Source organism: Alosa sapidissima, chromosome 2, assembly GCF_018492685.1.
Source record: "Alosa sapidissima isolate fAloSap1 chromosome 2, fAloSap1.pri, whole genome shotgun sequence".
NCBI classification, from domain to species: domain Eukaryota; kingdom Metazoa; phylum Chordata; class Actinopteri; order Clupeiformes; family Clupeidae; genus Alosa; species Alosa sapidissima.
In genome coordinates, this window is record NC_055958.1 from 4,987,862 (window position 1) to 5,059,950 (window position 72,089).

Genomic DNA, 72,089 nt, shown 5'->3' on the forward strand with positions numbered 1-72,089 from the left:
TTAATTATCACATAACGATTTTGGCATGCCAGCATTTTTTTTTTGCATCTTACACATGCAAGTAGCATGTCAACACTACAGCAAACATTAGAAGATTGTGCTGACAATTAAATATTTGTCCAATTCACAATGACACCCAATGGAACACAGGGAAGGATACACACATAGGTCTTCATAATGATACTGCCATTGGAAAAGTTTCCTTTGTTATTGTTAGGATGTTTTTTTAACATTGCAGTAGCCTTCAGTAACCTACATCTGACACTTATCCTTCCTCAATGACATGAACCCTTCAGTGCAGGTACAGCACACACACACACACACAGGCACAGAGAGAGAGTGAGAGAGAGAAAGAGATTATGAATAATCTAAGAGAATCATTATGAATAATTTCGAATTACCATATATTTTTGGAGGATTTTTTTTTTTGCTTACTGGCTGGATGAGGGACTGCATTCCCTTAGTTGATAGGCTAGGCCGGATTTTCACACGCTGAAACGTAAACAATAGCACCATGATGCTAAAGCTTCTATAAAATAATTGTTCAAATGTGAGAAATGCAGTAGCCTAGTAGATCTGTAGAGAAAGAGGTCGAATATGTAATTGACAATCAATATCATCATCACAATGACAGCAATGTCAATAACATCAAAATCATTTAGTGCCTACGTTTGGTTTAGTTATGCTATTTGCTCATTCACGATAGGCCATAGCCTACACCGTGAACTCCACTGACTGGTAAAAGGCTGTTCCGCTAAACCCTATAATAATAGAGCATCTCGGAGTAGACAGACCGACCAACACGACAGGAGAAATACATGGAGAAATACATGGCAAAACTCGCAACCGAATCTTCCATTTTACTTTCATTAGTGATGTCAGTGTCGAGACTGAACGAACCGAAGCCAAGGAAGATGCTGAGGGTGTAGGCTATACCCTATGTTTATTGCGATGACCAAAGGCGTTTCTAAAACAGTCGAATCCACCCATTTCTGTGACAGCCTGTATATACCCTAATTCCTTCCTGTATAAACATTCATGACTAATAACTTTACCGTTATCCACTTACCACAGTTTCTCCATGCCAGCCGCGTGCATCGCAATTGTAGAAACGTTTAATGTAGCCTATGTATTGTGGGTGCGCTCAATCTTGCGGATGTGTATCCACACTCGCCCTACCACTCAGTGACATATTTTGACGTAAGACTTCTGCCGTAAGAACCGCCCCTTTGTTTCGGCACGTTTCGGCACACTAATCAGAGTCAAAACATCAAATGATAAATTGTGGCGCTGTTTGTTGAGATGCGCTGATGTGATTAACATTTTAGGGTAACTGACAGTATAACCTAATGAAAACAAATGCCTCAATTCATTTATTAATGTATTGAATAGGTCAAATACAAAACAGCCATTAGTTAGGCTACTACAGTAGGCCTATTGGGATTGTTTGCATGTTCAGCATATAGTCTCAATATTGCTGAATGTTATTTCCCCATGTCACTGTCACTATATACATTATTCAACTATTATCCTTCAATTATTCTTAATCTTTTCATATCCTGCAATTGAGTTTACAGTTCTGGGTCATTTGGCTGTACGTCTTCGACGTGAAATTGTGGGCCATATTCTGCCGTGAGGCAGGCATGAATGGCAGGTAGTTTTTGTCTCTGCAAAATTAGCTGTTTTTAGTGTTTAGCGATGCTAGACATCAGTTATGGACCTGTATAATTAGTTATCAGATAGCCTAAAGTAGGTCTTGATGGCCAGTTGAACGCCTAATACCCTGTTGGTGCAGTGTATACAACAAAGAAGTAGGCCCTATGTAAACTGAATATTAGAACATCACTGCTACATTACATTTGCTGCTCTTATTTCTTCATTGTATGTGCCTTCTTATTTTTACTTTTTATATTGTTTACTTGAATGTTATGTTTGTCTGTGGACCTAATTGGTAAAATATGTCTTGTCTCCACCGTGGGATAGTGGGAAACGTAATTTCGATCTCTTTGTATGTCTTGATATGTGAAGAAATTGACAATAAAGCAGACTTTGACTTTGACTTTGATTACAATAACAGAGCAATTCTATAATGTAGCAGGAGACTGGTGTAGGAGAACATGTTTGATAGTGAAGTGTATGATGCTTCTGGCATTATTTTCGTGAATTCAGATAGCGCTATGCCGCCATCTCGTGGCTTGACCTACAATCAACCAAAGATCCATGGGCAGTGTTCAGTGCTTTAAGAAACATTTGCCAATATTTTCTTCACATTTTCTCATCTGTGACAGTTTTGTAAAACAATTTTACTCTTTTTACTTAGCCTATATACTCAAAAATCAGATCATGTGAAACCCCCCATCTCTTAACGCTACGAAACTTCAATGGAACAGTTGGCACCTTTTGCTCCAATCAGCACAGGCATCCATCCAAAACGAGCCTCCATCAAAACGGGCGTGCACCTGGCGGGAGGGATTCAGGTAGGCGAAACAGGTAGCATCAAAAGTTTGCATACAGCAGAGCCGAGGACTGTATTGCAATTCTGGTTGTTTTTGGAAGCTACACTACAGTTGATGTCTAATTTTCTCGTCACACGGAACGCTGGGGAAATACATTTAAGAACATTAAGAACTTTATTTTTTTGACAACGGACGCTGGATATTTCCATATTAGAACATTCACTGTAATAGGAAAGGAATGACGAAGAACATTCTCTCCACAGGTGCCATATAAAACCTGACCTTGCTGCGTTCAGCATGGGAGGCCTTTGGATTTCTCTGCACATTTTAACTTTCGTAACAGTTACCTCACTGTTGGGTTTTGGGACTAAGGGGGAGATACCACCGAGACCCAGCACTGCTGCTTCTGTTCCCCCCGTCATTCCCAACAATGAAGCCCCCCAAGCTTTCCCTGATGAGAAATCTTATTTACCTGTGTTCTCTATGGATTATCCTCGCATACAGATTCCCTTCGAAATTACTTTGTGGGTGCTGCTGGCGTCTTTTGCCAAAATAGGTAAGCAAACATACAATATCTATCAAGTTAAGTTATTATTTATCTATTAAGTCACCTATGTGTGTGTATTTTGTCTGTGGCGAGGGCTAGATTTTTTTTGGACAGAAAATTTACTGTTTTATGAAGCTTGGTCGTCCTGGTCAGTGAACATTGATGGTGCTATGTCCTTGACAATATTGTTCTGTGCAGGTGTGTCACAAAGACAAAGGTAGGCTACATGACGTGCGGGAAGTTCATTATCATGAATTGTTTACATAACTGGACAACATATTTTGTTGTATTATACAATATTTTTTTATTATTTTTATAAGTGGAAACTTAAGACCTTCATGTTAAGTGAACTTGACTTGACTTGCCCAAACTGTTTTCAGTGTCGTCCACAAAATCACAAGGTACAATTGTTCTGTATTCTCAAGGTTTCCACGTTTATCACAAAATCACCATCTGGGTGCCAGAGTCCTGCCTGCTCATCGCGGTGGGCCTCATTGTGGGGGCCATCATGCACTCTGTGCACGAGGAGCCGCCGGCCGTGCTCACCAGCAACGTCTTCTTCCTCTACATGTTGCCCCCCATTGTGCTGGACTCGGGCTACTTCATGCCAACGCGGCCCTTCTTCGAGAACGTGGGCACGGTGCTGTGGTTCGCCGTCGTGGGCACCCTGTGGAACTCCATTGGCATTGGCATCTCGCTCTTCTCCATCTGCCAGATCCAGGCCTTCGGCGTGCAGGACATCAACCTGCAGGAGAACCTGCTCTTTGCCTCCATCATCTCGGCCGTGGACCCGGTGGCCGTGCTCACTGTGTTCGAGGACGTCAGCGTGAACGAGCAGCTCTACATTGTGGTGTTTGGAGAGTGTCTGTTCAATGACGCCGTCACTGTGGTGAGTAAGAGAACTCCAGACGAAACAAAAGGCAGCTTCATGTGTTGTGATTGCTGAGGTCTTCTTTGTGTGTGGTCATTTTTCATTGTCTTTATGAGTATTTGGTGAAACTTCAAGGAACTGATGTGGTGCCACGCTGAATCAGTAGATGACCCTGAGAGGAGTATAAGGCTGAAGAGATGTCAGGACTGAAGAAGTGTAAAGGGAAACGTTTAGTAGATAGTAGATAGGCTCTGACTATTCGAACATCAGAGGTTTCTCTGAATGGGAACTTCAAGGTTTTGGAAATTGTTGGTGAAGCAGGTTATGGAAAGCTGAAACTCATCCCTGAAGAAGACCTGACCACATACTGGCGGTCGCACTGCATGTGTGTGTTTGATATTTCCAAAGCACAGTGGCTCTCAAAGATGACTGCATGAGTCTGCTTTTTTTTTTTGTTGACTAGCCTGAAAGAACAAATCAGCCAGAGAGCAAATAACAAGTCCAAAAGTAGACAAACAGAGAGGTAAATGGGACAGAAAGGCAGAGGCTTGCGGCTACATGTTTTCAGGTCTGTTTGTCTTGTATGCCAAACACGGTTTGTTGTCTCAATATGACTGAGATACAGTGTAATGTCCATCAGTGTATTTGTCTACGACATTAGCGTGGCACCTGGGATTATTAACAGCAGTACCGCAATCTGTTCTCAATGGTAAAATTCCACTTAGGTGCCGGGCAAGAGTATGGTCTTGTATGAGAGATAGTCATATAATAGCAATCATGTCAAATCAATTTCACAGGCTTTCTCAGTATTTTCAAGGGCTATAATCAATCTTTGTCTACAGAAACATGATGGTTAAGATTGCAATCCATTTCTGTTGAATTGGCTTGCTCAAATTAAAGCAGTGGCCTCATTCTTTTTTTCCTGGTATGTATGTTTTCTCTGTTGGAGAAACTCCTCATATTGTTCTGTGTTGTTCACTTCACACTAACTCTGAAACTTGAGCTACAGTCATCACCGTGGAATGCCTCAATAGGTATACAAACATCCTGGGCTTTTAACCTTGAGAGACGTCTGCAGACCACTCCAGACTCCGCTGTGTCTGTGGTGGGTAGTGTGTGGGTAGGTCATGTGTGGGGCTTCTGTGGTGAAAAATAATGATGTTGGTCTGTGTACACGTTTAAATGCCCAGTATTTCAGTTCTGTTTCTGTACTACTGTAGTACTGTCTGTTTAATTTGCTTTTTTCAATTTCAGGGGTCTTCTTAAAGGAATAGGTGATGGCTAAAACCATTTGTGTCTTGACCATGAAACCACAGGCTTCTTTTCAGATGTTTGCAAGTGATCAATTAAAGTCTTTTCCCTTAAAATAACTCCCTAACACTCACAGAAATGTATTATCGGTAACCTCAGGAGATTAATCCCCCCCCAGATCCAATGAAAATATATTGAAGACTGATGCCATTAAAGGAAATGTTGTATCTTTGTGTCAATTCCAGTTGTCCAATATGGCTGGGTGATTGCTAGAGTGCAGCCTCAGCATTGTTAGGTTCTCTTTGCTTGACCAATGAATCAAGCTCAGATAGTGCCTAATCTGCAGCTCTACTTGGGTGAAACCCTTTTGTTTTGTACACAGTAGTTGAGAACAAGGGCAAACATCGGGCCGTGTACACCAGCAGGCGTGGCTGTCGCCGGGGAGCCAAGAGTTTCTGTGGGACAAAAGGGACAGAGGAGGACTAGAGTTGTGTTGGGGGAGAGTATCAACACTGCCACAGGGCACTAGAGTTGTGTTGGGGGAGAGTATCAACACTGCCACAGGGCACTAGAGTTGTGTTGGGGGAGAGTATCAACACTGCACAGGGGACTAGAGTTGTGTTGGGGGAGAGTATCAACACTGCACAGGGGACAAATAACAGCCACTGTCAAGTCCTAACTTGACATTATAACTGGATCAGTTAAACTTAATTCACTTTGATTAATTGAAATCAAGCAAAGAGTACAGAAGAACTGAAAATATGATCTACCCTGTAATTTAATGGTGTTTGTTAGTGCCATTTTCGATTTAGATTCAGATTAATATTATTTTGATTCATGTTTAGTGATGGTTTATTATATCATGATTATGATTACATAATTGTATTTATAGTTTGCATGTTAGTTTAATACATGTTTAGTGTACATGCATTGCTTGAGACATAGGAGCTACTTGAGAGAGCGCGCTGACCTATGACGTAGGGGAACTCGCGCATTGATGAAGTGTAAATACTGTGTGATATGTATCTTGTTTCAGTATTCAGTAAAGACGGAGCGAACACACTGCTTTCTACCGTTGTTCAACACACTAAACGCGCGTAGACTCGTTCTTTCCGTCTTAGAGTGGTTAAGTCAGTGTTTCTCAAACTTTTTTTCTGGGGACCCACTTTTTAAAAATGACTATCGCGACCCAACTCGTGACTGGTAGTTAACAAACTAGAGCAGTGGTTCTCAAACTTTTTCTTTCATTCCCCACTTTGATCAAGGGGGCATTCTCGAGCCCTGTCCCTCATCGCTCTAAGAAAGTGGTAGGTCAAGCTTAAAATTGTCACATTTATTGAAATAATGACAAGTTCTAAATATATCCTCTTCAACAGAGTTAAAATCAGCTGGTGTTGCAGATATAATAATAAATAAATACATAACACATATTTCTGTTTTCCAGCAAGATATTCGGAAGCATAGGCCATTTTACAGCATTGTACAATATATTCAATGAAAGATAAGATCATTGGAAACCGAGGGAAGATGCGCTGCGCTGGACACGACTTGATTGATGAAGCTAGCCAGCTGAATAAATAGCTAGCTGCAGTGACAACGCTGTGCACCCGACCGGATTTCCAGACGATGAGACAACGATGATGGATGAGTAAACAAAGAACAAAATTGAATCAATGGATAAGCTATAGCTGCAGACCTTGCTAGTTATGGCGAAATAAGGATAGTTTTGTCATTGTAATCAACGTAGTCAAATAACGTGGCCAAGTTAAAACACTAGACATTTCAAGATTTGCTACAAGCCAGTACCCATGTACAGGACATTTTGAGAAAAGTGCTATTGTTAGCCAGTCATATTAGCCCAGAAGAAGCTCTCGTTAAATTCTGGAAATAAAGACGGCTCTGAAATCTTATCTTTGGAAGGCATCTATGTGCTTTGAGGTTAAAGGACTGTTAATCTGGATTTCAGAAGTTTGCAAGAGCTTGCTATAATAAGAGACTAATTTAACATTAATAGCCAATCGAAATGTCTGAGGATGAAACCAAGATGGAGGGCAATGTCGAGCTAGACATAAAAAGAAGGATCAAGTTGACCACAAAGGCCCTAGAAGAGAAACTTGATAAACAGATGAATCTTAGGAAACGTGTGTTAGCACGCCTGGTCTCCAAAGCAGAGGAAATAGAAAACCTCATGAAAATTGATTCCAATGCACTTCTAGTGGAAAAGGATCATCTTAGTGATTACTCAAAATTCCTGAATGAGTTTACTGAAGTAAACAACAACTTAGTGAACTGTTATCAGATGATGAAAGGAAAGCTGACCAGCAGTATTGGAGTGAGCCAAACTTTACAAAGTATGAGAAATTTTTGATCAAATTGGAGCAGTGGATAATTAAAGCAAAACGGCACGCCAATGCCACTAATGAACAGGCTGCTACTGAAAATATGACTCCAAAGAATGCCGCGACGACACAGCAAGGTGAGTCTGCCGCCAAAGATGTGGATCCAGATGACAGTGCGTCTGTTGTACAAGAAAAGTATAAAATTCAGTCACAGCACGTAGTGCATGCAGTAGACACTCAAAGTTATCCAAAGTGTCCTCTCATGCTTCGTCTCTGCGTAGAAAAGAGGAAGCTAACCGTGCAGCCCTACTCGCACGCGCAGCCGCCCTTAAGAAGAGACAGGCACTGCAGTTGGAAGAGGCTCAACTGGAAGCACAGCTGAAAGCCAAGAAGATTCAGTTGAAGGTTCAAATGGAGGAGCTAGATGTCGAAACTGCTATCGCAGAGTCCACAGCAAAGCTACAAGTTCTGGAAGAATACGATAACAAAGAAAACATGGACGACGATGGTATGAATTCCTACCTTGACAAGAACATGCCCACAACAGCAACCATCAAACATCATGCTCCAGATGTCAGACCAAAATTGACCAGCAGTTTTCGAGTTATCAAAGACAACAGTGCTTCTTACAGTCCAACTAGACACACGTCTTATGTGCAAGTAAGTAACGAAAACAACAATAACACAAGTGCAAGTTCCAATGGAAGGTAAGTTGAACTGGGCGAAGTGATATTGAACCAGAAGGAAATCACAGAGATGTTAGTCACACAGCAGAGACTAGTATTACACCCCACCTTTACGTGGCCCTTTAGGGGTGAACAAAGACCCACCACTGACCCCAAATCCTACTAAATAACAGGAACACCTTTTAAAATGTACCCAACCAGTGGGATTTATTACATGAAAATAAACCATAACAAAACATTACATAGACATGACACAAAGTCCAAATCAAAAGACAAGACAAAATCCTAGGCTGAGAGGCAGCAAGACAGCCAGCAGTCCCCACACCAAAAGCCTCTCCTCAGGAACTGGATCTTGTAGCCTTTAACTCCTGATCAATCAGGGCCAGGTGCTCCCAATGAAGGCAATTATCTGCAGCACACCTGAGCAGAGGTAGAGAGGGGGAGAGAACTGGAACAAACAGCACTGGGAACACATGCAGCCGTAACACTAGCCAACCTACCTCAACGAGAAGTCCCTGTATTCAGTGGCGATCCTTTTGAGTTCCTGCCGTTCCTGAGGGCTTTTGAGCACATCATTCACAGTCGTACAGACAATGATGAAGACCGCTTATACTATCTAGAGCAATTCACCAGCAGTGAACCAAGAAAACTTGTGAGAAGTTGCCAACACATGAGCGCACAACGAGGCTACATTGAAGCAAGAAAGCTCTTGACCCATCACTATGGCAACGAGCAGAAAATAGCTGCGGCCTACGTGGACAAGGCTATCAAATGGCCTCAAATCAAAGCAGAAGATGCCAAGTCACTTCACAGCTTCTCCATCTTTCTCACCGGATGTAACAATGTCATGAAGGGCATGGAATACCTCGAGGAGATGAACAGCCCGAGCAACCTTCGGATCGTCGTCTCAAAATTGCCCTTCAGACTTTGTGAAAGATGGAGAGTCATAGCTTTTGACATACAAGAAAGGGAAGGAAGAAGGGCAAAGTTCTCCGATCTCGTGACATTCATCAACAGACAAGCAAAGATAGCTTCAGACCCACTGTTTGGTGATGTCAAAGAGTCCTTCGAAGTGAAAGAAAAGAACAAGTTAAGCACTAGGTCTGCCAAGGGAGGCGGACCGAAAAGAACCACTGGCTTTGCTACAAGTGTTAAGCCAGATGAATGAGATGCCAGAACCCAGAAAAAAGAAACAGACAAGCAATGCGTTTCAAGAGCCATGCCTGTACTGCAACAAAAGACACATCCTGAGCGCATGTAGCAAAATAAGAAGTCTGCCAAACAAAGAGAGAATCGAGTTCCTTAAAGGTAAAGGACTTTGTTTTGGGTGTCTGACCCAAGGGCACATGGAAAAAGACTGTAAAAGGAGAGCCACGTGTGAAATCTGCAGCAAGAAACACCCAAGCCTGCTTCACAGCAAAATGGACGAGAACACCGACCAAGAGAACACCAGGCCTGGGAAAGGTCAAAGCTCTACCAGCGGACACTCAACTCCACAAGAAGATGAGTCGGCCAAGAGTGAAGTCACGGCAGTCACCGGGGCCGGAGGCAACAACTGTATCCTGTCTATCGTACCTGTGCGCATCAAATCCAAGAGGAGCAACACGACAATAGACTCTAGACAACTAGACAATAGACTGTTCATGGACTCAGGAAGTTCTGCTACGTTTTGCTCCGAAAGGTTAATGAGACAGCTTGGCGTCCATGGTAAGAAGACTCAAGTGCTACTCCGTACTATGGGTCAGGAGAAGCCTGTGTCCTGATACGTGCTCTCAGATCTAGAAGTGTGTGGTCTGACAGAGAACAAGTACATAAGCCTGCCAGACGTCTACACCCACACAGACATACCTGTAACGAAGGACAATGTTCCTGTTGAAAAGGACTTGGAAAGATGGCCGTATCTGCGGAAAGAAGTACAGCTACCACAGATTGATGCAGATGTTGAGATACTAATCGGAATGAATGCTCACTCTGCGATGGAGCTGTGGAAGATAATCCACAGCAAAGATGACGGGCCTTACGTGGTAAAGACGACCCTCGGTTGGGTGGTTAATGGCCCTCTCAAGAAAAGTGACGATTATCACAAGTCAAGACAAGCCAAGTTAAGCCACTACAGTCAAAGGGCTTTAGTCAACAGAATCGTAGTCAGCGGTGTGGACAGCATGCTACTGCAGCAATACAATCACGACTTTCCGGAACAAGCCTGTGAAGAGAAGTCAGAAATGTCGCGAGAAGACGTTCAGTTCATGAAGTCTGTGACTGAGACACTCAAGAAAGTCAATGGGCACTACAGCATCAGGATGCCTCTCAGAAACAAAAATGTGGTGATGCCAAACAACAAATGTGTTGCTGAGCAACGAGCATCAAACCTGAAAAAGAAACTCGCCAAAAACTCCAGCTTCCATGACGACTACAAGACCTTCATGTCAGACCTGCTGAACAAAGGCTACACAGTGGAAGTTCCTGAAGACGAGCGCAACCGCAACGACGGCAGAGTATGGTACATTCCCCATCACGGCGTGACCCATCCACAAAAGGGAAAACTGCGGGTTGTTTTTGATTGTGCTGCTTCGTTTCAAGGGAAGTCACTGAACGAGGAATTGACATTGAAGCGATGTATGTAAGAGTCCCTGATGAGGACTCCGATCTTCTACGATTCCTCTGGTGGCCACAGGGGGATCTGAGCCAGCCTCTGCGTAAGTACAAGATGGTGGTCCACCTGTTCGGGGCCAAGTCAAGCCCAAGCTGTGCCAACTACGCATTAAGACAGACTGCAGAGGATGGGAAAGACAGCTCATCACCTGAAGCAGTAACTACAGTCCTAGAGCACTTCTATGTCGATGACTGCCTGGTCTCAGCGTCCGACGAAAAGAAGGCTACCACCTTGACCAAGGACCTCATTGGACTTTGTAAGAGTGGAGGATTCCGCTTGACTAAGTGGTCAAGCAACAGCCGCGAAGTGCATTCATCACTTCCCGAACAGGAGAGAGCAAAGGAGATCAAGAATCTAGACCTGGACAGGGATGAACTACCCATGGAAAGGGCCCTTGGAGTGGACTGGTGGATAGAATCAGACTCCTTCAAGTTCCGGATCCACGTGAAGAACATGCCCATCACAAGACGTGGGTATCCTCTCAGTCGTAAGCTCAATATACGACCCCCTTGGATTCCTGTCGCCGTTCATTCTTCTTGCGAAGACCATGGTCCAGAGTCTCTGTCAAATGAAACTTACCTGGGATGAAGAGATTCCAGAAGACGTGGCAAACCGATGGATCGCCTGATCTGAGCCAGTTCGCCAGCTTTTCTGTCAGGAGGTGCATCAAGCCTGAGGGATTCGGGCCAGTAACATCAGCACAACTGCACCATTTCTCCGATGCTAGCGAGAAGGGCTACGGCGTCATCACTTACCTCCGCATCCAGAACAGCCACGGTCGAGTCCATTGCTCATTTCTTCTCGGAAAATCCAGAGTGATGCCGCTTAAACCAGTTACAGTCCCACGCCTCGAGCTCACCGCAGCTACCATTGCAGTGAAAAAGGATAAGCTCATGAAGCGAGAGCTTCGGATGGACCACAAAGAGTCCGTGCTATGGACAGATAGCACCACCGTTCTCCGATATATCGACAATGACGGCGCTCGTTTTAAAACATTTATTGCGAACAGAGTGTCGATAATCAGAGGGAACACAAGGCCACCACAGTGGAAGTATGTCAACACGGCTTCTAACCCAGCTGACCACGCATCAAGAGGAATGAAGGCAGAGCACTTCATGAAGTGTCAGAGTTGGATTGAAGGTCCTGACTTCCTAACCAAGAGTGAGTCTCACTGGCCGGTCCTATCAGAGTTCTCAAGAGAAATAAGTGAAGACGATGCTGAGGTGAAGCGTACGACCAGTGTGAACATCATCAAGACCATCGACTCAAGCACAGACCCTCTCTACAAGCTGACTCATCACTACTCCGACTGGCACAGCCTGAAGAAGGCGGTCGCCTGGATGTTGAGGCTGAAGGAGCTGCTTCGAAGTCTGTGCAAAACAAGGAAGACATTTGAGTCTCAAGCCCAGTCTTCAGAAAGTCAAGATGTGAAAATCAAGACAGTTGAGAATCACATGCAGAAATGGAGATCTACCATGAAAGGAACCCATCTGACTGTCAAGGACGTCAGAGGAGCAGAAACTGCCATCATTCAGTTTAGCCATAACTTTCCATGAGGAGCTTTGCGCACTACTGAAAGGTGAAAAGATCAAGAGAAGCAGTTCTATTGTGAAGCTCGATCCTTTCCTTCAAGATGGGGTTCTTCGGGTTGGTGGAATGTTGCACCAAGCAGCCTTGCCAGAACACACAAAGCATCCAGCTATCCTGGCCAGGGATCACCACATCACACCCTGATCATCAGGAATGCTCATAAAGAAATTGGACATGGAGGGAGAAACCACACCCTTGCTCGGCTGAGACAAAGGGTCTGGATCTGCAAAGGAAACAGAGCCGTGAAAAGTGTGCTCTCAAAGTGTGTGAAATGTCGGAAGAGTCATGCTGCTGTGAGTGAGTAGAAGATGGCGAATCTACCACCGTTCACCAACGTCGGTGTAGACTATTTCGGCCCCTTTGAGGCAAAGCGTGGACGCGTGCAAGTCAAGCGTTATGGAGTCTTGTTCACTTGTCTTAGTCAGAGCAGTCCACTTAGAAATTGCACACTCTCGACACCGACTCGTGTATAAACGCAATGAGACGTTTTATAGCCAGAAGAGGGCAAGTGGAGGTTATGAGATCTGATAACGGAACAAACCTGGTAGCTACAGAACACGAGATCCGCCAGGCGATGAAAGAATGGAAGAAGTCCCAGATCTCAGAGGCTCTAGTGCAAAGAGGAGTCACTTGGATCTTCAACCCACCTGCCGGGTCGCACCACGGTGGTATCTGGGAGCGACAGATAAGAACAGTCCGGAAGATACTTACCAACCTTCTGAAGCTCCAGTCACTCGACGACGAATGTCTGCAAACCGTGATGTGTGAAGTAGAAGCAGTGATTAACAGCAGACCCCTTACCAAATCATCTGATGATGTGGACGACCTCGAGCCACTAACGCCGAATCACCTTCTCCTTCTCAAGGGAAAACCAGCACTCCCTCCAGGCATGTTTCAGAAGGAGGATCTATACTCCAAACGAAGATGGAGGCAAGTGCAGTATATCTGACATCTTCTGGAAGCATTGGTCCAGAGAATACTTGCCCCTCCTACAAGAAAGGCAGAAGTGGCTGGAGAAAAGGAGAAATGTAAAAGAGGGAGACGTCGTACTCATCGTAGGTGAGAGGGCTCCAAGAGGGTCCTGGTTAATGGGAAAAGTGGAGAAGACAATCCCCGACTCCTTAGGGTTTGTCCGTCGGGTCCTTGTTAAAATGAAGACCAACACCTTGGAGAGACCCATAGATAAGTTTTGTCTCCTGCTTGAGGTGGAAGAATCTCATGGACAATAAAGGACATTATTATTTAGGACTTTGTTATTTTCTATAGCTGCCTATCTTATAGGCCTCACCTAGATTGGTCTAGGCTGTTTATATTGGATTAGACCTAGTAAAAGAGTACAGAAGGGGATTTGAATATAGAAAATGTCTCTTTAGTTTAGTTAGTAATTGTCATCCCCATGATGAGCAATTAGGGGCTGAAAATGTTAGTGCCATTTTCCATATTATAATTTAGATTCAGATTTAGATTAATATTATTTTGATTCATGTTTAGTGATGGTTTATTATATCATGATTATGTTATGATTACATAATTGTATTTATAGTTTGCATGTTAGTTTAATACATGTTTAGTGTACATGCATTGCTTGAGACATAGGAGCTACTTGAGAGAGCGCGCTGACCTATGACGTAGGGCATAGGTTCTCAAAGTGCGGCCCACGATAACATCTGTAAAACTGTACAACTGTACTGTGTGCTTTGAAAAGAATGAATCTCCGTTTAGTAGTGTTTAGTAGCCGTCAGGTTTTCCTGTGGTGCTTTGGTAGCTGGAATTGGCCCTGAATAAGGCCTATGCTGATAAGAAGCAAGGTACACTGAGACTGTTTGTTCTAAATACTGGTAAGCTTGTACTTGAAATGGACTGCACACAGGACTGTTATATCCCACATTAGTCTGGATTGTGTGTGCATTGCAATTTTTCTTAAGATTTTCACAAGTTTTGCCAGGTTTAGGCTCAGTTATAAATTAAAATGTGTTTAATGCAATAAATGTAAACTGTAGAGATGCAACCTGGTCATTCAAATGATTACAAATGGGATTTATTTTCCAGGTTTTTTTTTTCCCCCGCCCCTTTGGCGGCCCTCAGTTCAATGTTGGGTTCCTGAATTGGCCCTCACCAATCAAAACTTTGAGAACCCCTGGCGTAGGGGAACTCGCGCATTGATGAAGTGTAAATACTGTGTGATTTGTATCTTGTTTCAGTATTGAGTAAAGACGGAGCGAACACACTGTTTTCTACTGTTGTTCATAACACCAAACGCGCGTAGACTCGTTCTTTCCGTCTTAGAGTGGTTAAGTGAATGAATATGTTGAGAAATACTTACTGATCATAAGAAGGGAACTTTAGCCACTACAGTGTTCCTGTGAAGTATTTCTCAATGGGACAATGTTAAATTAAACACATGCACTTTGACAAAGTACAATAAACAATTAACATTTAAATGACTTTATTTAGTAGTAAAACACATTTTGTTTTTAACAGGGAAGAAAAGATTAGGAAGTAAAACACATTTCCACTAATTCAGTATGATTGACAATAAACAGGGATATAAGGGATATAAAATAAATCTAAGTTATTATTGTCTGGTTACGTTGCTAATCGGATCATAAATGGCCACAGCAATTAAGATGAATGACCAAAGAATTTGTTGCTATTTGTTGGCATAGAACCAATCATGAGTGTGAAGTGGGGTGGGTATGGGATGCCAGATACCACTGTTGAGTGGTACAGTAGCCCTCTGGAGGCTAATTCAATAAAACACCCATGAAGGAAGGTGCCTGCTTGATGACCCCAGTGAATTGCTCTTGAAAGCTGTTATCCCCTACCTATAGCACTAGGAATTTAACTTCTCCGCAGTGTATATTTAAAAATAAAACTGCTGAACCATGTGTGTCTGTTTGCTGGTTTGTGTCAGGTGCTATATAACCTCTTCAACCATGTGGCTGAGTTGCCAGTGGTGGATGCCCCTGATGTGTTTCTTTGCCTGGCGCGGTTCTTTGTGGTGGGCCTGGGAGGAGTGCTGTTCGGTTTCCTGTTTGGCGTGGTGGCCGCCTTCACCACGCGTTTCACGGGGAGGGTGGGCGAGATCGAGCCCCTCTTCATCTTCATGTACAGCTACTTGGCCTACCTGGTGGCCGAGTTGTTCTCCATCTCCAGCATCATGGCGTGAGTCGTGGTCAAGTGATGTTTGGCAACAGACACAGACACAGACACAGACATAGACAAACTAGCCATGATGTTTCACTACCGGTTAAAAGTTTAGAAACACATTGGTTTATGTGATGCTTGGACTGTATGAATGAACTGTATTCTGTGTGTTTGAATTTCCTTTCCTCCATACACTCATTTACATACACCTTAAGACACATGCCTACACCTGCAAACAATGGTTGGCACACACTACCAAGCACAAATACTTCAAGGACCACAATGGAAATAAGCCTTGTGGCTTTATTGTGTTTATCCTTTTGACTGATAATGTACAAAGACATTTTTTACTGCAACCAAGGATACAAGATGACCTCAAGAAACAGAGACCTATGTGAAAAACTGCAGGAGTTTTTCCTTAAGGTGGTTGAGAGAATGCGGTCATCATAGCAAAAGTTGGCTGCTCTGAAAGCCTAAAATATAAAACATTTGGCTTGTTTACCACATAACCTCACATGTATTGATTCATACTTTTGACTTGATCTACAATGTAAAAATAGAAAACCCCTTAGAAGAGCAGATGTTTCCAAACTTCTGACCGGTATAGTGTACTGTCCTTGAAGTCCAAACGCTAGCCAGTAGGGTAAAAAAGTCCTAGCATTAACTGCCTGCCTCCTAAATGTAGCGTTGCAGCATTGCAGAGTTTTACATCATATCCCAAACCCTGTAACCCATTTTGATTCACAACCTGATACATGTCTTTTTGGTTCTTGTGGGTCCACAGTATAGTGACCTGTGCTCTGACAATGAAATACTACGTGGAGGAAAATGTGTCCCAGCGTTCCTGTACCACAATTCGCCATGTCATCAAGATGGTGGGCACTGTGTCGGAGACTTTGATTTTCTTTTTCTTGGGCGTTGTCACCATAACAACGGAGCATGAATGGAACTGGGGCTACATCTTATTCACCCTCCTCTTTGCTGTTGTCTGGCGAGGCCTAGGTAAGGTGTGTGTGTGGGTGTGTGTGTGTGTGGGTGTGTGTGTCTGTGTGTGTGTGTCTGTGTGTGTGGGTGTGTGTGTGTGTGTGTCTGTGTGTGTGTCTGTGGGTGTGTGTGTGTGTGTGTCTGTGTGTGTGTGTGTGTGTCTGTGGGTGTGTGTGTGTGTGTGTGTCTGTGGGTGTGGGTGTGCCTTTGAACTTGATATCACATTTTGTGTTGTTGGTTTTTCCCTCAGGCGTTTTGGTCTTGACTCAGATTATTAACCCTTTCCGCACCATCCCTTTCAACCTAAAAGACCAGTTTGGTCTGGCCTACGGTGGGCTGAGGGGAGCCATTTCCTTTGCCTTGGTCTTCACTCTTCCAGAAACCGTTGGCCGCAAGAAACTTTTCATCACAGCCACTATTACCATCATCATTTTCACAGTTTTCATCCAGGCATGTACACATATGTTCAAAGTGTCAAAGTAAAGTGTAAGATTTTCCCGTTTACCTTCAGAATGGATAGTTGTAAATACATTGTGATGTTTTAGAGCAGTGATAAGAATGTATTTGTAAAAACAGGACATGCAACACTCTCTCTGTACTGTAATACTATTTTGTGTGCTAAAAAAATCTCTGAAGAATGTTGACATAACATTTGTGAAAATCACTCATGTCAAGTGCCTTAATCTGCTGGGTCCAAACAGGGGATCAGTATACGACCTATCATTGAACTGATGAACGTGCGTAAAACCAACCGTAACCTGGACACCATTAATGTGGAAGTCCACACAAGGGTAAGTTCCCTCACACAAACATGTCATGTCAGACGTAGGTCTTACCATACTCTGTCATTTTGAAGTATCAGGTTCAGTGGGGATTCATGCATTTAATACCTCTTTGCTAAGTGCACTTTCAACAATGTGAGTGTAGGGCAGTTTCTGAATTTTGTTTCTTCTAGAGACTTGAGTCATTGATGCAAGACCTCTTTAAAGTTTAAACTATTTAGTAAACTATTTAGTTAAAAAGGACATTACAGATATTCTGTAGCAACTTAAAGATACAGAAATATAAAATTCTGTCTAGTCACAGTCAAAGACTCTAATTCTAATACATCACTGTCAGTTCTTACCGCTCTAAGTGACGTCAGGCAGCTGCCTGTAATAAGCAATAACAAATATGCAAATTTAAACATTGCAATTTTACAAACACACAACAATCATTATTTATATATAGACATTACAAACTAAATAATTTTACATTCATTTACATTGTGGCTCTAGCAATGAGAATTTTTACAATGTCAAATGAAATCTCCTGACCCCTAGTGTCTTTTGCTATCCTACGTCTCCTCAGCTTATGGAGCATACCATTGCTGGCATAGAGGACCTGTGTGGACAGTGGAGCCACCACTACTGGAAAGACAAGTAAGAGCAATGTCTCCACACAGCTTTCCTGACTCATTGTTTTGGAGAGCTCTGCAGAGGCCCTGTCTTCAGGTGTCAGTTTTCAGCGAGGTTTTGTTTGAGAGTGAGGTGAAAATGAGGTGGTGTGGGGGAATGTGGTGTCATATGTTTACTTTATTGAGTTCCTCTTTTTATGGCCTGCTTCTCCATGCCGCCTCTCCATCTCCCTCCCCACCGTTGGTGTGAGAACTGGCAGAACTGGTTAGGTTTGTCTGGACACTTCCCTGATTATGCTCCCCACCGTGCCGAGGGGCGTCTTCAACACCCTCCTCAGGGTTCTGTGCTAACATAAAGAGTACACATATGAAACAGAGATGCTCTGTTTGATGAGTGCTCACACACACTCATGCACACACGAACACACACACACACACACACGCACACGCGCACGCGTGTGCACTGAGTGCATTACAAGTGTGTGGTGGCTGCGTTACAGAAGGCCTATGTATAGTATTATCAGGAAACATACATGTATAAAGACCGGGCTTGCAGCAGCAGTGCTGCAGGAGAGATGTTCCTGGTGTGAACTCAAACACGCAACCATGATGCAGTAGTGACGGAGCAGAGACACAACACACATACTGTAATGGACCATGCAGTAGGCTATCTGTACTCGCAAGGTTTTGTCCATTTTAGAATTTCTTTTTCTGTCCCTTTCATTGTACTTAAACATTGACTCTACCCCTCTAGGTTCATTAAATTGAATAACCGCGTTATCCGAAAGATCCTGATCCGGGACAACCGAGCGGAGTCCAGTATTGTAGCACTGTATAAGAAGCTGGAGCTTCAGAATGCCATGGAAATCCTGGATTCAGTCAATCCCGATTTCAGCGATATACCATCAGATGCATTGCTACTGTATGTAGTCCCATTCCCACTTTCAAGTGTGCTGAAATCTTTAATTGGTGTGTCTTTCATGTACTTAAGGACATGGAAAATGTCTCTCCTGTGATGTTTGTTTTAAATATGTGTCTTCTGTTTCACCCAGTGACACAAAGCCTAGCAGCGACCCCAAGAAGAAGTTCCTGGCTTCCGATCTCCGAAACATGCATGACATTCTCTCCAAGAACATGTATAAGATCAGACAGAAGGTGAGGCAGCAATCCAGTGTGTTCCCTTTAGCCAAATATTGTAAACCATTTTAACTGTTAAATAGCCCTTCACCCAGATGACACATCTCAGTGTTTCATTGGTGTTCATATCAGCGAGTATCAGTATCAGCCATGCCCTGCTCTCTCTCTCTCTGGTTTCTCTGCCACTGTTTTGAGAAGCACAAAAGCAGGGCTCCTTGAGCGCACCCTGGCTCCAGTAGTTTTCCACTAAGGATCTAATCTACTGGAACGCGGTACCCAAGACCAGGCTTAAGCCTGTTCACCATCCACTCCTTAGCACATGACACTGCAGAACTCAGGCATGGGGGCAGGTGTAAGGTGTGTGTGTCTGGGCATGTGTGTGTGTGTATGTGTGGCTTTGCGTTATGACATTTGCAACAGAAGCCAGGTGAAAAATCCCCGTGACCTAGATCATGGTGCCATGCTCCACTTCCTGTAGCTGTCGGCTGATTGATGACCAGTGAGTTAGCTGGACTGGGTCTGTGAGCCGTAAGTCCTCCTAATAGACTCCCGTGTTTGTTCTCTTGGGAGTTTACGATGTGTGAAGAGCCTGGCAGGTTGTACGAGGCGAGACCTTAGACGCGGGAGAGAAACAGGAGAGGTGGCCCAGATAGCTGAACTGGGATTGTCTAATCTGTCATAACCACAGTTGGGCTTCTGTGGATGCCTGGACACATTTGAGTGGCTTGGAGAAATGTATTGGAGAAATTAGTGGTCAAATGAAATGGCCACGCCCTAGCAATGAGTGGTCATGAACAAGCCCATGTAAAACTGGAACACATTCTTAGTCCTGAAATGGAGAATGATAAGAGTAGAATATTCTCCAATAGAAATGGAGAATAGAGGTGCACATGCTTGCATGTGGTGTTTCAGGGTGTCTTGTAATATCTGTTCTGTATTTTTGGTGTTTTTTAGACTGTTGCATATACCAGCAAGTACTCCATGCCCAATGACTCGAAATCCAAGGAGATACTAATCAGACGGCATGCCAGCATCCGGCGAAGTCTTCGTCCTGGGAGCCTCCAAGGCCCGGTAAGCTTGGAGAATCTGGGAGCATTTCTGAGGGCTTTTTAAATGCAAAACAACTTGCACCAACTTGGTTTGCATAGGCAAAACAACAGTGCGTATTAGGGCCTGAGACTGATGGTAACACCAGAACACATTCATGTATTTAATGTAGTTAAGTATTGAAAAGAAAAGTAGCCATCAATCAGCTTGACCTCAGTCCTTTATGGTATGGATGGTAAGTTGAGGCAAAGAATTTGGTGTTCAAACTGTTTTGGTTTATCTACTGTATAGGAGGAAGTTTGCTCCTTTACTTTGGTTTACCATATCCCTCCATCTCTCATCATCTTTTCTCCTCTCATTCTTACTCCCCTTTTCTCAGGATGTAGCGAGATCACACAAGTATCTTTCCCTCCCAGCTGGGCAGAATCTGGATTCTAGATTCCCTCCAAAGAGAATGAGTCATGTTGGTAGGTGCTCTTTGTGTTGGATCAGTTTTCTATTGCCATCTAGTGGTCAACTTAGGTAACACTACAAAATTGGACAGCCTGAAACCCCATGGTATAAGTATAAGTATATACTCTTTTGATCCCGTGAGGGAAATTTGGTCTCTTGTGAACACACAGTGAGGTGAAGCACACACTAATCCCGGCACAGTGAGCTGCCTGCAACAACAGCGGCGCTCGGGGAGCAGTGAGGGGTTAGGTGCCTTGCTCAAGGGCACTTCAGCCCGGGTCGGGGTTCGAACCGGCAACCCTCCGGTTACAAGTCCTAAGCGCTAACCAGTAGGCCACGGCTGCCCCATGTGCCCTGGTGAGTGTGTGAGGGCGTGCGCATGTTAAGGGGAGCATATTTACCAGCGACCTCTTGCTTTCTCAGGTGATGGTGACACCATGTCAGAGATGGGCTACCCAGCAGTCAGGGCCCGGTTCGGCCGGCCACAGCGGTCCTCGTCCAGCGGCGGGATGCCCCTGCACAGGCTGGACACCCTGAAGGAGGCCCCCTCATCGGTCAGCGTGGTGGACGAGCAGCAACCGCTCAGGGACAGCCGCAGAGCTCCTGACCTGAGCCCCACGGCGCCAGGCCCTCATCTGCCTCTTCCCCACCGGCGGAACGGCTCTTCCGGCGCCGTCGAGGAGGAGGAGGAGCGGCAGCCACTGTCTTCCCCTCCAGCCTGGGCCCTTGAGGCCCAGGGGCAGGATGAAGAGCAGGAGCAGGAGCAGGAGCCTGGCAGGGGTCGGGCACCACAGCTCAGGCCTCAGTGGAAGCCACGACGGCAGCAGAGGCCCTGAGAGAAGCCCACAGGCTCTGGGACAAACAGCAGGACTGCACAAGGGGTCATGAGAGCGTCCACTATGTGAAATGGGCTGCTTGACCCAAAGGAACCTTCGCCAGATGTGTTTTTTATGTTTTCTCGCCAAATGGAGCACCCCTACATACCTTATGGCTGTTCCCGTTTTGTATCTCAGTACTTCCACATTTCTTCCAATTTTAGTAATTTTCTTCTTTTTAAGAAAAACGTTACTATTTTACTTTAATTGACTTTTTATGGTAGAATGTTCGCTTTGATTGAAGCTCTCTGCATAGACACTGTTGTAATATAGTAAATTGTCAAAGACGGATTTTTAAATGTATCTGTCTTTAATACAGGCAAACTTATGTTTGATCACCATGATAAGTCACACGAGTGAAATACATAAGTATTATAGATCCATTGTGGGGATGCACAACAGCAAGAATTTAGGCGCGCGTGTTGTATCTGTATTTATCATGTCACTATCAGACCACCATCTTGCCCATCGGGTCAATGACACTTTGCAGAGACTTGAGAGTTGTGTTTGAAACTTTTAATTTTTCCATCGTCAAACTGGAATAATTTATAACAGCGCACTAGGATTTTCAATTATTTCTATTTTTCATTAGGTTCTCATTACTTTACTCATATGCATAAACCAAACGTAATAAATAGACTTTGATACTGATAAATAACTATCAAGTCAATAGATAGTTGAGAGTTTCTATGTCTGAAATGATCCTTCCCCCAAATTATACAGAACTACAAGTAATGCAAACGTCCATTACAAAACCATCTTGCTTAAAATTGCTATAGATCAATCCCATAAAATTCCTGAAACTCAAGGATTTTTCTGGAATAATGTAGTGGATTTTAGAGAAAGGGCAACACAGGCTTTAATGTGGCCTGCAACCTGTAAACTTTCAAATAAAAAGTGGTCAAACTAAAACATGGAATGGAATTCATAAGAATGTGTTTCTGTTTTTTTCTTAATGCCGCCCCATTCGAGGGAGATGTCCTCTTCCTTAAACCTGCTTGTAAGACCATGTGCCGTGGCGTTCCGGCACAGAACCCAAGTCTCTAGTCTGGGTGGTTGATGTCTCCTGTTTGCTAGTGCTGCTGCAGGCTCTCGCTGCCCGTGGTAAAAAGAGGAGCAGGCAGCCATGACTTTTTTTTAGCACAATGATGTCATCACTCTGAGACAAAAAGCCATAGACAGGCAGCGCGAGCCCCTTGTCGAAGCTGACCCTCTTGTCCAACATTAACACTTAACACTTACAGTAAGTCCAACTCCTGACAGTGCTGCTGCTGCTGCCGCTGCTGACAGAATGGACTCTTCTCTCCGAGATGGACTTCGTATCCACGGCGTAACACCTTTAAGGCACACACACACACACACACACACACACACACACCCTGGCGCACCACTCGCGTCGGCTCAGTTCTTGTTCTTGGTCCTTTCCTTGTCGGCGGCCGAGTCCCACTTGGGGATGCGCGCCATCAGGAGGCCCACGGCGGCCATGGCCAGCACCACGCCCAGGCTGGGCGGCCCGCACGGGCTCAGCTCCTGCGCCAGGCCCGACAGCAGCGGCGCCAGCACGCGCCCCACCGCCGTCACCGACTGCCCGGCGCCGATGAGCGTCCCGCTGGCCCGGGGACCTCCCGCTCCGCGCCGCAGCTCCAGGTCGGTGATGCACGTGCGGCCGATGGTGGTGGAGATGGCGAAGAAGGTGGAGGTGAGCAGCACCTGCCAGACGCTGGGCGCCGTGGCGTACAGGAAGATGAGCGAGCCGGTCAGCACGGTGGAGTGCAGCAGCAGCGCCGACATGTCCTGGCCGTAGAGCTGCGTGACCGGCCCCACCAGGCAGCCGGCCAGCGCGCCCAGCATGCTGCTGTAGCTGATCAGGTAGCCCGTCACCTTGGGCTTCAGCTGGAAGCGCTCCTCCATGGCCAGCGAGAAGTTGCTGTAGTACAGCATGATGGCCACGGCCATCAGCAGACGCACCAGGAACACGTCCCACATGTCGGACGAGGCCACGTGGCGGATGCGCGCCACCATGGACGAGAGCTGCCGCCACGCCGGCTGCAGCAGGGACACCTCGTCCCAGCGCCACCTTCGGCCGTGGTGGGCCGCTGTGGAGGAGGAGGAGGCTGTAGAGGCAGGGTGGGAGTGGTGGTCGTGGTTGTTGTGGTGGTGGTGGGGGTGACAGAGGTGGTTGTTGCTGTCGGAACAGTTGTGCTGGCTGTGCTTCACGCCGTCGTAGGCCCGGCTGGAGCTGCTGGGGCTGCTGTTGGCGTTGGTGTCGGTGCGATGGCTTGGCGCCTCGCTCCACGGCAACATCCACACCAGGCCTAAGGAGAGGAAGAATTCATCATTGAGCAGACTCATCAATGTGTGCGCTTAAGTTTTGCTCCATGGTGTTAAATTAGCAAATTGATTTTGCTTATCCGTTCAATTAGCTGCAGTTACACTTAAAAGACTTTACACTTCACCCATCATTCAAATTAGGGCCTTTATGTTTGTGCTTGCCTTATAAACCTTTGACTGTGCATCACTTCCTGTTCCTTGGACCAATAGTGTTGCAGAACATAGATTTTTAAACTAGATTTGAAAACCTACAGCATAAAATGACTAACAGTCATCTATCCTATTCACCGCCTACTGCGTCGTGGCATGTTTGTCTCCCATGTCGAGGCGGACTCCATGCTCTCCCTTTCCCTGTAGCGCTCACCGGTGTTGAGGAGGAAGATGGCGGCGCAGACGAAGGAGGAGGTGTAGAAGCCGCCCTCATGCTCGGTGAGGTAGCCGCCCACCACCGGGCCCAGGATGAAGCCCACACTGGAGGCCGCGTTAAAGTGGCCCATGACCAGCGGCCGCTCCGTCTCGGACACCAGGTCAGACAGCAGCGCCCGGCAGATGGACAGTGAGTGTTTGAAGAGCCCTAGGAGACACACACACACACACACACCAAATAGCATCAGTAATAGCAACACATTTCTCGTTCAAATGTTCAAGAAATCAAGAAAATGCATATATTTAATCTAAAATAAGACATACTTAACTTGTACCAAACTATGTTTGCGATCATTAACTCATTTTCTATAATCATCCACTGGGTGACGAACACACATTGAAAGCACTCTTCATAAGAGGTGTTGTGGTGTTGACTGAGTGAGCAGTGAGTTTAGTCCAAATAAGGCAATGGCACTAATTCTGACCCAGAGACAGCCTGCTACCTGATGGCTGTACATGTAACCTACCCACGGGGATGCGGGCCAGCACAAACAGGAAGATGCTGCTGGACATGCCCAGCAGTGCGTAGCCCAGGGCGCTCAGCAGCAGGCAGGTAAGCAGAGAGTGCCGCCGGCCCACAACATCACTCCAGCTGCCCTACCGACCACAGCAACACAGCACGCCGTTAAACAGGAGAGAGACTACAACACGTATAGCTAATACACACGCATAGTGTATATTAGCTATAAGATACAATAGTGTATACTAGCTGTAAGAAACTATACATGTATAGTATAAGAGACTATTCATGTATAGTTTATACTGTCTGTAAGATTATAGTGTCTAACTGCAAGAGGCCATACATGTATACTGTGTATACCATCTATAAGAGACTATACATGTAAAGTTTATACTAGCTGTAAGAGACTAATAATAATAATAATAATAATAATAATAATAATAATAATAAGCTTTATTTGTATAGCACCTTTCATACACAGAATACAGCTCAAAGTGCTATACATTTGGAGCATTTAGCACAATAATAGAGAGAAAAGAAACAAACAAAGCAGTAAATAAAACATCAGAGATTTAGAATTAAATAAAAATGAGATTGAATGAGAACCTCTCATATACAGGTATGTTTTCAGATCATTTTTAAAAATGTTTACAGAATTGGCCTGTTTGATGTACAGAGGCAGGGTTTTCCATAGCTTTGGGGGCATAATGGATAAAAACAGCTTCTCCACTTTGCTTGTGGAGCACTTTGGGGACAATTAAAAGATTAGCATTGGAAGATCTAAGGTTCCTTTGTGGTTGAGAAGATATTAAAAGATCAGAGATATATGAAGGTGCTATGCCATTTAGAGCTTTGTAAGTCAATAACAGAACCTTGACTACATGCATAGTGTATACTAGATTATACATGTATAGTGTACATACATGAACCCTATTATATGACTAAGTTTTGACTTTCTTGGGAATGTGCACTTAATGTACCTACTTATGCACTTAAATTGGATCTATATCATTATAAAATTCTACCTCAGTACAGGTCAGATGACCTGTAATGCAGTTTAATGAAGCAGCATAAGTCTTTTTGACAAAATTAGTCTCAGCTTCTTTAGTTGCAATTAAAGGGAATGTCCCATTATAAACAAACACATGATGTGAGAATGTATCCTCATTGCCATGGCGGAGAGAGAATGCATGGTTAATTTGGGGAAGCAAACCAGACACAGAACCGAGAGCATAATTGTTTAACAACTGCTAATTTAGAGGTATTTAGAAGATGATCAATACAAATAGAGTGTGTTGTTGAGGTCTGACCTGGACTTGCCACCTTCCCTAATGGGACAGTGCTGCCAAAGTTGACTGAGTGGATTATCACTGAGGGTCTCAAGCTAGAGCTGGCCTTCAACCTGCCTCAGGCGCCTGCATCTAGTGCCTTTAGTTAAAAGGCGGATTATTAATCCAGCATATTATCAGGCATGAAATGAGGAATTCCGCAGTTTTGTCTTGGCAAAAGGCGTCTGTGCTTCGCCTCTCATTATGTGGAGGTATGAATGGCACACACTCACACACACAAAATATTCAAACACACTCCCTCTATCCCTTTTCCTCTCTTTATCACCCACGTACACACACACACACACACATACACACGCGACATTATGGCATAATGAAATCAGGACCAATTGAATTTGCAATGTTCTCCCTACAGCCCGCGGGGAAATCATAGAGACCTGGCTGTTCTGTCTCCGTGCTAGGCAACAGCGGAGGACAAACGAGTCATTCTCCTTTTAATTTGCCTTGTGACCCCGACGATCTAAACCAATTTTGGGGTGGGGGGGCTGGTGGAGGGGGGTGGGCAGGATAGAAGCTCTCTCCACCCTGTGAGCCACTCCTCTTAGAGGAAGCTAGGCCAAAAACGTACAGTAAAGCTGCTCTTTCTTTGTGGAGAAATGTAATCTGCAGTACGCAGCCTGTCCTCAGAAATTGATTGAGGTATACACGATCAGAGCCATACTTGTTTACATCACCGTCAAGACTTTGGAGCCAGCGACAAAACATAGTGGCCCGAGAGCCCTTATGATCGGACTGGATGTCTACATGTTTGTTTGTGCACGGGTGTGTGACTTGACTGTAAGAGTAGAGGATTCCAAACCAACCCAGGTTTCCAGATAAACTACACCTGGCCTACATTCCCAGCTCAATAGCCTCTATGGTAATGTGATCCTAACATTATCTATACAGGCATGCCCATTGCAATTATGCAGTGAGAAACACTTACCACTACTGTGCTGGAGAATAGCTGCAATACTCCATACGTGGACCCTGTGGTGGGGGATGAAGAGAGAGGTGGGTAATGTGGTTATATAAGCAACTGTACACACCACGCAGACGTCATTCCAAATATTAAATATGATTAGCCGCACACGATATGCACCCCGGCAGACTTCACTGGAAACCTTGTGATGACAGTGAGCAAGGGAAGCTTAACTAAATCAAAAGATGTTTTCTGGACAGAGAGTGATATTTGATTCTGAACAAGGTGCTGTCAATTTACAAAACACTCCCTTGATGAACACAGTGGGAGAATGTGTTTGATGCGGAGCTGGCCAGTGCTAGCTGAGAAAACATGAAATAGTAGGCCTGCTGTCCGGAGGTGAGGGCTTTTAATACTGTAGTTTGCTGATTTCTTTAGCCTCCGTAGGCAGGTTGATAACACATACCTACGATGCCAGCGACAGTGGGACTGGCTCCCAGGTACTTTACATGATGACTCAGGAGAGGGATGATCATGCTGACCCCAAACAGGTCCTGTGGAGACAGCCAATCAGGGGTGAGAAAGAGAAATGTACTAAGGGCGGTGATGTTGAGATGCTCAAGGTTTGACTCTGATTGTTTCAAAGTTGGAAAATGTTTAAAAAAAACTGCATTGAGGGGGTACATTATGGGATACACAGAGTGAATGTGTGCTTTTATACACACAATAAAAATGAAATTCTGTGAATAAAAATGAACAAAACCTACATTTTCAAATCGACTGTCTGTCATTTGTATGAGCCACGTGTACTGTAGGGATGGAGTAGCAAAGCACACAATTGCAATGGGTAACAGGAAGTACCCATGTACAGTAGGAGACACTAATGTGGACCAGTGAATGAGAAGTTAGGTTCTCATTAATGAATGAATAAAGCAATGTGGACCAGTGAATGGGAAGTTAAGTTCTCATTAATGAATGAATGAATGAAGCAAAAAAGGTCAATGTCTGTTACCCCTCCGAGGCACAATGGTATTAGAAATGCATAGATATCTGCACATTCACTCTATTTCTGTATTTTAGATGTTTCTGCCAACCAGAGTGACAAATGAAATGGGACAAACTGATAAGTCAAAGATAGGAGGTTGTAGGCTGAATGTCGTAGCTGGTTGTCTCTCCCTGCTCTGAAAGAGGTGACAGGTAGGGGACAATAGTGACGCGGGCAGGGGGAGGGTGTCTAGCATCACACAGCACAGGCTTCAGCCTTTACAACCTCAGAACCTGTTTAGCAGCATTTTTCAGACCATCTCTGCAGTCTACCCAGCCAGGGACTTGATTAAAGTCACACTGTAGCTCTACCCGTGTCACGGCACTTTCTATTAAACTAACAGTTTAATGCTGGGCATAGCTACTCTAGAATTTGCACAGGGAACAAAGACATTGGGTTGATGTGGGTGTGTGTCAGTGTTGGTGAGAATCAAGGCTTTCAGATTCAGGGGGTTTCCCTCAAATATGCTGCTAAGACAAATAGGAAAAGTGGAAACCTGGAAGGAAAGCCTGTGACAGCAAATATATGTCTCTACATCCCTATCTTTTATCTTTTTCTCTACACTGGTGTAGATACTGTGACATTACGCTATAACAACAGCAAACAGTTTAATGATGGACTTCTAAACACAGGTCTACAAAGCAAGTACTTCTGTGGCAATGAAATACACATTATACTCCACCCTTTTGCCAACATGTTTGCCTAAAAGCCAAGTTGACTTGTATTATAATATGTGTGTGTGTGTGTGTGTGTGTGTGTATGTCAATCTAGCCATTGCACATCAATACACATGCGTTACGTTAAGAGGCACATCAACACATTTTTAATGTGAAATCAACCTTAAGGACCACTCACTCTAGCTGAAGGAGATTGTACTTCAATGAGTCTAGGCTACGCGAGAGTGATATAAGAGTCACTAACAGCTGACACATTGATTTGTCCAGGGTCCAGCTCGACTGACTGCGCGTTTATCTTGACGGACTTTTAACCGGCTAGGTGACATCACTATAATTAAGGCTACTGCGTAAAACCTGTATCTCCATCACCTGCCGCAAGAAGCAAACAAAACTTATGACAGGACCAGACTGAATGACAAACAACACAACACGCATACAAATGACAGGACATGGTTTCACTCACCATAAATCCAACCACATAAATGCATTGTATAATCCGTGTAGGGCTCTTTGGTTTCTGAAAAATGCTACATTTTGAGTTATTCATTCTCCCGCACTGACAGTACAATATGCAGTCAATGCGGAAGCGTACATTGCAATATTGTGGCTGTATTGCAAAATACCATCGTCAGTTCTGGCCTCCTGTAAGCTTGTAGTATCTTAGGGGGCGCTGGTGATTATGGTTGTAATTGATGTTACGTATTTTAATTCAGTTTATTTTTAGACACGAAATTACCGGTAAAAATTACATGTATCTTTTTACGGTTTTATTTGTGATATCTCACAATGGGTTTTATTTGGCATACAAACTCCTGCAGCATCCTCATACCTTTCAAAATCCCACCAGATGGTATCATCCACAATGTGCGTCACAGCGTCGCAAATGACAACAAAGCGCCACATTTGAAGATTCTGATTGTGTGTAGGCTACAGAGCATTTTTTTTAAACCATGGGTGATTCTCACAGGCAAGCTGCAGTCATACTTTCCATAATTTGTTTAATGTTGAGTCACGGAGCATTTAACTTATTTATTGCAAACGCATGTTTAAGTTATGTTTCTACTGAATTGAAAGACTTTTAATGAAGGTAACAGTAGTATCCCAGCATAGTGGTAGCATTTCATTTTCCGAACACTTACCACTATTGTGTCAGCCTATGATGTGTATAGTTAGCTTCTAACACGCCTGTTCATCACAAATGTGGGCCTACTTGTTCTATATGTGTCACATAATGTAAGTTACGGGATGCCTTTTAATTGAAGTATCTATCTATCTATCTATCTATCTATCTATCTATTCATCCATCCATCCACAGCTAAGAACAAGAGCAGAGTAACACGATAGCACCACGGGCCTCCAGTAGTCAGGTAGAATTTTGTGGGATTTGGGCCAGTGGCGTAACTATAGTAGGTGCAGCAAGTGCAGTCGCACCAGGGCCCGTGACCTCCCGGGGCCCGTCGCTACCACCGCCCTACCTCTTTTTTTTTTTTTTAGGCCAAGGCTACAGCGCAGCGCAGACGCTCGCAAATAAATGGGGGGTTCAGAGTACATTTGAAAATGTTAGAGCGCGGAGAGTGAAACGTCACTTTGACGAACTATCGGAAGATGAGCGCTTAACCGATGCAGAGAGATACTTCAAAGTGCAGGTATTTAATGCAACTCTGGACATCATAATCAGTCAGCTCTCCCAAAGATTTGCAAGTATGCGGGAAACTTGTCATGTGTTTGAGTCTTTACGTCCTATGACCCTTCAACTCGCAGGTGATGATGAACTGCTTGAAAGGGCAAGACGTTTGTCAGACCATTATAGCAGGGACATTGCATCGACATTCCCAACACAACTCCTCTCATTCAGGTCTTGCTTTAAAGCAGAGATTTCACAAAAGTCATCTATTTTTCAACTTGCCAAAATGCTGGTGGTAGATTATGACAGTGTAACATCCACATTCGGGGAAGTGTGTACTGCTCTCATGTTGTTTCTGACATTGCCTGTGACTGTGGCAACAGCTGAGCGATCTTTTTCCAAACTTAAACTTATTAAGACCTACCTAAGGAGCAGCATGGGGCAGGAGAGGCTCAGTGCGTTAGCTATCCTGTCCATTGAAAACAGGGCTCTCTAGTTTTGAAGTTTGCGAGGAGTGAGACTTTGTTTCTCAGGGGGGAGGGGGCGTGGCATTGACACAGTGCCACGCCCCCTCCCCCCTGATCGAAGTACATGAAAGTCCTACGTCTGCTTGAACTACTCGTGGCGCCACGCCCCCTCCCCCGATCAACAGAGACCCACCCTCCCCATGTCCCATAGACCCAGCTTCATGAGAGAGCACAAATTCCATTATTTCAAACACACTGTTTTATTTATTCTAGAACCCTATAGTAAATAATAATAACATAAATTATAATAATAATTTCACCCAAATGGGCCCTTTGAACAGCAGTGGCTCATTCTGCTCTATAAACAAACAGAAAACAACCAAATGAGAAAAAGCACATTTAGCCCCAAAATGGTCTCTTGAACAGTGGTGGTTCTGTCCGTGTGTGTGTTTATGAGTGATGTTGTGTGTTGTAAGTGTTTGTGGCAGATTTTGATGCCTTGATGACTGATACTGGGGGCTCCCATTTAAAGCACTGTGGTTCAATGTCAGCCATTTTCACAGTCATGAGGCCATCCTTAAAAATATTCTTGTTTGCAGTAACAGCCAAAAAAAAAAAAAAAAAATGGGTTGGTATGTAGGTCAATGGGTAGGTTTTGGTCATGGTGATTACGTAGGTATGAATTTAAACAAATGTGCATATTGTGACGTAACTGACTGGGTCCTCAACCCGTGCCTTCAGGCGCATCAGGTTATGCAGACCAGCCTTTCTCAAACTTCTTTGACCTGAGGCCCAGTCATGGCAGACTTTGGGGTCATAGGGCTCATCTACACGTACCCAACCCCACTCCCTCCCAATCGTCATTATCATTATCACAATCATTATTATGCCTATATTGTTATACATGCACTTTCACTTAAATGTTTTGTGCCATGCACATCAGAGGACTGCTTTACTAATGTAAGATATAATTAGTTTCATTGCTTTTGCATGGTTGCATGATGCTTGCATAAGAAAATAAATACTTCTCAAAACAGCAAGAATTATATGGGTGCTATTGTTTTGGGATGTTTCCCTCATGCAAGCATCATACATTGGTAGGAAATGGAGGGGAAAAAAACATGTTTTTTAATGAAGTTTAATTTGAATGCCTGAATGTAAGGATTCAGGAAACACAATACCAGCTTTTTTGGCGAGCAGATAGGCGTAAATCACTGATCTGTTGATCTTTAACAGAGAAGGCTAGTTTTTGGCCACGTTATATTCAAATTTGACTATACAATACTCAGTGCTATACAGTGTATTATACAGTCTCTGCTCTGTTTCTATGGAAGTTCCAAAAATCAACGTTGTTCTATTAAGTGTCGTTAAACAATTAAATAGCATTCAACAGGTTGAAGCGGAGCTTTGATACCAATGTTATCGATTAGTTTCAGTTTCTCTCACGCAGACGCCTGCATTGAATGAACGCTCATAGCCTACCACCACTTTATTGTATTGCTCCATGTTTAATGACATCGATAGCAGAAACGTTTGTTTTCTTTTTTGTCGGTCCGCGGTATCTTGATTAACTGCGCAGCAAATTATCAGACGAAGCACCGGGCCTAATTTCACTCCACGACTCCGCGGACCCACATCAAAACAAAACAATTTCCTGATTGGTTGAGAAATCCTATTTTCTGATTGGCCGAAGGGTTAGTAGGCTAACTGAACAGCAGCTCTGAACTGAATGAGCGCACAGACAGCAACGTTGTGTGACACGTTTGTAAAATATAGCCCTTAGAAATTTCTGTGCGGGCAAGTTAATAATTTTTCGGAGTGAGAAATGCCATGTGTGGCGTGTGAGCGTGTAAAGTCATTGAAATGCGTGTGTCTCACGCTCAATGCGTGAGACTTGAGAGGTCTGATTGAAAATACGAGAGCCAGAGCATTAATTAATAATTAAGTAATTAAACTTTTCTGGCAGGTGATGTCACTCAGCCCCCCATACTTGTTCAAATTTCCCCAAAATAGTGTCAATCGTTTGTGCTACGTTTGTGCTCATTTGTGCCGTTAAAAGTAACATTTCATTTCTTGCCTCTACTATGGAAAGACCTGAAAGCCTCAGTAACTTGATACATGCTATTCACCAAGAAAAGAGACCCTGCTAAAATAAAGTCTTCCTCCAACAAGAGAATATGCAGCGGAACACATCAAGCGTGCACGGCTGCAAGTCCTTCTGTGGAGAGCTGCTGACAAAAAAAAACACCTCCAGTGTGAAAATAGAGGATGGAATTCCTGTGCCTGTTCATGGCAACACTGACATTGCACCCAAAACAGGTCTACAGCTTGTTGCTTGTGGATGCAAGGCAGTGCCGGCATGCTCCAGGGCCTCTTGCAGCTGTCAGTCAGATGGACTACCATGCACTACCTACTGCCATTGCAAAGGTGGTGAACAGTGTGCAAATACAAATTCGAAGATGGCTACACTTTCAGTGGAGGATACTGATGACAGCGAGGGAGAAATGATTCTGATTGAATGAATGTTTTTTGGAGGAGACATTTGATGTTTGTGATGTGTACAAGACCAGCCTGGCAACATGTTCTGTATATAGTTGCTTTCAGATTCTGTGAGAAAGTTCTACTTTGTTCCTGATAACTTTGTCTATTTGATTAATTGTTGAGGGTTGATACAATTCATATGTCTCTTGTGGTTGTTGCTCAGCCTACCATTTCAGCGGTGTGACCTTACCAGGCTTTACAGTTATTATGTTCTCTGGAGGGACTTGAAATCATTTTTAGCATGTTTTTATTGACATTATTGATTTCTGTTTAAGAAGAGCTTTCATTTGATACCATACATGATGGGTTTATACAGTAATGTGCATCTAGTTATTTTTTTATGGTCAAAAAAAGGGGGCGTGGCAAATTATGTAATTAAAGAAAAAAAATGCTCAAGGGTGCCGGAGCGGCACCCGTCAGATTCTGAGTCTACACCCCCTAAACTATTAATTTATGCAAAAAATTGCATTAGTACCTTATGTCACACCTATCCTGGGGTTCTACCTGACTACAGGACTCTTACTGTACGCTATCCTTACACCAGATTCAGAAGACTTTGACAAGATTTGGGAAAGATAGTCTTTTGAGTGGGGGGCATTACTTACAGTAAAAGACTCCTATCTTTCAAGAATGTTTTTCCAAATCTTATCAAAGTCTACTGGTGTAAGGATGGCTGTAGGCGAATATGAAAGATTAGGCCTGACCCTGCTCAGGATACAAACTTTTTGGAAACTCTGGCAAGAAGTTGTGCTCTTTTTGGACTCACACCACAAGAATGGTTTCTGTCCATAATCAATTACAGTTTTTCTCAGTCGCTTTGGTGCTTTTCTCACATCACTATTAACATTTGCACAGCAGTTCTCAAAAAAATTAGTGCAAACTGCAAAACCTAGTGGATAACCTGCAAAAGCACGTCACTTGCTCAAAATGGATAGTCCATTCCTCAAAAGCAAGTATTTATGTCAATGAAACTGCCAGTGTCATCAAAATGAGAAGTCTTGACACCATCGTTTATGAACAAGATAGTCAAATGGCTTTGTCATGTTTTCATTACGACAGTTTAGGCTCTCAGTGTTTTCCCATGCAAAAAAAGGTCAGAACTCGGTGACACTACCTAAAAATGTTCAAGACAGCACTATACAGTACTTGTACAGCCATTTGAAAACTACAGTAAAGTTACAAATTGCTGTAGTTAGAGGAGTAAGTGAGTACAAGACATTGAATATGTAAGTTTCACAGTTGTACTATGCTCTTTTCAATTCTACAGCATTTTGACAGAATTTGTCACAATGAATAACTAGTTCACCAATTTTGTATGTAATGACTCAAGCAATGAAATGAAGACTATTAGTTTTATTGGGAACGACTATTCAGCATCCATAAGTATAGTTCATTTTGACTGACACGACAAAGCAACTGATACATGTTCAAAAGCATTTGCAATTTGTTCAGAGGAAGGAGAAATTGCTACTATGATGTGCACAAATGACTAAATGTTGTGGAGGTTGAACTAAAAGTTATGAGAATTTTCATTCTGATCTGAGAAAAGCACCAAAGCGACTGAGAAACTGTAATTAAGCAATCAAGTAATAAAGCACTGAATTAGTTAATTAATTACTTAATTAAAGATGTGTTACTATTTTTAAAAAACAAACACTGGTAAATAATGGTGGTAGAGGAATGCCTCCCTCCCCCCCCAACACACACACACACACACATGCAGCCACCTGAATCTTTCATCTCCACTCCACTCAAAAGGGTGTCTCACTCATCTGATTGTGTCAGCCTCCCACTGTGGAGCAGGGCATAATCTTTGTTGTCAAGAAGAGGGAATGACTGAGTAAAGAAAAGGTCACTCTTTCAGTGTCCTGAGGGACAGACCAAAAGTGACCCCTGAGGAAATGATAACAAGCGCACTGCCACCACCCAGCTGAGGCCAGCAGTATTTGACAAAAAGGTTTCAGTGTGACACGACATGCAACCACTTCAGTTGGGTGCAGCCTCTGTCACAAAGATCATGTCATGTGATCACTGCTAAAGATCACAGCCATGTTCATACATTGAAGACAGGGTCCAAAAAGTAGGCCAATCAAATTACACACCTCCCTTTCATGCTCCTGAAGAAACATTTTCATTGGCTGGAATTGTTTATGGCTCAGTCACAAGCCATGATGCTGTTTCCCATCGACAGTGCAAGGACTGCGTAAAAGCACCAGGGTTTTTTATAAGCGCACACACTGTACAGCTATACTAGAGCCAGGAGCAAATAGCTTACAAAAGTGTATTGGATTAGCATTGTGGACTTTACCTTTAAGTCCTAACGAACAGAACTGGTGCTGCTGGTGGCTACATGGACTTGAAATACAGCACTTACACACATTGCATTCTCACTCCTCTATCTCACTCTTTCCTAAATCTTTTTAATCTTTCTTTTATCTTTTTTTCTATTTATCTTTTATAAATAGTTGGTGATCCCCCAGGACACCATTCCACTACATGTTTTACAATAGTATCTCCATGTAAATGTGACAAATAGAACCCCTTCAATCCTTGATATTTCTAAGAGAGTAGGGAGAGGAAACACACACACACACACACACTGTGGACTGAGCGAGGTTGTGCATTTGTTTTGTTTTCCTGTGGGGCCACTGACTCCAGTGGCAGCAATGTGCTAATAAGGTACTGCTTTTCCACCGTCTCTGCTAAATGCCCCTCCTGTGGGGCCACTGACTCCAGTGGCAGCAATGTGCTAATAAGGTGCTTGTCCACCGTCTCTGCTAAATGCCCCGATGGGCAGATAATGAGCCCAGTTTGCAAAGTGCATCCCTGCTTTGGTAGATTTGTCCAAATGTCAGGTCAAAATCAACACATTTCTGTTAACCCCAAGCACAGTTTTTAAGGGATAACATTTTGTCGGTAGCTATTTGTGTTATTTCTAACCCCCTGTCTCTACAAAATTAATTCAGCTTTAATGCTAAATGTTGGCTCAGCTTGTCCCAATGTCAGATGGCTCAAAAGCCTGAGCAGAGGCGCGTAAGGACGGATCATATTTAGTGAACTCCACCCCCCACCACACACACTTAGTTCCCCATGTTTCCCACTAGGAACTGGGGAGAAGGTTACTAGAGCAGGATAAAACAGAGTGTGAGTTTCGTTGTGAGTATAACTATCCTGCCCATTTGAATGGTGGTGGAAGTGTTTACGGTAGGGAGGGTCTCCAGTTGGTGGGGAGATATTTCAGTACTAATCCCCCACCACCACCAACACCCCCCCACCCCCCGGCCGCCTTCCTTTTGCCCCTTGGCCACACCTCTCAACAGCAGCAGTCACCTTCAATCAGCAGTCCAAAATAGCCAGGGAGGCAGAGCTCCTCACGCCACTGCATGCTCTCACCCCGGGCCACCCTCACCGTGTCACTGGACCCTCACACAGATTGACGGCTGAAGAAGGGCCGCAGAGGCACTGGGAGGAAAGGGAAATCAAAGGACAGACAACTAAGCCGATACACAAGGCGCTCACGCCAAAAAGTAGCACAGACGGGGGGGGGGGCAAGAGAGTCACAAGGGGAGAGTTGATGAGCAGAGGTTGGGGGGAGGTTTGGTGATTAGTTTTTAAATCAGTCTCTCGCACACAGCGACACAAACACACACGAAGAGCAAACAAGAGCGTCATTCAGGACTCTGCCATGAAGTTGAGCGTGGCGTTGTTCTTCGCCGGCCTTTTCGGTGCTCTGGCGACCGTCTTCATCCTACTGTCCTTTGGCACAGATTACTGGCTCATAGCCTTTGAGACATGCCCAGCTCCAGAGGGCACAGCAGACCTGGTGGAGGTGAGTTGGGCTTCACTTACTTTATCCAACACGCTTGTGGGGTTTCATCTGAAGGCTTTGCCTCAGTCACTTGGATATTTGGTGTTGTGTGCAACTGCACCAAGTAAAGACTTTAGCTGTCAGAAGTGAGAATCTCTAAAGCAAGTTGTCTGCTGGACTTGAAGTTGCACAGGTCTAGTCACAAGAGGCTGAAAGGTGCTTAGTTACAGCGATATCAGGCACTGGCTTTGGCAGCGGGTCTGCATCATCCCATGATTAAGACGCTTCAGATGGCTGGGACGTCACTTTTTACAGTCCCAGTGCAACAGCAGGGTAGAATATCACCTACTGGGAGAAGATTTGTTTCTCGATGGTATGCAATGAAACTGGAATCACAAGGCAGGCCTGAGCTTTGAAACTATCTTGTCAATGTACCAAGGGAAATGTGGGAAAGAGACAGAGACAAGAGTATGTGTTGCAATGAGGAACGAAAGACATGGCTGTATGTGAACAGATGGAGGGAAATCAAGTTTTGTTTTTTTATCGGCAGACACTGAACAGAAATAGAAAGGGCATAAAATATTTTCAGAGCAAGGTTGAAACTATGAACAGCTGTGCTCTATGAAGCCCTCTAGAAGCATGGGCGGATTATGAACTTTCGGGCCCCTGGGCCCAGATGTATTAAGGGCCCCCCACTTATTGTCGTATATGTGGGAGGGGGGGTTTGGGGGTCCTCCCCCAGAATTTTTTTAATTTGTTTGATGTGATTTCCTGTATTCTGGTGCATTTTGGGGATGGCCAATACTAAATTTGACTATATGACCTCCTGGTCGCTAGGGTCTCTGTCATGCAGGGTCAGAGTTCATCTGACGGAGCTGTAGTGTAGTGATGATGGGAGAGCTCTGCAGGGATGGCCCCTTTTCACCATCATTATTTTCTTAGATCCCTGAGTGAGTTGAACCTCGGTAGCATCTTTTATACAAAGAGGATATAGAACTGAATCTGTGTGTATGCCATATGGGGTATGTTTATTTAACACAACATATTTGTTTGTTTAATCATATTTTGAAGTCCCTTGCTATGTACAACAACTGCTAACAGTTTGACTTATAGCTGTTGAGGTGTCATTGAGGTTGTATAATTAGCATCCCACCGACACATTAACACGTCTCCCACGTTCACTTCCCCTCTCTGACCCTGAAACAGCGGGGGGACATGGTGGTGAACCAGGATGCTGAGGACCCTACTGTCTTTCACCATGAGGGCTTCTTCTGGCTCTGCTCCTTCACTGGGAGGCTGGAGGCTTCGGATGGAGAAAACCTGCTGAAATTCTGGTTCAGTAAGTGAAATCCTTCCCTCACCTTCACAAGAGAGTCAAAAGAGTAATAATGACGTGATTGTGAACTGGATGTATTATTTTTAGGGCCTTAGTTATTTCACCATCAGCAATTGTTATACGGAGCATTAGCCTGGATGCCAGCCGAGTATGACGATGTCAGGCTAATGGAACATATGTTGAGTGACTAAACTTGAGTCAGAGGAGAAGTGTTTTGGTTGTAAGATGACTTCCTGTGGAATAGTGTAGTGTAGTACAACTATCATCAATCTTGCATGCTGGTGCCAAATAGTTGCATTGTCACATGGCAATGGCATGAATCAGGGTGTTTGTGAAAGCCTGGAGGATGTCTTCAGTCTGACAGGGAAGTCATGTGATGAGGTGCTAGGCCTCTTGGTCAGTATCTCTGTCATCTGCTCACTTGGTGAATCTCTCTGGCATCCCTCCCAACAAACACGGCCCGCAGACCGCTCAGGAGGATGAAGTGGGAGTTGGTCATGTGAGGCGATAAGATAAAAGGGTGATGTTTGTGTTCCATCATCTCCCCTTTCAACATTTTACATAAATATTTTTACACCTCAATGAAAAATATAAAGCAAGGTTCATGACATTAGTGGTATTGACATTTCCCCCTTTTAAATGTGTGGTAACTGTTGCTCTTCTCTTTCAGCCAATCAGCCTCACAGTAAGGAGTGCAAACATGCTTACCTGTTCCCCTACCCAGTCTCTGAGGTGTCACATAATGCCACCACCTACGACTCTGCCATCAGTAAGTACAAGATACACTGACTGTTGACGGTCACTAAAGGGTCATTTCACTATGTCACTTCACTGACTATAGATATAAGTATCTGGCACCGACTGGAATGGCTTTTGAAGAATTCTATTTCCAGTCAAAAGGTCAACTTTTTCAAATCTTGCACAGATAACCTCTAAAGACTAGAAGTATACAAATGTCAAATATTTTGCACCAGAGCGTTTCTATGGTTACCAACCCCAAATGTGATATCAGTCCATGAATTGGTCATATGGCTGTCTGCATTTGTAACTGTTACTCTTTTGCTGGAGAGCCTCTGATTGTGGTCCTGTCACTGTGTAGTCTATAGGGGTTTCTGGAGCGTCTTCATGCTGGTGGGCGTAGCAGCGGCTGTTCTGGCTGGATTCCTCATTATTTGTGCCGCCCCATTCTCCAGTCATTGCCTTTACAAGGCCGGGGGTGGACTCTATTTGATATCAGGTAAATCATGTATTTGTTATGCTGTTCCGTGTGCCAACGTTCACGTTCAGTTGTGTCTGTTTGTGGAATGTGCTTCAATTTCATTATAGTCTTAAAACTGTCCTGAAGAAATATGTGTGTATGTATCATACCCATGTCATAACACTGCAATATTTTATGTTGTGAAGATTCCAGTTTAAGAGTTTGACATTAACAAATATCTTGCCAATAAAAATATCAAGTGAAATAATTTTTAATAAAACGGTCATAAGGACTAGCTGTTAACTTTCATTTATCCCTGACAAGCCAGAAATAAATGAAAGTGTAAGCAAACACAGTTGCTAGCTAGTGGTCAGCAGTAACAATACTGCTGGATGCTCTCAGAGGATCCTAAAATTAGAGCTCAGTATATCATCTGTTGACACCGGACACTCTATGAATAACCCACCAGGCACAGCCTCTGGGTGTACTTGGTCTTACTGCCATTGTCTCTAAAATGGCACGTCATGTATCACATTTGTCCAGATGTGTGCATTTAAATTAGTTAGATTAGTTTAAGTGTCACATTTGTCCAGATGTGTGCATTTAAATGAGTTAGATTAGTTTAAGTGTCACATTTGTCCAGATGTGTGCATTTAAATTAGTTAGATTAGTTAAAATCAGCCGAATTGGGCAGGCAATGGACACTCTTTTGTCCATGACAAGAAACACAGATCCACAGGTCTACACATATACTCTACATCCCAACACCTACTCCACAGGTCTACACATATACTCTACATCCCAACACCTACTCCACAGGTCTACACATATACTCTACATCCCAACACCTACTGTACTCCACAGGTCTACACATATACTCTACATCCCAACACCTCCTGCACTGCTCAGAAAGGCCACAGATATTTCTGTGGAGTCTTGGCCATACAATATTCTCTTTCTGTCACTTTCAAATACTGTAAAAAAACAATTGAAAGTAGCTAGCAGACTAGACCCTGGCTCCAGTTTAGCCAATATGCCCATTTTGCCAATATGACAGACCAATTTTGGTTGCAATTTTGACTCATTTCTTCAGAACGGAAGTGCATGATGCACAACACGATCCATTTGGTCACTCTCCCGATTCTGCTCTGGTCTCTCTCCCTCTGCCCCCTCTTCCTCCTCCTCAGCTCTCTTCCTGCTGGTCGTCACTATCATGTTTGTGATTTGGAAAGAGGTCCTGGACGTGGTGCCGCTTTACAAGGAGTACCAGAGCGCCAGGTGTCCGGACTTTGACATGTCCATGGAGTACGGGATCTCCTTCATGTTCGCACCCGTCGGGGTGTTCTTCTGTCTGCTGGCTGGCCTGCTCTTCCTCCTCATCGGTCGCTCGGTGCAGATGCAGTACCGATAAATGCATGTCTCGCCGCAGTGTGTGTGTGAAGACACATGACACATGACTTGGGCTTCACTGATCCCGCTTAGGTTGGGTGACTTGGCCGTTTACGACCTCCAACGACCTAATTTGGCTCCAGTGGTGCTGATAAACTTGCCAGAGACTTTTCTTTTGCTCACCGACAATTTTAGCTGCCCCTGCACCTATGGTTGGGTTTGTGAAGCTCCAGGTCACTCCTGTACTTGACCCACCCTCATTGGCAACCTGATAAGCTGAGACCGGGGCCGGGGATGATTTCACAAGCACTGTTATTGCCATGGGGATAAACTAGCATCAGTATGAGTGTGAGACTTGTGCCTATTTTAAGTCTATGGTTGGTTTTAAAGGGCTAGCATGGTTTGGGATCACATGATATGTCTTAGGGCTGAATGCTGACAAGTCATCCCACAAACGTGTCTGTTATGACACAATTGATGACTGAAGGCAGTCTATTTCTGACTATCAGACCATTATAGGGCTTTATAATTGTTATCACGCTGTATCATTGCATTTTGTGCGTATATTAATAGCACATAGAAGTAGATTAGGCACAATAAAGCAGCCACAAGTATCAGATTTAAGTATGTCACTGTTAAAATTCCTGTTTCTCAAAGAAATGTTCAATACACAAAACATTTTGTATGTATGTATGTATGTATGTATGTATGTATTTTAAGATATGTATGACTTCTGGTTATTAAAATATTACACACATAAACAGTATTTGATGTCATTCAATATACAATAAATGTCTCTAAGACTCAGCTTGTTTTACATCTCTGGCTTAGTAATGACAATTTCCTTTGGAAATAAATATTGTATATCATTATTTAAATATATCTAAACATATTAAACTGATATTAGACAGTTAAAACACATATATAAATGCTTGTTTACTGTCTTGTTCTGCATACACATTTAAACTGACCATGAAGTAACAACCATAGAAATGTAGCAATGCTAATTTTAGCCCCTCAACACAGAACCCATGCTGGACAGCTGAGGGACAAGTCACTAGCAGGTGCGCCTAGTAAACCAGAGTGGAAACGCCATGTGTGTTGGCAACACACACACACACACCACTCACAGAGAGAGAGAGAGAGAGCGAGAGAGAGAGGAGGTGTAATATGGAACATTTAATAGGGCAAAGGCATTTAGTAATTTGATTTCTTATTCTAATGCTTACAGGTTTTGTTTGTATATATGAACCTTTCATGTTGGACTGGATTAACTGTGTGTGTGTTTATTTTTGGTGAAGTATGGTATCTGAATTACATTCTGGTTTTCTTACATTACTCCACTCTATAAATTGTACTGCTCTACTCACTGAACTCAGATGTAAAAAGCACTCATCTTTATTAAATTAACAGACTACTGGACATAATGCACTGTGTGTCTATACATTTACTGTTTGATATTCATAGACACACACAATGCATCATACTGTAATATAATTGAATGTAAAACTGTCTGCTAAATACAATAACCATAGCAGAGACAGGAGGGCGACTTCTCAATGATGACACCATGATGTCTTATCGTCTTCCACCGAAGTCCTGCCAACCAGCCACTTGAGGTCAGTATTGCATTAAAACCCCTTTTGAATGATGCTGCTTTTCTGTAGAAACTTGCACATTGAATGGAATTTCATGCATTTGTTTGATTTATTTTCTTTATATGTTATTTTAGACACTCTTGTGGTATCATTGTAACAAAGAGACACACACACACAGAGAGAGAGAGAGAGAGAGAGAGATCAATATTGTTTACATACTATTCTTACTTAGTTACAACACACTATGAAATTTAGATGAAACTAAATTCCAGAGATGTTTTTAAAAACACTTTATTTTTTGAGTACACACCATTATACTTTTTATATAACTATACTTTGTTTATAACATTGGAATGTTTCACATGCACCCAATTTTTGCAAGATCTTGGCATAGCAGCACTGTGAAGTAAAAATAACTCAAGGTGCAATTCAAAAACTGTGTGTTGTGTATGTATATGCGTGAGTATGTGTGTGACATCTGTGTGTGTGCGCGCGCATGTGTGTACTGTATTTGAGTCTGTTTGTGTATAACCATGATTGAGTATGTATAGTATGTGTGTGTGTTTTCTACATCAATATAACACTGCATCTGATAAAGGATTTCACACTTTTTGTGTGAAAGACAGATGTGACAGTGAATTTACACTGGGGACAAAACCAAACATTTTGTATATGCTCTAAACAGTAGGGAAGAAGCTTCAAACATTTCTGGAACACACAGTGATGAGATGGAGGGATGTACATGTTGGGAAGAGCCTTTCACTCTTAGCAGATACAATACATCAGAGAAGTACTGAATACTTACCATCCGCTTTATTGCATAAGAGTGAGTATATTTAGTGGGAAGATTAAAAAAGCAGCACCGTAATTAAATACAAGGTGGATGTGTCTGTGTACAAAGAGGAATATACTGCGTGGCTTCTCATGATGCAGCATGGTGAATTTTAATAGGTTTAATAGAACTATACACAATGATTTATTAGGGATGTAACGATTACCGGTATAATGGTAAACCGCGATAAAAATGTTGACGATAATAATTACCGTTTTCATTTCAAACATCATGATTATCACTGTTGATTACCGCGCTGTGGAAACGCGTGTTTAATCCTTCCCAGCTTCACCCGAGCCTGCTTTTGACATACAGTAGGAGAGGTACAATGGAACAAAACTGGTACCCTACTGATTCTGTTGTCTAATTGATGGTTTTAACTACGATTCGGATTAGGCTACACCTGATTTTAAAAGGCGGAACTTTATTAAATCCATTCCACCCACGTTATCAGGAGAATACAGTAGCCTAAAGTTTTATTTTGAACGCTTACTTTGGTCTCACTCATTGCATCCAAATAACAGAAATTGCAAACTCCAAGTTATGGTAGGGTAAGTTAAGCTATAAGCACATAGCCAATTAAACATGAAGAAAAAAGTGAACGGGACACTTTTTGAAACTATTTCAGCTTGTGTAGGCCTATCAGTGCTTTCTGAACATATTGAACACACTTAAAAATACCATGATAATACCGAAAACCGTGATAATTTTGGTCACTATAACCGTGAGGTTAAATTTTCATACCGTTACATCCCTATGATTTATACGTAAACATCAGTTGTATTGCAAAGTTTATACATAAACATCAGAAGTATTTCAAAGTATCTTTGTAGTATTTTGAATGAATAATATTTGGTAGTAATGCTGCAATGTGGTATTTAAACAATCTACGTAAATATTAATACACATTTGGGATTCATTGAAGTGAAGTGAAGGTAGAAACTCAAACATCTATCTCAGGACCCTAAATGCACAACTCCTTCCCTCTCATGATAACATGGCTACCGTAGAGAGTGAGTAAAATGTTGAAATACAGTGATGGGATCCAGTGATTTAGGATCATTCCAGTTTTTTACATGTCGTGACCACATGGTGGCTAACATGGTGCAGGAATGGAGGTGTCGATCTGGGAGCTGATGTAAGTAAATACTTACAGTTTTACTGTTGAACATGTCGCTCACCAACCAATCACCGTAATTCTGTCTGTCACCATGTGGATAGAATTTCTGTCACCAATGTCAGTGTACCTATTGATCCATGTTTATTTGTCACTTGATTAAAGTTTTTGGTAATGGCATTCCTGATTATAGCATGTTTAATTGGTTTAATTCTACTTAAAGTCTTGGGAGACAAAAAGCAAATTTGCTACTCAAAAGGAAATAGCTGACAATACCCCAAAGGCATGCATGAATGACGTGTTAAATACAACCATGACAAGCAAAATTCTATGGCCACCTTATCATAACCCAATAAGTGACTACATCATACATCAATAAGTGTGTCATAGACTTTGTATCATTTTTACACATTTTTGATTTCAGCTTTTCCCACAATCAGCCAAGATTCTCTGTGCATTTCTTGTTTTATGCAACCACCAGCTGTCTACACGTATCCCCTGCCTGTCATAACATGACTCAACATAATAAACCAACGATTATGAACATTTAAACACAGCACCGGTGTTAACAACACAGCCAAATCAAACTGTTTGTGAAGGCATGTGTTTATGACAGCAAAACTATGGAGGCAAGGGAACACAAAACAAAACAGTGAATGAGGAAGAAAGATGTAAAAAAAAAAACCACACACACTTGCTGTCACTGATGTCGCCCTCTGTGTCAAATAGACTAATATTCACATCTCTATCTAAAGTGGTTGATAATGAACTGGAGGTGAAACCTCCTGCGATCTGAAAGGGCTCAGCCTATAAGTCTATCTGCAGTAAAAGTCTAAAAGAGTCTAAGGTGTTTGAGGTGCCAGAGTACATTTGCTGATGCTTTTTAAACAAATTAAGTTGTACATTTTTGAGAAAGCAGACATTCTTCAAGTCCTACCGACGCGTAGCAAACAGAAGTGTCATCTATTAGAAAATGTCTGAGATGTGGTCAATATTTTATGAGGTTTTACTCATTGTACTTGTCTTTTTTCAGTGACTAAAACTATTCTACTGTTCTAAAACGTACAATAACTGTTCTAGAACCATTTCCCATTCCCTCATGCAAATATTATTGCAGAATAAAAATGAACTTTAACATTCTAGTCACTTCCAGCTTTCTTCTTACTCACTCCCAGTCTTCTGTGCTGTAATATGTCATGACATTCATTCCCAACTTTAGACATAAAGATGCTATTATTCCTGCCCCTCAGAAACCAGCATGTATTTGAATTGCATGAAGACAGTGGCAAATCCGATTACACACCAAGCAGTTGTTTAGAGATGCTTTTACATAATTTTAGAATGCTTTAAAATAATTAATCAACAATGGCCTATGTAAATACATGAATTTGCTATTCAAAACAGGCATTTGAATGTATAAGACCCTGGGTCATTTCCCCCTTTCTCTCTTATGAAACTTTTAGCATATCCTTAATTTTCTTTCAACACACACATAACTATAAATTCACAGTGGAGTATCTATGAAATAAGTACTATTTCATAGATAATTAGAAAAAAATATCCATATTGGTAATCTAAGTTCCTTGGGTAAAAGCTGCTTATTATGTGACCTGCATGTGATGTGTCAGACTATTTAAGCTTTTCTAATAATTGTTATGTCAAAAGATTTGAATCTCTAATCCATATAAACGAGAGATGGAAGACTGTCTGTGAACTGAGATCACCAATTACACCCCAAAAAAACCCTGCTAAAAGTTCATCACGTAAACACCTCTAAACAAGCCTGATTCTCATCCGCATCTTTCATCTACTGATGATTCACGGAACCATTGTGAGTTCTTCAAAGAGGAACAAAGGAACCTCCTCGTCTCCCACAGCCTGAGTTCAGAGTTGCTGGCCGGCTCCCCTTCACCTTGTGTTGGACAAAGGGTTATTGTGGACTGCCCTTCGCCCCGGCCAGGGCTTTTGATTTTAATAGCAGCGCCGGCCGCACTGCCTCACTTAAAAGTTCAAACGCCGGGGTTTGAAACGTGGCCGTGTAAGGGGATGCACTCTGTTTTTCTGCATCTCTCTCTCTCTCTCTCTCCTGTTCATCCCCCTCCTACCGCCACTCAGCACAGGCACTGCATTAAAAGGTGTAATCCCTCTGAAATGGAAATTGCGCTTCTTGAAAACAAACGAGCAGGGGAAGATGGCTTGGCTGGGGTGCAGCGTGATGCGGTGTGCTGTGGTGAGGCGGCCATGATTTTTCTGAGGGGGCTCCTCTCTCTCTCTCTCTCTCTCTCTCTCTCTCTCTCTCTCTCTCTCTCTCTCTCCCTCGATCACTCTCTCTATCACTCTGTCTCCCCAGATTGTGCCGGCCCTACTGTAGTGGGTAATGGTGGAGCTGACAGACAGGTTGATTACAAGGTTATTGTAAACAAGCCTTTTCGGCTACATAGGGGCTAAATTACCAGTTGTGTGTGTGTGTGTGTGTATATGTGTGTGTGTGTGTGTGTGTGTGTGTATATATAAGCAAGGTAGGCAAGGTTTATGTCTAGGTATAGGCAAGGTATGCAATGTGTATGTCTGTATATCTTTTTGTTTGTTTGTTTGTTTGTTTGTTTGTGTGTGTGTGTGTGTGTGTGTGTGTGTGTGTGTGTGTGTGTGTATGGGGGGCTGGTAGAGCTTTGATGATGAATGTCAGATGGGTAGTGCTGGGGTGGGCAGAGGGATGATGGGTAGCTATTACAATCAAACAGAGCAGAGTAGAGAAGAGAGCGTGCATGTGTCTGTCATCGCCTGCATCCTGTCAATCAAATCAGACAGTCATCAATTATTTACTATTTACTTTGTTTTTTGATGGTCAGTTGGCTATTACAGCATGATTCCCCGTCAGCCATCAGGCGTAATGTTAGGGCATGAGTTTTGATGTGGCTACTTGCACATGAGATTCCTCTATACATGTTGGTTGTTGTCTGGATATCAGACACTGGTCCTGCTCACACAAAGGAAGGGGTCTCGCTACATGGCCCAAGGAGACAGTGTGAGGGACTGTTATCATATGCACATATAAAATATGTTGTGCATATAGGGCCACCATACATGTGGTATTTACTGTATTAAGAGATCTTATCAATTGTGGCTCATGTAAATTAGATTTAGAAGCTGCCAACTTGCATTAGCACCTCCCTCCTCAAGTGAAAATGTCATTGTTTTCATTTTGATTTTACATTTGTCTTTTGTGGTTTTGAAAACATTTTTCTTTGTTTTTGGAGCAAAACAGAGAGGTGGTGTTGTGTTTGAATCCAAGGTTAGGTTAGTTTTTACCAGGCCAGACGGTATTCTGACATATATAAAGTGATTGTCCATGTGGAATGATAATTTGTGGGATGATTAAGGTTACAGAGGGCTCCTAAACCACCAGATCATTAAACTAATCAAACTATTTCCTTGCTCCTGTTCAATATAATCAACTCCAAATGAGGAGTTATTTACAGGCATATGCACCTCATATTTTGCAGACTTTATATCGTCAAAAATCACATGGTGTTGACTTTAATTAAAGTTTTATCTATACAAGGAAGGACTCAATCAAAAGTTTTATATTTAATTTGCTTATTGATCTCCTATATTGCACGGCAGTTGTTTTGTCACTTTACTCTTACAGATATAATTACAGTTATATTAGTACAAAAGTAATATGCTTCTTGCTTTTAAAGCCTCTTATGATATGGTGAAGTTCTTTCAAGCCGGTCATATTGGTGTTGTGTGTTTTAATTATAGCGTCTGTAGGGATGCGGCCTAGATCAGTATTCAATATCAGTAAACAATAAGTGGAGAACAGTGTTGCTTTTCTTGTCTAATTTGTGTTGGAATTGCATATGAGCTCATTTCCAGCATTGGCAAATTTCTAAGTCTGCACAGAAATAACACAAAACAATCAAACAAAACAAAAATTCTATTAAATATAATTGATCACCTGCAAGGCATTTTGTCTTTGATTAGGAGGACTGCAAAACGCATCAGAGGCAAAAGGAAAAAAAATTACAGACTTCACAAACATGAAGATAATCTGGTTCATTAATAAGAAAAACAACTTTTCTCCCCTCCAGTCCTTTATGTTAACAGTTCAAATAGATCCATTGTTGGGCATAGTGCAAGGAGAGAGAGAGAGAGAGAGAGAGAGAGAGAGAGAGAGAGAGAGAGAGAGAGAGAGAGAGAGAGAATGAAACATTTGTGGTCTGGTGTTGAAATAATTATTTTGATTTGAATCTGCTCCCATCACAGCAGGTATAGGCACGGAGCTTGGCTTTGCTGCAGGGCGTTTTGTGAAGCAGGCTGAAGGGGTGCGATGTGGCTGTGGGGTTGGTGTTGGGGGTGTTGGAGGTGGAGCAGGGGTGGGGGCACAATCATGACACTGGGTCAGCCGAGCTAAAGAGAGCTTCAGGGGGGGAAAAGGAGGGGTTGCGGGGGGTTAGGGGTCACACTTGGGGAAGGGAACGGGGAGCGCAATGTCACATTTCACCCCCAGAGGCCTTTGGAGTACCCCGTAATATGTTCCCTGACACAAAGCCAAAGCCAAGTAATCAACTCTGTATGGCATATTTGCCAACCCCCATTACTGGTAGCAGCGCATTCGGAAGGGTCTTAACTGGCTGGAGAACTCCCTCCTCCTTAAGATGGTGCTCCCCTGACATGTGCTCTCAATCACAGCTGGCATATGCCCACTGGCTGAGGAACAGTAAACACATGATTTGAAAACAGATGAGATATGCTGGAGTGAAAGCGAATCAAGATTTCAAATCAGCACAAAAACTGCCTTGGTCTGGTCTTTAAAAAACACTGTGTCTGGTTGGGGTTGGAGGCTGTGTGTTAATGGGGGACTATAGCATGTTTGTATAGCTGTACAGAGGTGCTTACTTACTGTCTTATGCATGTCCAGGCAGTAATATGTGACAGGTCTGGGTATTTTAAGTCCAAATGTCTCCTTATAAAATCTGTAGATACCAACAGAGAACTACTGCTCTTGATAAACAGTGATGGCTAGTCATCACAAAGAGTCTGGAAATGAGGATATCACAACACCACTCCTGTACTCATCAGACACATTTCTACTTTAGTATCTGGATTTGGGTGAATCCAAAACTAACTCCACCCTATCAGCTCTGAGAACATTCTGCAAGTCATTTAATGTTCTCCGTCACTGCCAATTAATATGTGCAACTGAGAGTGCTTGAGATGCATCAGTGGCCTTCAAATGCATGCTTGGTTCCTTAGTTAACGAGGTAATAACCCAGTAATATTGCTGGTTTTGATAAGATATCTCCACATCTTACAGATTCTGATGGTGATGACAAACATCAATAGCAGAGATCAGAGGGCATGTGAGGGGCGAAGATGACTACAGAAAAAAAAAAAAATCACACAACAACCCACACGACAATCCACTGATTTGACATGAGTTCGAATATCTTTTTTTTTTCTAAGTGCTTGAATAAAAAGTCCACATGTCCATAATATGCAATGTATGCTAATGAATTTCTCCTGTTGGTGGCTGTCAGAATGACAATAACACATTGGAATGCTATGATAATGTGTGTGCAAGCAATTCACTTAAACCTGACAAATTTATTCGTTTGACCTCCATGTAGAGCATAATAGCATACACATTCATGTGCTTGTTAATACATTAAACATATAATGATGAATAATGTAAATCATGATGATATGGAAATTTTATTCTGGGAAGGGAGACACCTTTTTATTAATATTCAGGTCAGCTAAAGCAATGACAAAGGGAAAATCAGCGGGATCAATAGATAGCAGCGGATCATTTTTGTCATGTCTTTTTTGAAGTCCTTTTTGAGAAATGCAGTGCGGCACATTGCAGAAAAAAAATCAAACAGGAAGTAATGTGATGCATATGAAAGGGAACTCTTAATGCTTTTTAATCAGAAGCCTCTTATTTATACCAATGGTGTGTGAATAGCATTACAAATATGCACTTGACTTGCTTTGTCATGCAAACCTCCCAATGCAGTAGGCAGCAGACGACAAGATTCCTTTTGTGCTGTTTTCACTGCAGTTGTAATGGAATGAGGTCTCTCTGTACCTGAGACGATCTGATGTGTGAGTTCTCAGGTGCCACTCAAACTGTCCTGTCAACAGAATCTGTGTGCAGGCTCGCTACCCCCCATCACAACTGAAATTAAGCTTGCTAATGTATCTGTAAGATCCGTTAACGTCTACAGTGAACATATACTCATATGGTCAGACCTGGCTGTGTTTACTGTATTTTCGGTGTTTCGTTCAAATACACATCAAGACAAATAGGCTGAACTACCGCTGAGCTCTCTGTAATCTTCTTGGTGGCGATTTTATGAATTATCTATGTCTTTGGGCGCCATGGATCTACATATGGGTGTATATATTTTTTAAAATTTGTGTAGGTGTGCCTTTAGATGTAAATATGTTTGTGTGTATGTGTGTCACAGTAATGTGTATCGGTGTGTATATAAGAATGATAGTTTGAGTGTGTGTGTCTGTGAGAGTGAGATAGAGAGGGAGAACAGTGTGTGTGTGTGTGTGTGTTTATGAGTAATGTGTGTGTGCCCCCTCTCTCTGTCTCTGTGTGTGTGTGTGTGTGTGTGTCTGTGTGTGAATGTGTCTCCCCTTCAATACCTTGCTCCAGCTCTAACCAGCCGTTAGTTGGATCGCAGGCCTCCTGCATCTCAAACACCTTAATTAGTCATTCAGCTCCTTATTTGTGTTTGGTTCCCCCTCCGGCACCTAATTAATGCTTAATCGAAACTGCTGAACTGAGCCCGTGGAGAACTCATGAATATTAAAATTAGCCTCAACAATTTTGAAAGGGGGTGGGTGGCGGAGGTGCAGAGGGGTATAAGCATGGAGGGGCTGGGTGGGGGTGGCGGAGGTGCAGAGGGGTATAAGCATGGAGGGGCTGGGTGGGGGTGGGGGGTGAGGAGGTAAGGCCTGGGTCCGTTTGATCCTGTCTGCTATGGTACTGCTTTACAGGAACATGGGATTTCTATCCGGATGTACAGAGTACCATTACAGTTTACACAGAGCCCAAGTCTAGAGATCACTATGTCTACTATGTCTGAACTACTGATGCAGAGATTGTCAGTGTTTTTTTTTTTTTCAGTTTAAAAGAGGACATTTATAATGTAGTTTCAGGTACTTTGTCTTTTGAAGCAGGCCAGTTTTGTTGCTTTGGATATTCAGTCGCGTATGTTTGTTCAAAGATGTTCAAACAGAAACACACACTGTTACAGCTATTCAATTTCTCCTCACTCACCAGTCCATTCTTGCAGCTGTTGGCAAAGCTCATGTGTAAACAAAGAGTTTGTAAAGGGATTTTGATAGAGGCACGGTAGAAAGACAACAAATAAAGAAAAATGTCGCCTTGCCAATTAAGATATTTTCTATTGCTTAATTTACCCCTGTAATAGTTGTCGGAAACAGCTGGATAGCAGCAATTAGGCCAAAGAAAAAAAGTGCAAAAAAGTATTAAAAAATGCCTCTGTGTGTATATCAGAATGAACGGCATCATTCGCCCAGTTCCAGTAGCTTAACAGAGACTTTAAACACTTTAAAGTTTTGTTATGCAATTGTCCTTCTTCAGTCATTTCCTATTATTTCCAAGCACCCCTGTGTATGCGAAAGTTCACTTCTCAGTCCGACGTTGTGCTTCCTTCTGACAGTTCAGTGGAAATTTGTATATTAATGTCACCTTGCAGGAAAGGCCTGTCATGGCTCGGTGTGTTGAGCAAGTTGCATGGAGAAAATCATTTAAAGTTATACACCAACCAAAGCTCCTTTCCATATTTTATTAACAAATATACAATTCAAATGACGACATTCAAATGCTTTAGCATTTTCATTGTTTCATTATTCAGAGAGAATGCATACTGAGGTTGCATATGTAAGCTTCATTTGAATAATAACATTTCAGGGAGGAAAAAAAAATAGTCCAAAAACAACATCTCACTAAAAGACCATCTCTCAGGCTGGCGGGTAAACTGAGACTGGTGGAGGAAGTCTCTTCAGCTACTTTCAGATCACGGCCGGTCAGTTTGCCCTGTTCATTCAAATTCAATATGAGCCCCTGACAAGGGTCTTAATTTCTGTAACAAAAAGTGCCCATCATTGAGCCTGGCATTTGCATAACGAGGATACTTCTATTTCCACCAGTGTTATATTCCTGACATCCCGAGTCCAAGGCGTGAAAGTGCACTGTGCGGGGGCAATGCTGCAAGGTTAGAGGAGCAGAAGTGACTGAAATTACTGCAGACTATTCCTCCATGTCTGCATACACAACATCAAATCAAGCATGAGATACAAGCAGAGCATTTTCAACTCACTAAAGCAGAGCGACATCTCTCTTTCGTCCTCCCTCCCTATCCCTTCCTCTCTCTCTCTCTCTCTCCCTCTCTCTCTCTCCCTCTTTCTCTCTCTCCCTCTTTCTCTCTCTGAGTGTGTGTGGCCAAAAGGGAGCTTAAAAGATATTATATTTCACCTCAAGACACTGATAATTGATACCTTGCAGGGCTTTAGTATTTCATTCATCTTAAATCAAATGAAAAGCACAACAAATAATAGGAAAATGCAACAGATATAAAAAAGGTCACAAGGATGGTATCATAGAAACATCTCAGGACAAATAACTTTTATGGCTGAAAACCTTCAGCCAACAATCATAATGCCTTTCCAAATCAAATATTTGCACATGCAGTAAATATGCTGAATTCATCTTGAATCTTTCTTTTTTGCCGTTTTGTTTTGTTGTGCTGTGCTCAGCCAAAAGGCTACCCAAGGACCCCCCGAGTCTTACCTTGCAAACTGATGAGACCTTCTTCTCCTCTGTCCATCCATGACCTTCCTCTCATGTCTCCTCTCCATTGCCTTGCCGCTCTGAACCTCTGCGTTCACACATTCACAACAGTCTCCCGCTTTAAAAAATCTGCATTCTGCCCTTGACTCAAAAGACTTCTTTTTTTCTTTTTTTAAAAAAAGTCTTTCATGTAGAGCTTTTGTGTTGGCTGCTCAGCTTTTCCTCTCTCGCTCTCCTCCTTCTCCAACTGTATCCTTTCCCTCCTCTTTAAATTGAAAACAGATGACAAACTGACTTGTTTCGGGCCTTATATGCCCATGCAACGTGCTTTATCGTAGCACTCAAATTGCAAATGGTTCTGTCCTGATCTTGACTTGGATTGGCATTTCAAAATAGGAAATAGATTTAAATAAACACTGAATCCCAGAATGTTAACTGCTGGGCAATGGTAAATCTGCGCCATAATTAAAGTATAATGATATCTTCATCTGAGATATGGTGGGGTCAGTGAATTATGTATCGCTATGCAGATGATAAACAGAGATGTTCTGTATTCATGTATTAATTTATACATCTGGATAGATATTAAACCAAATTACATACTCCTTAGCATTAACAGGATTCACTTGTTTAGACCTCAAGTGCTGTCTAACTCTCCTCTGCACATTTTGAGGGATCATTTAGGGATCATTTTCAACACAAAAAAGGCCTGTCTGAGAGACCACCAAAAACTAGTCTAGATAGTGGTCACTGGCACATCTCAGTTTGAGCAGACAACAATCAAAACTTCCTCTCATCTGCTCATGAAAGACCACAAACAGGACTGTCTGGTCAGGGGCCTGCCATGTTGTCCTTCTCTAGAAAGTTCCGGAAGGGCCAGAAAGCAGGTCACCCAGCAGAGGTGCGGTGGCCATGGTGGGTGAGCGAAGCCCCGGCCGTATTTGCTTTCGCCTGCCCAAATGTTAGCGCTGATAAATAAACATTATTTAAAAGATCCGTCAAGCCCTGTTAAATGTCCCCTACGTGGTTCACTCGTTCCTGCCTCCCAGGGCACGGAATATTTAATTATCGCGCTAAATGAATAATCAAAAAGTCAATTTCCAAAAGAGCCGCCCGCTTGCCTGTGCAAGACGCACAATTGCATCCATAATATCTGCATGTGAAATCTCTCTCCCTTAGCCATCACCCCCGCCTGCACCTCCTCTCGCTAACACTCCCCTTTATGCCCTGGAGCGCTGCTAAGCAAATGCATTGTGATTCCTCCCCCTGCTCTTGATTTGGCGTTGTCCTTTACACCTAATTAGATGTTTCAGTGGCCGCCATAAGCAAGGAGACTGACGGTACAACTTGTACAACACCGACACTTAAGCAAGCTTTATTGATCTTGTAATACAAGGAATGTCAAGAAAAGTTAATTATCCAATAATTGATCGTAGGCCTCCCCTTAACGTTTACTGCTGACTCTGAGGTACGGAGGACTGAGTGTGTGTGTGTATGTTTATGTGTTTGTGTGTGTGTGATTCTGTGTGGTTCTGTGTGAGTGGTTGTGTCTCTGGACTTGTGTGTCTGCTTGTGTTTCTCTGTGTTTCAGAGAGAGAAAGAGAGTTAGAAAGAGGCAGAGAGAGAAAAACAAAAGAAAGATTGTGATATGGGTGAGGGGGCGTATCCAGGAAATGAGAAGAAAACAGGAGCGAAATCATCCAAAGCCAGAACGAGGAGCAGGCGGTGGGTTGAATGTCTCTGCTCATCTCTCCATGAGATTTTTGCGATTTTAGGGCCTTCCAATTCCCTCCTCCTCTTCCACAGCCTTCTCTCACTGTATTTACATTTACTAAATCACCAAGTGCTTATGTCTGTATGTGTGTATGTATGTGTGTGTGTGTGTGTGTGTGTGTGTGTGTGTGTGTGTGTGTGTGTGTGTGTGTGTGTGTGTGTGTCAGGGGAGGGTTGAGGAGCTTGTTTGAACTTGATGGTCACATCCAGGCCCCCTCTACACCACTAGATGGCATCACAGATTGATAGTCACTGTTGACTTTGTACAGTATACTGTGAACAGCACACAATCTTTACCACTCTACCAGTATCTACACACATGATAGGGAGACAGGAGGCACAATCTGAGACAGTGTGTGAGTCTGTGGTTGGGACAGCAATATCTATCTGTAATATCTATATGTAAAATATCTATCTGTGTCTCTCTATTCTGGTGGTGATAGGATGAGTGGAATAATAGGTAAATGACAAAATCCCGTGAGGTACTGTATCTACTGTATGTTGAAATGTTGGAGACAAAAAGCAGCTCTAAAAAAATGACATTCTCATCAAATACCAGAGTAACATCTGCTGGATTTGTGCCATGAGCATTCTTGGTTGGCATAAAACAGGAGTCTGTTAGATCTTCAGATCTGATGGATCACTTCTATCTTTTGCCATTTGACTGTGAAAAATTACTCCTAGTGGAGATACAAAAGACCTTGAGACTTTAAAAGTGGCCGAGCAGCACCTCGCTTGGCTCTGATAAAGCGTTGAGCTTTTTCTTCCTTGGCTCCAGTGCAAATCCTGTCAAGGACATTAAGACCTGTATATCTGCAAGAGCAATCCTCACCTCGACTTTAAAAATATGATTACCAGAAACATCTTGAGAAATGATGCGCTCCATACCATAATGCTCCTCCACTTCCATGACATGCTCCCAGCGTCCATATAGGATGTCAGACAGGGACATATAGAGTTGAGGGTGTTTAGCTGTGACATCGCCTTAACCCCCCCCCAACAACCCTCTGTTAATGCCACCCTCGTCCCACGCATAAGTCTCAAAGTCAGAGAGCGTCGTTGGGTTGCAGGAAATCTCCATCCATCAAACGAGCGTTGAGCCAGCATTACCGTGGTGTGATCCCGCCGCTTGGCTCAGCGGGATGCTGCGGCTCTTCTAAGTGAGGTGCCCCCCGATCCCAATGAATTTTAATAGGCGTGGATAGAAAAGCATGTGTGTGTGTGTGTGTGTGTGTGGTTGGGGGTTTGCTAAGTTGCAGGACGCCAAGGGGAGCATGCGGAGTACGCCAGCGTTGGCAGCCGACAGTGTTATCGTTTGCCAGATACATCTCAAAGATTATTGCCCTGATGGATTGTTTTGAAAGACGTTATTTGGAGGATAAACCGAGGAGGTAGGTGTAGCTGGGTCAATGAGACCCCCAAGGAAAGCACATGCCGTAGCAGGTAGGTTAATGGCGTTGTCGCATATACCTTGCCCACGTTTGGAGCTTTTCGAATTAATCGGCTTCATCGTCATAGTAGTTGGCACGCACAGCCCAGTTCACAGGATGGTTTCCAACCAATGGTACCCCTGCTCAGTTTCCCAGTTCAATGTGAAATACAGATAGAAAAAAGCCTCATCTGGCCTCCTCACTGATCTGAATGTTCATTAATGCATCGTTTCCCTCATTGTGAGATGCCGCGGCCTCAAATCTATTAAGATTCTGGCCTCCATCCTTCCTCACTCCGCCCTCTCCTCACTGCGTCGCAGGGCATCGTGGGTAAAAAGAGTAAGCCCCTTGCCTCTGCTCGTTAACCTGTCCTAATGAAGTCTCAGGTGTTCCATTGTTCGACTAATGAAGCCACAGTGGTGCCGTCTCCCCCCTTGACTTCCCTGCAGTCACAATGCCCCGTGCGCTGCTTAAAGAGCCTGTCTGTTTTGGGGAATAGGGGTGGGGGATGAGGGGAGAGGGGGCTAGCTGTGTTTGGCAGTGTTTGCATGCATCTGTGCCCCCATCGCCCCTGTCGCGCCCCGCAGACCTCTCTTCACACATTCCCTCTCCGTTGGCATGGCGACGCCGGCGCGCTTGGGAAGGATGAGTGGCATCTGCTCCGTGGAGTGCAGAGGACCAGCTGCCCTTGGCAACGGGGCATCTGCGTGTGTGTGTGTGTGTGTGTGTGTGTGTGTGTGTGTGTGTGTGTGTGGCACTGTCATCATGGGCACGGAAGGGGCACAGACCTCAGGATCAAGCAGCAGCGTCACCCCACCACCCTCGCCCCACCCTCACCAAGCACGCCTGCTTTTTTGGACAGAAAGAAAAAGAATGCAACTGAGACCTCGTGGCCTCTCTCTAATTCTTCTCCCTCCATGAAACTCCTGTTCCTCACTCAACGTGTTTCCCATTTTTTTTGTCCCCTTCGCCACATTCAGTGTCCATCTGTTGCATATCAAACGCACATTTCTTATTGTCTCTGCACCCTGAGTGCCTTGTGTGCAGTATGTGCTGTGTGGACCTTTCAAGTAACAAGCCTTTGCTACCCAAGAGGAAGTGAATGGCACAGAATTGTATAGAGGCTATTTTAATGGTATTCCGTATTAATACATGGTTACATTGATCATCAAAATCACAGAGGAACTGCAAAATCTTGTCTTTTGTGTCCTTGGGCTCTTTGATGACTCAGCGATGGCCTCTCTTCTCCCCTCCCTCTCTTCATCAACACTCCTTTATCTCCACACTTTTTTTTTATCATATTTCTTCAGGTTTTCAAAAACAAACACCATTAATGAACTTCCATGCTGACATATGCAGAAACCCGACATTTAATTTAATACCAGCGTAGCTTATCAAATCTCCCCCTGGCCTGTGTCGCGAGCAGCATCTCAATGAGCACTGCTACCTGTGCCCGGCCCCCACTAGAAGCCACATCCTGCTACTGCTGCTGCCGAGCCCCTCGAACAGATAATCATCGCAATCAAGCACATATTTGCTCAGACACTTACGTTTAATTTGGGATTAACCAGATCTCGGGGAGATTTGTGAGGGGAGTGTGGGGGGGTGGGTGGGGCCCTTGTGTGTCACTGTTTTTCACGTTTTAGGTTTACGGTCGTGCTGTTTGGCCTCGAAGATTCCCCCGGTGGTTGCCTGGCGCCGGTGGCCACGGGGACAGCTCTGCGCGGCTGATGCACGGTAAATTGATTCCTGCGGAGGGCGTGATGGATGAATGGGGAGCAAACGTCTTCATCGCTGACCTCTTCTTCCCGCGCCGGCCCCCCGATTGCCTCGCCGTGGCGTGCCGTACTGTGATTGACAACCGGGCTAACGAGTTCTGTCTGTGCGCATGCTAAAAATCTATCCGTGTGAGAAGCTCGGGGCTCTAGCCAGCACGTTCACAGGTAATGGGCTGCTCAGCCTGAGCTGAGACGGAGAGAGGTGGAGAGCATGAACACGAACAGGAATTAAGGAAAGAGAGAAAGAGAGAGTGTAAGAGAGATGTAGGGCCAAGCCAGAAGTCTGAAGAGGAGAGGCTAGATAAAAGCTCTGCGAGGAGTAATGCCATATGAAGCACAGGAAGAATACAAGGAGTATAACCCACACAAATTCTTTACATTTCCCAGAATTCATCTCACTCCCTTGCCTTTTCCAACTCCATTTCCTTAAACATGCAAGCATTGCCTATATTCTTGATCTGCGTCCTATGGTGTGAAGTGAACTTACAGTATGATGGAACGGCCTTCAAATGTCCTCCTCCAAACTCTCCATAACAGCAACAACAGGAAAAAAATATTAAGATCTCGGATTGCAAAAGTTCTTGTCGGGGCCGAGTTTAACTTGCTTGTTACTGCAGTTTTTCTGCAGGCCGGAGAAAAATGAGGGCGCTAAGCAGAGAGGAGAAGTCTTTAAGTGTGACAGAGTGTCTCTTCCCCCAAACAGATGAGAGGCCCCCTGATCCTCGTTCAAGGTTATGAGTGATGTGCTTTTGCTAAACATTTTAATTAAAGCTTTTTTTCCCCCACCGTGCCTCCATGCCAAGAGAGTTACCGCGTCGCATCTACAGTCCCTTTGGACAGAGACTAATCCAGTTAAAAACCCCGAAATGGGAGCGTTTCTCCGTGAGAGTGGCGGCGTCTGAAATTAATCGTCGTCTTGGGCCGCCCACTCGCCAGGAGTTATGAGACGACACATTCGAATGGACAGAACGCAGACAAAGTGACTGGTGGACACAGGCATAGACGCTGATATCTTCACTCTCAGAGGCAATCCCTAAAGGGGAACAGTCAGTGGTAGAGTACTGTGGTCCAGATGTATCATAATTGTATTGCTGCACACTGTTCTCTATGACATAATATCTCTCCACTCTCAATGTAGACCGATACAGTATAATTACCGCCAAATTTACACCTTATTATTTTCAAACTAATCTTTGACAATCCAACTGTTGGCCAAGTAGGATTTAATAGTTACAGATGTTTGGTAGCTGACCCATTCTTAAAAGCAGACGGTCAGGATGCAGAGGGATCCAGCTGTTAACCCTAATGGCTTCCTGGGCAGAGAGGCTTTTAGACGGTCCAGGGGGGTCTCTAAAAGCACCTCTGCACCACGGTGCGTCAGTAACCTTACTCCATGTAGAGCACAGGCCCTAATGGACAGGAGCCTCTCTCTGTCTGTGCACTCTTGACCTGCAAGGTTTGGGAAGGGTGCATAACAAAAAGATCTAGAGCGGGTCCAGGAAAGTTGATGCAGCCCATACCGTGTGTGCACTAACGTGTGTGTGTGTGTGTGTGTGTGTGTGTGTGTGCATACGATGTGTGTGTGTTCTGTGCATAAGTGTATATTGTATATGTGTGTTTAAGTGAATGTGTTTTCTTTTTTTCTTCAGATTCCCTTTTCTGTCTGTCCGAAAAGCCGAGTCCTTTACCTAATCTTCCCATTTGTGTCTGTTGCTCTGTCTGGGTTAAGTTCCCTGCTGAAAAGGAGAGGTATTGAGTTAACTACATTTTGAATGACCACCGTGATACAGACAGACCATTGTCTGTTCCGAGTGACTTCACTGGTAGTCACTGAATCACAAATAGGGGTCCCGCAAAGTACATCCGACGGGCTAAGGATTATGCGCACTTTTTCTCAAGCGTGTTTGATCAAAAAAACCTCTTTATCAATTGCTGCCGAGTCTCGTACAGACACGCCATTAGGTCAACGAGGAGATCAAAGGTTCAGTCACTGTCTTAGGTCAACTGGGTCGTAGCAGGGGGCTAAATTGAGCCAGGGGCTTGCTTTTGGGCCTCCTGAGGATCTGTACTGTCTGAGTGGAATTTAAAAATCCTTCTGGGAGTTTAGTATGTCTGCGAGTCATGTTTATCTGGCCAAGAGCAACCTGGCAGAAAGGCCCGCTGACACCAGAGAATCATGGGAATCTTCGGCGCAGCCTCCCGACAGACACCGGTGGCTCTGGCACACACACACACACACACACACACACACACACACGCACACACACACACACACAGACACACACACACACACACACACACACACATACACACACGCACCAACACACTTGTCTCAGTCCATTTTGTAGCAGAGATCACAACTAAGGAGACAGCCGTTTGACCCCCATACATCATTAACACTTCATTCCCTTCAAATTATGGGCAACAGACCCGCGTAAATTGCTGATCATATCGGAACTCCTTATAGCTCTCCAGAGAAGATCCTGGTCGTGCGAGTGCTCTCACTCTGTCAGATCGGTGATGACCTACTGAAGCAAAATAAGCTGCCATTTCTCCCCGCTGCACCCAGGTGCCACTAGCAATCTCCCCCCAGCTACAATGGAAACAGATAAAAGAAATATGGCAGAGATTCATTACCGCACAAGACCACTCATTCTTGAGACCTATAAATACTACTCTGCATTCAAGTTCAAGTACAGTCTTGCCTTATGACTCTTCCTCACTAATCACTGTATGGCCTCGCAGTCTATGACTCTTCCTCACTAATCACTGTATGGCCTCGCAGTCTATGACTCTTCCTCACTAATCACTGTATGGCCTCGCAGTCTATGACTCTTCCTCACTGATCACTGTATGGCCTCGCAGTCACCTTATGGTCAACTGCACATTTGTTTGCATAATCAGTTTACTCCTTGATTCTCTCCCACACACAACTCACTTACCAATAGATGGAGTCTTGCACCACCCTTTCTGTTGTAGCTTACCAATAGATGGAGTCTTGCACCACCCTTTCTGTTGTAGCTTACCAATAGATGGAGTCTTGCACCACCCTTTCTGTTGTAGCTTACCAATAGATGGAGTCTTGCACCACCCTTTCTGTTGTAGCTTTTGGAGCGTAAACAATAAGCGGAGAATGACAGTAGTGTCATCCCATTCTGCCTGAGACACATCTTGCCAAGCGATCACTCACTATGATATGGACTTGCTGTTCGCAATCACATGTGTTTCCCTCCGCAGCTCTGGCAGACAGACAACATGTCTCTCAGCATCCCCCAGATGATGTGATGGCGTGATGATGCTCTATTACACATCTCCTACACATCTATTCAGGAGACAACTTCTCCCGCCGACAGCACCTTGCCTGTCGTGTAACAAAATCTTCCTTTTCCAACTCTCTGCCCACTTCTGTCTTCTTTTTGTTGCCCTTTTTTCTGCGTGTAAGTGTCTTAAACTCTTTCTTGGCTCGTCACGCTGTTTCTGTCTTGGAGTTGAACTCATCACTAAACTCTGTCTTCATTTCTCTCCTCTTTCTCTCTCCATCTCTTTCTCTCCATCTCTATTCCAGTATGCTGTAGGAAGGCCCAGCTGTCCCTCTGTGTTGCCTGGCTCTTTCATGTGGCTGTTAATGAGGGAGTCACATATGGGCCCCTGCCTTGTTAGGGATGATTGTGTGTCAGGCTGGTGTGGAGGTGGCGGAGGTGTGTGGGTACGTCGTCAGTGGCATGGTGAAGGAGGGGTGGAGGTGGGGTGGAGGCGGGGTGGAGGGTGAACGGTTTGGGGGAGGTGAGGTGAGGAGGTTGGAGAGCAGAGTGGGTGGGAGTCACGCCCCAGGAAATGACTCTGGGCCAGTGTTGGCTTTGGAAATGACACCAGCCTCCACACACAGTGATGTAAATTAAGCCTTCTACATCCAGCCAGGGTGTTTAACTGTGGATGGGAGAGCGGTCTTGGTCTCTAAGACTCGTACTTATTGTGGCCAAATGCTATGCTATGTTATGCGTTAGGCATAGCTTTCCGCAACAACATAATACATATTAGCACCAGTGAATATTGAGCAATATTTCTTTCATTTATACATCATGAACCTACTGGATAACTGAAGTGACTTCAGTTTTGGCAATTGAAAGGTCTCTAGGTTGTATCGCTCTGCTGTGATTTTTAAGCATGCAGGTATCTTGAAGTGTAATAACTGATAGGCAAACAGCCAAATAATCAACCCCAGTGTCCTGAACCACTCTCTACAACAGGACAGGGGAAAATTGCACTTCAAGACCATCACTTCAAATCAATCAAAGGGAGTTCAAAATGCTTCAAAGATACAAACAACAATAATTCACTTCAGTCTCATTTGAATATTCATTACCTTCACCTTGGTTGTAACCTTTGTAAACAGAAAGAAGTAGAGAGTAAACTTTCATTTCAAGGGATCAAAGCAAGAGTTGAGTACAGCCACTGACATTCCAGATAAATGCATTTATGTATATCAGATGAAAGGTCTTAATGAGATGTATTTGCTGCCCAAGTTCCTCATCCATGAATAAAAATATGCTGCTTTTAATGCTGACACTTAGTGTTAATAAACATGCTCAGATCCAGTGGTTCAAACAAGATGGCTTCTACATTTATAAAAACCTTGGCTTCACTGTAATTTATTGTATGTAGACATAGACATGGACATCTTAACATTTGTGTCAACCTTTCCCTTGTGACTATGGTGAGGTTTGAAATAAAACACTCATTACAGTTTCCCCACAAAATTAGAAACATTGAAATGGACACTTCTGTTTGTAGCAGTATGCCTCATGCTATGCCACAGTAAGTGAAGATACTATTGAGGCAGTGGCATAGCGTATGCTGGGGCCCGGTGCAAGCATTTTCATTTGCCACCCCCCCCGAACACCAACCCCACCCCTGCGACACAAACACACACACACAAAATTGCACATGTGTGATGGTGATTCACCAAAATTATCAGAAAGAGCCATGGACAGTGGCTACCTGACTAATCATCGCTACCACCTGTTAAACTGAATTCTCCCAACTTCCGAAACCAAAACGCAGATAACATATAGCCATAGAACAATTAATTAGCCATCAAGGATAACACAGCAACTCATACGCGTGGCGCCTACACAATAACTACACAATTGCTTAATTTAACAGTGTGGCGCAGCGATCAGATAGCCTTCCACAAAAAGGTCACAGAAAGTGCACCTCACATATGCCTACTCCATAAAAAAGCAGCCTGTAACTCACCCATTAGAAGTTCACTCTACGCGCCTTCTGTTCAGCAAAGTCATTGATGATATATCTTTGAAACCCAACTGCCTGGCTCTGCTGTTCTCTATGGAGAGTATAGCCAGTCCCCTCAATCGTTCTTGGCCCATGCTAGCCTAATTAGCCAATCCACTCAATCATTCTTGTCCCATGCTAACCTACTCTTTATAGGTAGGACTTAACGTCAGCATTGCTAGCATCAACGCCAGCAGCAACATTCGAGGTGTTTAAAAAAAAAAAAAAAACTATTCAGTTTCATTCATTTGGATTTAGTCTCCTCCTATTCTCCTCTTTCTTTTCTCTTCTGTGGGCCACTTTTATACTTACTAATTGCTGATAGCATTGCTGATTATTATAACTAAGCTACAACACATCCAGAAGTAGCCTCACAACATAATGTAATCACGAATGACAGGAAGTAAGATCATTGGGATAAACACAAATTCCCAGCAGGCCTTTTTCCTTTGTAAAAATAGACAATAAATAAAGAAATTTAATAAGTTGCAGGTATTTTTTTCATTTCTAACTCATATCGTAGCCTATGTTGTAGCCTAACATCTGAACATAAACAAAATGCAAAAAATAAGGTCACCATGACTAATAGTTATAGGACATCTGAGTGGTATAAATAGCTGTCAATCCCATTCAAAAGAATATACTGTAGTGTGAGAAAAAAATATAGTAATATCTGAGAACTGCCAAAGTGATAGCTACTAATTTACAATATTGCAAGATGAGCCTGAGTAATAACGGGAGGGGGCCCCCCTTCGCTCCTGGGCCCTGGTGCACCGCACTGGCTGCACCGTCGGGAGCCACGACCCTGTATTGAGGGCGGATTCTGGTGCTGATGATCATGTTCAATACTGAGTGTTCCAAAACTGTCAAATTAATTACTGTAATAAGTAAGGGATAATGTATTGTGTGCTGGTAATTACTGGAAAATAAGCAATCTTTGTTCTTCTGGACGGGACTTATTTTACAATAATGATTGTTGGACAATACATTATTCCTCTATGGCTACTTGCCAAAGCGAGAAAAGAAACTTCATACGTCTATAATTTTGTTACTGTTTCATGGTTTCTGCTAAGAAACCAATAGTTGCTATAGTTCGGGTTCCATTGTTTCATTGTGATGACTGAATGGATGTGAATCAGAGGCACAAAACCTGTTGCTATTGAAAGCGGTCATTCATTTTTTGCAGTGGTCATACCGGTATATAAAAATATTGAACCTCTTCCCCAGTGAACTTTGGGGAAGGTCCATTCAAAGTCATTGGAGCTTTCTGCAGCATCCTTAAAAATCATATAATATGATGCATTTGTGCCCTTATCAGTATCCACAGTGATAAGTGTCATCAGTCCCCCCTGTGCAATGTGTGTATATTTAAGAGTGTTTACTAGGTGTATTTCTTTTAAGATCCCTTTTGAGTTTACCTCAGTGTTAACTTGGCTCCTCTCTTGTGGTCCGGTCAGGTAGGCAGTGCCAGCACAGAGGGAGGACCCACGAGGGTTTTTGGCCAGCAGGCACTCTCCGGCCCCCCTGGCATTCCTCCATCACCTCTTCCTTGCATCAGCCCGGGCCTGGTTTTTAACATTCCGGGGCGTAGCAAAGTTGAGGCAGTTCAAAGGGCCGCTCCGCTAACAGCCAAACTTCAATGGGGGCGCGACTCAAAGGCTTCCCCCCTTCACTCAGGTTCCACCGAGCAGCAGTTCCACCCACAGAGCAAGGTCATATCTGAGCCTGCTCTCGCGCTGACAAGAGCCTCTCCCTTTCAAAGAGCACTCAGGTCTGTAAAGACCAGCAGACAAACGGAGGGAAGAGAGAAAAAGAAGAAAAGAGAAAGTACTTATAGAGAGAAGGTGAGTGAGTAGAGAGTGGGAGAGAAATAATGGAGGAGAAGAAAGCAAAGTGGGGAGAACAGGTGGATGAGAAAAAGAGGAAAGGAGAGGAAGAAAAAGGGAGGATAGAGGAGAGGGAGTGAGAGAGGAGAACAGAGAGGTTCTCACAAACTGGAGAAGAGCTGGAGTGGACTTGGACTTATATTGTGCAGGGTTTGCCGTCCCATTGCCATAACATGGGGCACTGAGAGATTCAGGGGAGATAGCCTTGACTCAACTCAGACTCGCTAGCCAATTTGTGGTGCGCGTGCACAGACATCACACACACACACGCACACGCACACGCACACACACACACACACACACATACACACCACTCAGAGTACAGACATGGCCCTGCATCTAGACACTCATGGCCTCACACAAGCATGGTCTGCAAGATAACCTTGATTGCAAGGTTAAATTGGATCATGCTCAGGCTAGATTGGGGAAACATGTCAATATAAGTTTGGCTCGACCCTAGTAAATATTTTGCCATCAGAAAATATTTTTTACAAATAATACACTTGTAGTGGGTGTTTTATAGATGATGCTTGATACATAAAAAACAAACAATCAATTAATTACAGTAGTTAATCCAAAAATTGATTGACAATTCCAATAGTGACATGGACACTATGTTTAAAATTACATTACCCATAGCATATAGACACTTATTGTATCTTTTAAAATTAATCCATGCTAACTGCAATGCTAATGCTAACTAGAGTGTTTTAGTGTGTGTGTGTGTGGGGGGGGGGGGGGGGGGGGGGGGCACTGAACACTGTAACACTTTTCAGAATAAGTAAGAGTTGTTCATTTCTTTTCCCTCAGAGAAGCATGTTACGGTTGGGTGTTTGAAGAGTGAGATGCTGTTTTTCATTTTTCTGTGAGCGTACCGTCACACCTTATTTACAATTCAATGAGGTGCCCCATGTAAGAATAACAAATATCTCTCTCTCTCTCTCTCTCTCTCTGTCAGAGTGTAGTGGTGAGAGCAAAGGTGTGATTTGTGCACGTGTGTTTGTGTGAGTTAGTATATTGTGGCTGAGTGCACTAAACCTGAACAATCTGGTGTCAGGAGAAGTACAATAGAAATTTATGTCTGTCCAGGCCACAATTACTTCAATTTTCAACATGACTTCTGTAGTGTTGTAGTGCTGTGAGGCTATAATAGTCCCACAACTGGAGCTGCTTTAGGGAGAAACAGTAGCTATGATTTAGGGCATTCTGCGTAGTTAACCAGACATAATTATGTTTACACTTGACTCCAGAATCAGACCTGTTGGGATATGTGGAATGCCGTGTTTTCTGCTCTCCCCAAGTGTTGGCCAGCACTCTTGACCCCCCCCCCCCCCCCCACTTACAAAGTAGCAAACAACAGCACATGAGTCTAAAAAGGTATTTTTATCATAGGTATCAATCAGTCTTACTAAAATTGTTCCTGCCACAAAGGTTGGACTCTAACTAAGGGTGTGTTTTAGTGACGTCCCTCACACATCACATCACAGAGAGCAGATGATCTTTGAGGGATGTGCATTTGCTGCACCAGTTGAATGTGAGTTCTACAGTATATTGGCCTAGTTTGGATCAAATTGGCACCATGTTGGAGTCTACAAACTGCTCAAATGTTGCATCACATAAAAAGTTTCAGTATTAGATTAAATAAATAAATAAATAAATACTACACCTCGTTTCCATAGGTGAAAGGTCCATCATAACAAAGTTGCTATAGTGTGGCTAATCCACTTTACATTTTGAAGGCAGGATTAGGAAATCAAACCAATAATCTTCTAGATATATTTGACATGGTCATGTGGATGTTTAAAAAAAATGGGTTTAGGTTGGGAGATTTACATGAGTCACGATCCGATCATATTATGGACAACTTAAGAGGTGGACTATTAGCATCAAGGTCAAAGGTCAAATTGAATATGCTTTCTCTTTCAAGGATGTACAACAAAATGATTTACAACACATTATAATAATTTATTATACGGCTCTTCACAATGCTAGTAGAATGCTCTATTGACTTAAACGTGATTTCCCAACGCTCTACGGTAAAATAAATTCATGTAATTACCGCTGCAAACATATAATTACCGCTGTCAATGGCAACGGGTTTTGTGCTGCTGATCATATCACTCCGCAAGTAGTCCGGTCAGTTCTTGCATTGGAACTTCATTCAAAAGTGAAAGCAGACGGTTGATCAGCTGTGTTCTAAAGAATGTTTGATTCAAGTTCAGCGTGTGTTGCGAACTATTTGTTTCTCAGCAAAAGCCACGTCGAAGCGGTAACAAGTAAGTGTGAAGAGACATATCTTGGAGTTACATTTTTCGTTTTGGCAAGTAGCCGTATAATAAGCGGGATAATGTATAGAACGCCGGTCATTATTGGGAAAATAAGTCCCTTCAGGGCGAAACAAGACCAGTTCGCCCTGTCGGGACTTATTTTCCCAATACATCAAACTGGTGTTTAATCTGATGTGTATTATATCATGCATCCTCCAGAGGTGAGATGGTTGCAGGGCTTCCCTCAACAGGACTTCTAGGACTGGAAAACCATTTAAGGATAAATATTGATGTACCGGCCCTTGTTTTGTGAAATTCTATCCATAGGGGGCACTGCAATTTGCATATTTCTATATCTCAAGAGCCGTTCAGTTTCAGCTATGATGTTGGAATTTGGTATGCTTACACTTGGCCACCCACACAGACTTGTACATACAAACATGTACACAAACACACACACTGGCACATTGTTTGTACAAAAACACACACGCACACACACACATACACTCAGATGCACTAACACACATTCTCTCGCTATGTGGTACATCTAGTTAATTGCAGACCTGTAAACAATGCAAAAGTATGTAAAGCGTTACGTACTACAAGTATATCTATATATAAAATGTACTAGCCTATATTCTCATACAGCACATGAAGTTACACACAATGCAACCTGTTTCCCCTCCACACATGCCAGACATCTGAAGCCCGCATGGCCACATTAAGTCTGTTCCCGTAGTCCACATCCAGATGTTGGTAAATATTCATGACACATGTTCCTGGTCATGGTCGTCAAGGCGACACTCCCGCCAGTCAGCGTCCCCCTGTCATCCATCACACTCGGATCAGATGTCACTCGTAACCTACTCTGCATTTTCCCCCGACCCCTGCAGGTCAAGTTTAATTAGGGGTTAATAGGAAAATAAATAAAGAAGTTAAAAAACGCAAATCAAATCAAGATTAATGATGACCTGTGATTACCGGTGACGCAGTGCTAAGTGTGACACACTGACATTTACTCTGATGAGAAGTTATACAACACAACTTTAGGGCCACTGATAGCGTACTGATGTAAACTTGAAACTTGAACTTGTGAAAACTCTCTCTTGAACCCTCACATTGAAAGATGCTGGGTGACTGCTTGCTTGAAGAAAGTTAGTCCCACTTTTTTATTTTTCATAGTATTGTTTTATTCACAATCTTGTCAGTTGTCAAAAGAAAAACAACTTGGATTTAGCACTAAGGTTGAGGTAAAGTGCTAAGATTAGTCCTTGAGTTGAGAAAGAATTGTATATTGAATGTACTTTATATTAATATAGGTTCATATATAGATGATAGATAGATAGATAGATAGATAGATAGATAGATAGATAGATACTTTATTGATCCCCAAGGGGAAATTCAAGAAAGTATATAAAGTACATATACAAGTATATATAAAGTACATTCAATTTATGTTAATATAGGTTTCAACTTAAATAAACCTCTCTTTTTTACTCGGGATGCCACATTTTGTTATTTTCACATGACAACCAGTAAGGAGCATTATCAGTGAAATCTTCTATTTCAGTATACCTGTGATTCACCTTTGTCATCTTCTACACATGTAGCCTATTAAGTGGTAATTTCACAGTGGCAGTAGAGTGAATCCATGTGACTCTTCTCAAAGACAGAGAGAGAGAGAGAGAGAGAGAGAGAGAAAGAGATAGAGAGAGAGAGAGAGAGAGAGAGAGAGAGAGAGAGAGAGAGAGAGAGAAAGAGAACCCTGGAAAGAGGTTTGTTCGACACAGGCAGCAGACCCCGATTTCTCAATTCATTACTTTCTTCTTTTGGAGCGGGGGCCACCGTGCTGTCTTTGTTTTGTTAACCTACTTTTAATAATAGGAATAATTCATGGCTCCCCTCTGATGTGCAGCAACTTCAAAGCAGCCTGAGGATGCTGAGGTAGCAGAATCGCGGCGCTTTGAGCCCAGGCTGCTGGAGGCTGTTCACTCTGATGGGGTATCGCCTCGTTGGGCTGGCACTGCCCTGCCCTGGTGTTGGAGGGCTGGATGCTTAAACCAACATCTCTGCCTCTTGCTCCACATGGGGAACATTTCATATGTTTATAGGCTTGTTGCTTATGGAGATAGCTTCACAAAGCCAGTGTTTATTCTGATCAAACGCTAGATTAGAGAGACTCAGCGATATGGTAAAGGGGTCTTCAGTCTTGGTTGGTGAGAGGTGTTCAGGTTCATGTTAGCAGCATGGATGAAGAAACCGCAGACAGGCCTACGCTTACAGATCAGTGTTGCACCCAGACAGAGAGCCGTGTCTCTCAATCCCCCCCACAGGCAATAATGCCGGTCTCGCGGTCTGTGTGTGTGTGTGTGTGTGTGTGTGTGTGTGTGTGTGTGTGCTCTGCTGTGCATTATTGTTTTCTCTCGAGACCCACTAACCTTCCACGCTCTGCGTCTCCCTCGCCCACCTCGTCCTCTCGGAGCGAGAGAGCACAGCGTTTGCCAGGGGATGAGGGAGCTACGGGAACGGGTGCGTGGGGTGTGCCGATGGCGGCGGCATCGGCGGCAGTGCGGGGGCACCGGTGCTGGGCGAGGGTGGGGGAGAAAAGCCATCAAAAAGCCGCTGTAATGAATATTCATCTGTGACAGTGGCCAGGGCCGTGGCGCGTTATCCTGGCTCAGATGCCCAATCCCTCTCCGCCGCGCCATTCCGCAGGGGGGGGGGGGGGGGTGGGGGAGGGGATGGGGGCAGGGGGGGGGGGGCGGTGGGACACAAAGGCCCGTGGCCAATCCCATTAGCTGACGCCGGGGTGAGTTAATGGGATTCTGCCATGAGTCTGTGCGCCGCCGCCGACGCGCTCCTTTTTCTCGGGGATTTCGAAACGCGGCTTTTGTGCGCCAGCTATGCCATATTCTGGGGGAATAATGCAGGCACCGTTGCCTCAGCCGATCCCCAAACACATCCTCCATATACAGACATGGCGTGAATCAGGCATCTGTCGAGAGCCTTAAGAATTACACCTCTCAAAGGAGCTCTTAAGGATGTGTAATTGTTTAAAGGGGACTAGAACAATCATTTAGAAAATGTGTTTATTCCTTCTCTTTGACCTCTCGTCCGTTGCCAGGGCTGGCAGTTGCAAACTGAAATGGTTGCCACTGTAAAAGGCCCATTTAGCTCTTTCCAGGAAAAAAAAAACAATCATATGAATTTGCAATTAAAGACAAAATCCATCTGTGGCTATCCTTATGCTGTTTTTATGTATTACAAAGAGATTTCCAGGCTTGGTGTCAGAATCCTGCTCATGGGAAGACTGTGTGAAAAGGAAGTGCTGAGGATGGAGAGGAAGTGAGGTCATCATGGTAGGTCAGCGTGAGTCTGGCTGGGCCACACAAAGGTCGGCAGCACACCTGGACTCTCAAGGAGAAAGAGGGAACAGTTGTGTACCTCTGACCAAATCTGTCAGTCATTAGAATGTCTAAGCAAAGTCCTCATTCTAGGCACAGACACACGCTCTCGCACACACACATACACACACACACACACACACACACACTCGCACTCACACACATACATACACACACACACACACACACACTCGCACACACACACATATACACACACACACACACACACACACACAGACACACACATTTGAGCAAGTCAGCCTTTATTAGTTTTTTGCTGAATCCCCATCAGACTTGCGGCCCCAGAAGGAACAGTGGTGAGAGCACACATCCAAAACAGGCTTATTGAGCCAGACCAGCAGACTTCACCTTTTATTTGTGCATTCTCTTCCCTCCCCATCCCAATGCCTACAGCCTCCTGGGTCTGTTTGTGTGTGTGTGTGTGGTGTGTGTTTCTTTTATCTATGCGTATGTGTAAGAGTGTGTATGTGTGCGTGTGTGTGTGTGTGTGTGTGCAATTTTTTTTGTTTGTGGGTGTGTCTGTGCGTATGCGTGCGTGCATTTTTTTTTATCTATGTGTATGTGTATGTGTATGTGTATGTGTATGTGTAAGTGTGTGTATGTGTTTGTGTAAGTGTGTCTGCGCTTTTTATGTTTGTGTGTGTGTATGTGTGAGTGTGTGTGTACTTGTTTGTGTGTATGGGTGCGTGTGCAGTCAGTGGTGTTTCAATGACACACTGAATTTGTTGCCGCACTAAGAAGCCTCCAAAAAGACTCCCCTGCTCCACCTCTGTCATATCAACATCCTGCAATTGCCAAACACTCACCAATTTAAGCGATTTTTGCACGGAACTTTGGTTTAAACAAGTGCTTTTCAAGTTTTATCACCTCA

General features: G+C 43.6%; 3 protein-coding genes across 3 annotated transcripts; 2 read left to right on the forward strand and 1 right to left on the reverse strand.

Annotated features, from left to right (window-relative positions):
* The first annotated feature begins 2,457 nt into the window (after positions 1–2,457).
* Positions 2,458–22,318, forward strand: slc9a2 (solute carrier family 9 member 2). The gene is made up of 12 exons (XM_042073606.1): positions 2,458–3,012; positions 3,429–3,892; positions 15,308–15,558; positions 16,325–16,542; positions 16,775–16,974; positions 17,226–17,315; positions 17,875–17,945; positions 18,675–18,842; positions 18,973–19,075; positions 20,012–20,128; positions 20,484–20,571; positions 20,981–22,318. Exons 1-12 carry the CDS (start codon positions 2,754–2,756, stop codon positions 21,391–21,393), a joined length of 2,442 nt encoding a protein of 813 aa, XP_041929540.1. The 5' UTR covers positions 2,458–2,753; the 3' UTR covers positions 21,394–22,318.
* Positions 22,319–22,338: 20 nt separating this feature from the next.
* mfsd9 (major facilitator superfamily domain containing 9) lies at positions 22,339–29,204 on the reverse strand. Its single transcript, XM_042074289.1, has 6 exons — positions 29,085–29,204; positions 27,366–27,453; positions 26,924–26,967; positions 24,657–24,786; positions 24,128–24,337; positions 22,339–23,747 (listed from the first exon to the last, which is right to left on the reverse strand). The coding sequence occupies exons 1-6, from the start codon at positions 29,166–29,168 to the stop codon at positions 22,834–22,836; spliced, it is 1,470 nt and encodes a 489-aa protein (XP_041930223.1). The 5' UTR covers positions 29,169–29,204; the 3' UTR covers positions 22,339–22,833.
* Positions 29,205–36,606: 7,402 nt separating this feature from the next.
* tmem182a (transmembrane protein 182a) lies at positions 36,607–41,734 on the forward strand. Its single transcript, XM_042084608.1, has 5 exons — positions 36,607–37,082; positions 38,268–38,400; positions 39,068–39,166; positions 39,497–39,634; positions 40,783–41,734. Exons 1-5 carry the CDS (start codon positions 36,939–36,941, stop codon positions 41,004–41,006), a joined length of 738 nt encoding a protein of 245 aa, XP_041940542.1. The 5' UTR covers positions 36,607–36,938; the 3' UTR covers positions 41,007–41,734.
* Positions 41,735–72,089: the final 30,355 nt, after the last annotated feature.

Bases quoted from the DNA above. Each gene is read 5' to 3' on its own strand.
- slc9a2 (XM_042073606.1), top strand. From the start codon at position 2,754: ATGGGAGGCCTTTGGATTTCTCTGCACATTTTAACTTTCGTAACAGTT. The intron at 15,559-16,324 runs GTGAGTCGTGGT...GTGGGTCCACAG, and splicing joins TCCATCTCCAGCATCATGGC to TATAGTGACCTGTGCTCTGA. The intron at 18,843-18,972 runs GTATGTAGTCCC...TGTTTCACCCAG, and splicing joins CCATCAGATGCATTGCTACT to TGACACAAAGCCTAGCAGCG.
- tmem182a (XM_042084608.1), top strand. From the start codon at position 36,939: ATGAAGTTGAGCGTGGCGTTGTTCTTCGCCGGCCTTTTCGGTGCTCTG. The intron at 38,401-39,067 runs GTAAGTGAAATC...CTTCTCTTTCAG, and splicing joins CCTGCTGAAATTCTGGTTCA to CCAATCAGCCTCACAGTAAG. The intron at 39,167-39,496 runs GTAAGTACAAGA...GTCACTGTGTAG, and splicing joins CACCTACGACTCTGCCATCA to TCTATAGGGGTTTCTGGAGC.
- mfsd9 (XM_042074289.1), bottom strand. From the start codon at position 29,168: ATGAATAACTCAAAATGTAGCATTTTTCAGAAACCAAAGAGCCCTACA. The intron at 27,454-29,084 runs GTGAGTGAAACC...CTGTCTCCACAG, and splicing joins TTTATGTGGTTGGATTTATG to GACCTGTTTGGGGTCAGCAT. The intron at 24,338-24,656 runs GTAGGTTACATG...TGTGTCTCCTAG, and splicing joins GCTGGCCCGCATCCCCGTGG to GGCTCTTCAAACACTCACTG.